Source organism: Muscardinus avellanarius (genome assembly GCF_963383645.1).
Source record: "Muscardinus avellanarius genome assembly, chromosome: X".
Classification (NCBI taxonomy): domain Eukaryota; kingdom Metazoa; phylum Chordata; class Mammalia; order Rodentia; family Gliridae; genus Muscardinus; species Muscardinus avellanarius.
In genome coordinates, this window is record NC_137792.1 from 71,120,502 (window position 1) to 71,192,590 (window position 72,089).

At 38.7% G+C, this 72,089-nt stretch overlaps 2 protein-coding genes across 4 annotated transcripts in view; one reads left to right on the forward strand and one right to left on the reverse strand.

The window, feature by feature from the left end:
• Positions 1-4,448: 4,448 nt before the first annotated feature.
• SLC9A6 (solute carrier family 9 member A6) lies at positions 4,449-60,706 on the reverse strand (the record flags this gene model as incomplete). 3 transcript variants are annotated; one of them, XM_080718680.1, is made up of 17 exons in its annotated part: positions 60,409-60,667; positions 53,083-53,282; positions 51,144-51,221; positions 50,575-50,651; positions 49,720-49,832; positions 46,182-46,287; positions 36,973-37,114; positions 35,026-35,131; positions 34,129-34,217; positions 30,187-30,300; positions 24,340-24,451; positions 23,236-23,389; positions 18,731-18,820; positions 17,633-17,663; positions 14,575-14,654; positions 9,413-9,518; positions 4,449-4,721 (listed from the first exon to the last, which is right to left on the reverse strand). In XM_080718680.1, exons 1-17 carry the CDS (start codon positions 60,659-60,661, stop codon positions 4,449-4,451), a joined length of 2,124 nt encoding a protein of 707 aa, XP_080574806.1. In that variant the 5' UTR covers positions 60,662-60,667. The 3 variants fall into 3 exon arrangements, with proteins under 3 accessions (XP_080574806.1, XP_080574807.1, XP_080574808.1); XM_080718681.1 differs by lacking the exon at positions 18,731-18,820 and having other exon boundaries at positions 60,409-60,706; XM_080718682.1 differs by lacking the exon at positions 18,731-18,820 and having other exon boundaries at positions 53,179-53,282; positions 60,409-60,703.
• A 10,765-nt stretch (positions 60,707-71,471) lies between these two features.
• MMGT1 (membrane magnesium transporter 1) overlaps positions 71,472-72,089 on the forward strand; it is a gene marked incomplete at both ends in the record, with an annotated part of 8,349 nt that continues 7,731 nt past the window's right edge. The window contains one exon of the mRNA XM_080719073.1: positions 71,472-71,550. Within this exon, the coding sequence (XP_080575199.1) occupies positions 71,472-71,550 (79 nt within the window). The remainder of the gene's footprint in view (positions 71,551-72,089) is intronic.

Genomic DNA, 72,089 nt, shown 5'->3' on the forward strand with positions numbered 1-72,089 from the left:
GAGGATGAGAAAAGGGGATCACAGGTTTGAGGCCATGGGGAGGTGATTTAGTGAGGCCCTGTTTCAAAATAAAGTGTAAAATAGGGCTAAAGATATGGTTCAGAGGTTGAATTGTCCTGGATTCTAACTGTAGCACCACAATTTTTTTAAAGTTCAATATTCCCCTACTAGAAACAATCAGTCCTACTTACAGAAATAATTCCCAAGAACTACATGCACGATACAGGTATATATCCTGTAGAATACTTTCCATAAGAGCTGGGACTATCACTCAGGTTTTGCAGTTCTCTCCGATGTGTGGCACAAAGTCAGCACTCAGATATCTCTTGAATGGACTTGCAGGAACAGAAAGGCTCAGCAGAGTCACGTAATTAGCTGTACAACAGACAAATAGCAGAGCCTGGGTTTGAACTTAGGTCGGTGTAATTCCAATGCCAGGACAGTTTTCACTAAACCAAACTATGGACACAAAGCCATTGTTCAGGACCACAGACTCTGCCCTAAAAGATGGGCAGATGGGCCCCTTGATGACAAGGTCAGGAGGTAAAGTGTGAAGGAATGCTGCCAGCCAGGCTGCCTTGCCTGGCAGTGAGCTAGACAAGACACAGGGTAGCCCTTGGCAAAGAATGTGAGAGTCCTTCCAACCAGAGAACTCATGTCCTGCAGACAATGGAGCAGCAAATGGAGATAGTGCTGATATTCATGGCCTTCTCTGGCCTGGCAAGTCAGGTTGGCACCAGGCATGAAGTCTGCACTTTCCTCCATTGTCTTTTGGGTTATACTCAAGATGGATTAGAACAGAGCTTGCCTTTGGAGCCAGTAGTATTAAGGGTTAAGCATTTGGACTTTGAAGTCAAGACTGGATTTTTGTCTGTGTGGGTATGTGGTACTAGAGATTGAGCCCAGGGGCATGCTACCTCTGTGCCACACCCCCCAGCCCTATTCTATTTTTTATTTTGAAATAGGGTCTCTTTAAGTTGCCAAGGGCCTTGCTATGTGCTGAGGCTGGCTATGATCGTGCAATACTTCTTCAGCCTCCCTCAGATTACAGGTATGTGCTAACACACCCATCTGTCAGACTGGATTTGAGTTTCAGCTCTTTGACTTACTAGTCATGTGACAAGTTTTCTACACCTGTCTCCTTGTCTGTGAAATGAGAGTAGAAAGATGTACCTTTACAGCATGATTAATATTGAATTAAAATGAGATTAAACATACCTCATATACATATTGCCTATACCTAAGAGGGGCTCAGAAATGGGTAGTATCGTTATCTTTCCTAACTTATTATCAAGTCTCATCCTGATTCATCTTGGTGTCAAGAATTTTTGGATTGAGTCAAAACATTTATACTTCCACTTATTCCTATTCCAGCAATGGGTCAGATGAACTGATGTACTCACTCAAATCCAATGTATGGTTGTATGTGGTAAATTAGAAAATAAGTCCATTCAAGGAAAGAGCTGACCCTCGGTCTGTGACTCTCCTGGGGCTGTGAGCAAGGAAGCTGGAGTGGGTAGAAACCACAGTAATGTGGCAGCGGCATTCACCAGAGTAGGCAAAGCTGCAGTCAGCAAAATCTACTTACAAAGCATCTCATGTACAAAAAGAAAGTTGAATCTTTAACTTGGAAGTATTTGTGTGACTTTGAAGCAAACCTGGAAGCCTCTTTCTACATAACTGGTTACAGAATTGGCTCTTACCATCTAATGGAACTAACGTTTTCATGACATTGTCGATGACTAAGCTAACAGGCTACAAATCAATGTAATGGAATTCGGCTGCTTTGACTCATATTTCTTATACAGTCCAACTGCGATCATAAACAAATACATTGACCCTATACACAAACGCTGAAATGGGTGCTACTCCATAAGTAAAGTTTTCTTAGGTTTCTGTTTGTCTTGAAAACATTGATCTTCCCCCTTTTCCAGTGTGTGTGTGTGTGTGTGTATGTACATATGTATGTATGTGTGTGTGTGTGAATGTGTGTGTGTGTAGAAAAATACTTGAAATAAGCTGTGACTAGAAATAAACTATGACTCAAATATGGTGAGTGCTTTTTTGCAAGGCTATATTTTTTAATGACAGATTTTCCTAAAAGAAACCACGATAACATTTTCCCAAGTATTCCAAGGGAAAACAAAAAATACATGAAGATTAAGTCTATTACTTTAACAGCACACTGCCAAACACAGAAAACCAGAATAAATGCCAAGAAACCCTTAAAAAGAACTTTAAAAGATGCAAGGTTAGAGTCAATCAAACATGTAGGTTCCACGAACAACAGAAAAACACATCCAAAAATAGTTCTTTTTGTGCATGATGTTAACTCAGACTATATTTCATCAAAGTTCATTCAGCTGTTTTGAGTCCAATGAGTTTCTGAGCAGAGGTGGGTTTCTCTTCTTTGCATGGAGATTTGAACATAGATTTGAGAAGAAAATCTTCCAGATGCTGATATAAGTACAACAGGCTTGGTTCCCCTTTGAATAAAGTACTGAAGGCAGATTTAGTGGACTCAAGAGTTATCAGTTTCCCTAATGAGAAAGAAGTCTCATGCATGCTTAAACAGACGAGTAACAGAATTATCATGCTAAGTATTTACAACTGTTTTCATAAAGTGAGCTTAGTAATCTGACAGAATAAAAAAGGTAGTTGTTAAATTATTATATCACTTTTTACAACTTGAATAAATTTGTGGTTAAATGGTGCTGACATTCAAAGCCCCTCAAACACACATGAACAAAAAATTATTTACTGCATGAACAGGCATACATCATATAAAACATACAGTTCACAGGAGGGATTCCTGCATAGCAGGAAAGTCGCTACCACTACATAACAAATGGCTATGCCAACAGTCACAGCTGCCACTACTGGAAACATTAGAATTCCCTTAAAATTTCAAGGAGTGTTTATAATAGCACAGAACCCTTTTGAACAATGAGTTTTGCTTGGGAAGACATTTTTGGGGTGAAAATTTAAGCATCATGTATACAAATCAATTCTCAAATTGGGTCAGATTTAAGGCAATGCTACTTAGACCTAAGGAAAAATAAATCCACAAAAGTTTTTCTTCAGAATCATGTCAAAATCAACATCGAAAACTATTTCCCTTCCAAGTGGTCAATGCACTCTTAGATATTTTCAGCATCACAAAATAGAATCCACTTTCATATTTTGAATATGAAATTGTTCTGTGCTCTTCCTTGAAAATTATAAAAGAATGGCAGCTTAGGTATTTAATATTAAAAAGCAACATGACAATGAAGACAACTACACCCACTGTACACAAAGGAGCCACCTTCTAACAAATGTTTTAGGGTATTCTATTCTTCTCACAACTGCCTTTGGTGTAGTATGAGATGATCATAAACTTATAAATTAATTCTAACATCAACTATAGACTAATAAATCACAATTAGACACAGTAAGTTTTAAAATTTTACATTTTTGCTCCTGTTTGGCTGCTAAAGAGCAGCAATTTAAATTCATATAAAAACTTGTGATGACAAAGACTGCTATAGAGATAAGTATAAAATCAAAAGGTAAGCAGCAATTAAGTTTCTTATTTAAACTTATCTGGTAAAGAATATTTACATATTTGGGAAAAGAGACCTCTGACACCACTATCCTCTTTACTCCATCATTACCTTCTGTGCCCCCTCCCTCTCCCCCTGCCCTAGCCCATCCAATCAAAATCAAGTGCCCTGAACACCTGTATTTTGGCTAAGTCGGGTGGATGCAACTTCTATGGTCGTGGTCTAGAAGAAAAGAAATAAGGACTTGAAGGTTTTTCCTTCTTTTGGAACAGGAGTCCAGGAGTCTCTTCTGTCACAGCAAAGGCAGTGGGCACATTTCACTTCCCAACTTGAATGAGGCAAGATCAAAATGTCATCAGCTCCTATACCACAGGGGCCACCAGAGAAAAGGGAAAGGAAAAGGCAGCAGCAATCAACAAAAGTTTTCCAACAAAGAAACCTCTCTTCTCTGGGTTCCCTAGGAAATAACGCTTCCCTCGTCCTTCTCCCTCCCCCACTACACACACACACACACACACACACACACACACACACACACACACAAATTAATTCACATCACAAGAAGTCAGTACTCTGGTTAAGTGTCATTGAAATATAAGAAAGAGTAAATCCATCATTTTTTATACATTAACTGAGACATAAAGATAAGAGAACACACAATCCCACTGTGAAAGTAACTTTCTAAAATAGATCCAGCCTATGTAGTACACCCAGCAAAATTTAAAAGAATAGTTTGTTCACAATCTGCCTTACACAGGATATTTATATTCTTTCTATGCCATATAAATAGCATTTATATAGCTTACACATTCAGAGACATGCACTAGGACTTTTTTGGGAGTACAAATTTCTTCACAATCACATGTGCAAATTTTACAAATCACTAAGTGAGTATTAATAAGCTTAGGCTGGGCTGTGTCTTGTATCCTCTAATGAATTTAATGCAGGTTCAGAATCATCCATAGGGAGAACCAGGCGTGTCCCTCGAATGACCAGTTCATGATCCCCAAATGTAAGCTCCTGATCCAGGGCATCTTCAGAATTGGTGCCCAAAAATCTCCTAGGAGCGATAGATGCTGCCGATTCAGTGTTCACAGTAGAATCCCCATAGGTCAAACTGATATCGCCATCATTGAGAATAAGATCAGAGTCATCATCTTTCAGTTGCTCCTGGTTCTATATGCAAAATAAAATAAGGTTTAAGACTTGTTAAGAAATTAAAGAATTATTTCTAATAGAAGAATTTTGGAGGATTCCCTATTTAAAATGCTTTTAGTGGTAGGCCCTTGCACTCAAGAAAAAAATCTAAAGTCTTCACTTTGGGCTTAAAAGACAGTGTGACCTGCCCCCTTCAGTTTCATCCTCTGCCATGAACTGCTTCTCCTACCCCCAATACGGTGTGTGTCAGCCAGACTGGAAGTGTTGACAGTTTCTCAGATCCCTTGAACTTTCGCCTACTTCCAGGCTGTGCTATACTCTCCTCTCCACCATTTTCATGTGACTAGCACCTACTTTCTCCCAGAAGTCTTCCTTGATTTACCAGGTCTAGGTTAGAAGTCCCTCCTGTGTGCTCTCAGGGCATCCTGTTCCTTGGCTCTCTCTGCAGTAGCACTTGTCCTTTCCCACATCAGTCTTCCCTCAAGGGGCTTAAAGTCTAGGGGAGAGGGGGAGCAGACCCGTACACATGCAGTTATGATACAAGACCAAGTGCTACCTGCTCCAACCAGCTAACAAGTTTTGGGACACAGAAACATATCAAATCCTCACTGAGTACTTGGCTCTCAGCTCTATGCATTCTGGTTCTAATGAAAACTGTGCCCCAAACAAGTATATTTAATAAAGTCCTATAAAAGGGAAAAAAGTACAACTACATAATCCCATTTTGGTAAAAAAAAATATGTGTACGCACAGAAATGTCGGAAATGGCATTTAACATGTGCTTTACACGATAGATTTGCTAGTGAGTTTTATTTTCTTCATATGTTTCTGTATTATTGAACATTTGCTATTGTTTGAAAATTCCCTAAACACTGAGACAAACAAATGTGAACTGAAAAACAAATCCACAGCCACCAACTGGATGAAATTCCTTCCTAAGGTAGTTATGGCAATAAGTCTAACTAGTGTCTGACACTTAATTCAGCAATACTCACAACGAAGCTCTGTGGCTCCTTCACAGGTCAGCAGAGGCTCTTCAGCACTTTCTAGTTTTCTCATTAAGTTTGGGCAATATCTATCAAATTTTAAAATGGGGCAATATCTATCACATTATAAAATGCAATGCCTTTTGACCCAGCAATTTTACCTATAAAATCTACATATTTCTATATACTTGAGTAATTTTACATGTAAAACATATTTTTAAAGATATTTGCTAGCAGTATTGTTTGTAACAACAAAAAGGAAGCATATGTCTGTTCATAGGAGACTGAACAAATTTCACTATAACTACAAATGAAATACTATGCAGATATGAAAATGGAAAAGGTAACACTTAATATAATTACATGAAAATATATCTGATACATCAGTAATTGGAAAAAAGTATATAGTGGGATAGCACACATATTATGATCCCACTTGTATAAAATAAAACTACATATAGACATAAGTTTGTATAGAAAATGTTATTAGTATATATACTGACAAGCGTTTTTTGAAGGGCATGATAGTTTATTAAAAAAAACTGTACCACACTGATCATGATGATCAGTATACAAATACTAATGACCCTTTAATAAAAACTACCTCTAGGGAATTAGGTGGGAGGAAGGTGACACATTTTTTACTTTGTAAATATTTGACCACATTGGTTAAATATTTAGCCATGAGTATGCTGGTATGTATGTATGTATATATTTCTGTGGTACTGGTGATTGAACCCAAGACCATTCTACTTCAGAGCTACACCCTATCCCTATTTTATTTTTATTTTCACAGGGTCTTGCGAGGTTTCTGAGAGTCTCACTACTTGCTGAGGTTGTCCTCAAACCTGCGATCCTCCTGTTTCAGCCTCTCAAGTACTGGGATTATTGGTATGCAACACCACGCCAGTTGAGCACGTTAGTTTTATAACGAACAGAGTAGTTAACAAAACTATTTTAAAATTAAGCTCCACCGGCATGGTGGTGCACACTTGTAATCCCAGCATTTGGGCGGTGGAGACTGGAGTATTGCAGTTCATGGACAGCCTCAGCTACTTAGCAAGGCCCTTCGCAACTCAGTGAGACCCTGTTTCAAAATAAAGAATAAAACATAGGGCTGGGGGTGTAGCTTGGAGGTAGAATGCCCCTGGGTTCAATCCCCAGTACCACACACACAAAAAAACATAAGTTTTATGGCTAGTATGGGTTGTTATATCCCCCATAAAGTTGTTGAGGGCCTAACCTCTACCATCTGTGAATGTGACTTAGTTTGAAAATAGGATTATATTTTTTGCATGCGGTACTGGAGATTGAAGCTAGGGGCATTCTACTTCTGAGCTACACTCCAGCCCTTTAAAAAATTTTTATTTATTTGAAACAGGGTCTCACAAAGTTTCTGAGGGTTTAATTTACTTAGGCTGAATTTGAACCTGTGATACTCCTGTCTCAGCCTTCCAAGTATATATCACCATACCTGGCACAGGATTATACTTAGAAATAAGGTGGACTCTGTTCCAATGACAAGTGCCTTTATGAAAGGGAGAAATTTGGATGCAGAGATTGGATAGGGAGGACACCACCTAGAGGTAAAGGCAGAAATTGGGGTGATGCATCTGTGAATGCCAAAGGCTGCCAGCAAGACACAAGGCAGAGGTCTGGAAAAAACTGATTTTGCCCAAGACCTGTGAGACATTCCTGTCATTTAAACCACTTAGATATTCTGGGGCTTTTGGATTTTGCTGATGGTAAGTGAACCTCTGGAGTAGAGCCTCACTGCCTCAAGCAACAGAGCTGGGTGGCCCCTATGCATAGTGACCTGGGCTACCATGGAATGGTGGAAATGGACACTGCTTGAAAGGGAGCCTGGGCAATGTAGGAGAGAGGAGGCAGCACAGGGTATTCTCCCCACCCACATCACAGTCTGGTCATATGGGCACTGACTAGAAACAAAGCTATAGGTTACTCACCTGGCCAAATGCTGCCCTCTCAATGTTGCCTACTGTTTGCCACCCACTTCCAGTAGGGTCTGTTTTACCATGCCAAAGAGGAAGTCACAGGATACTGGAGGGTGCATATCTACACTGCTCCACTACAGCTTCCTCTAACTTTTTAATTGTATCCTCTAGTATCGTAGCTGTAGGACAATACTGTATCATATGTCTGTAAACATAAGCTACTAGCTCTGTGAGCGTAAGCTATCTTGTACCACTTTATGACACACAGTAGCGCCTGTGCTTCCTGGAGCTGTTTGTAATGATGTTACTCTAGAGTGTTTTCTTTCCAGATGATGATTGAGAGCTAATAAAACATGGTGCAGGGTATCACAACAGTAACCCAACTTTGCTGTTTTCTGGGGTTTTGTTTTTACCTTTTTTTCCTTTTTTTAATGAAGTGTGCTGGATGTCTCTACAATTTTGTTCAGATGACTGCAGAACCTGGAAAAGCTGTTGCTGCTATTGATGCATAACATACTGATATTATTGGTCTTTTCATATAAATATAAATATATATACATATATATATATATATAATTTGAATTTTTGGAAATTTTAGCTGTGCTATCAATTTGAAAAAAGTATCCCAGTTTACCGTGTTGAGTTGGCATTATACAGACATTAACAGCCATATTGGTCTAGAAACAGTAAACTTACTTTTTTTTCCATTTGTACAGGGGTAACACACTGTATTAAATATGTAAGGTCTTATCTACGTGGGTTTGATTACAGAAACTAATAAAGTATTCTCTAAACAATAAATCTTGGATCTTCTAATAAAAAAAGAATTTGAATCATCAAAACTGGTGGTAACAGAGTAGCATATTTGATGCCACAGATTACTTTTAAAGGGTTGATTTAGAATCCAAAGATTGAAAAATAAATTAAAATGTTTATAGTTCAACATAGTGGCTAGTTAGAGTATCATTCACTTTTTTCTTAGTTGTAATATTTATGAAATTGCTAATCATGTTGGTAGCTAAGGAAAAAATAAGGAATCTAGATTTTGTCTAGATACGTCCTTGCCTTTCAGCAATGTGGAATAGAGGCAGATACACTTTCCTAATATCCCAAATTTGGTTGGTTTAAAACAATAGACCATCTTCTACACATTAGGAATGTAGTAATTGATTTTAGAATCTTCTCTATGTTAAATGAGACAGTCTAATGTGTAAAGAGACAGTCTAATGTGTAAAGAAATGCATACACATTTACTCAGGCCACATGTTATAAATAAATGAAAGCCAGTGTAGAAATAGAATGACTTACAAAAATCACTTACAGTAAAATGGGCTGCTAGTCTATATCTGTTATCAAATGATGTTTTAAAAGCTGTGAGTTATAGTTAAAAATTGTGTGTGTGTGTGTGTGTGTGTGTGTGTGTGTGTTACTGGGGACTGAATCTCAGGGCATTCTACCTCTGAGCTACATCCGAGCCCTATTTTATTTTTTTTGAAACAGGGTCTCACTAAGTTGCTGAGGCTGCCCTCAAACCTGTTTTCCTATCTCAGCCTCTCAAGTACTGCTTTTACAAGTGTATACCACCGTACACACCCAATTTCATTGTGTTTTTTGTTGAACAAAATATGCTTAAATTTCTTCTTCAGAATTTCATACTTCAAAGGCTTCAAACCAAACTTAAATAAACCAAATAAGAAACCTACCCAGGGAGTTGCTAAACTGAACTTGCTGAGGAAATGAATTCAGTTAGAACATACAAGGAACTTACTTCATAAGCCTGGGGGCTGGTGAGGCACCGAGCGATGGGCCCACAGCAGGCCGGGAGCGTGGTGGTGAGGGGGGGCCCGCTGTGAGTCAGCAGTGGCTTCAAATAGCTGAGACCACGGTTAAGGAAGGGTTAGAAGAACCCAAGTTGTTGATAGCAATCATTGTCAAAGTGGACCTGCCACCCCAGGGGCTAGCTAAAGTGAATACATGCAATCCCGCCTTATCATGTGATGGCAGTGAGAAAGCAATGGGAGCCCTTATTATGGTCTCTGTTGCACAGAGAATAATGAGGCTCAGAAAGGTTAATGACCTGCCTAAGTCGCACAATTAAGGAAATGGGGACTGACACAGTAACCCAGATTGGTTGGATTTCAAGTATCATGTACTCATTCCACCCTGTCATGTTGTTTTTATGATTTTACCAAAAATATAAGTAATATATGATTACTCTAAATTTGGCACCGAAGGATATAAGGGAGAAAGTAAAGAATAATAATGGTCAGAGAGGAAATTAAATATTCCAGTAGTAGAATATAGTAATAAAAATGGCATTAATCATTTATTGTGATTCAGCTGGCTTCCTGAATACTCTAAGTTGAAATTTCAACATCACGTTGATTTTTTCCCTATAAAGCTACATGGAGGAAAGGAAAGTCAATATGTATAACATTTAATATATCATGAACGCCTCTATCATAGATCCTCATTTCAGTATTTGTTTATTTCCTGAAAAAAACAAAAATAGATGTGGTAATGCATGATACTCAGGAGAAAAAGGAGGGAATCACAAGAAAAATGAAGGAGAAAGGACAAGAACATATATCCATATTCCCTACATTCTAAAGTGAGAATCTGGGCTGGAATGTAGCTGGGTGGTTAGAGCATGTGTCTGTGTTGGAGAGAGAGGGAGGAGGGAATGAGGAAAGAGAAGGAAAATGAGAGAGAGAGAGAGAGAGAGAGAGAGAGAGAGAGAGAGAGAGAGAGAGAGAGAGAGAGAGAGAACCTAAGGTTGTCTTCATTTAAAAATAAGAAAGTTAAGTCCTGTGTGATGGCACACACCTGTAATCTCAGTACTTGAGAGGGCGAGACAGGAGGATCACAGTAAACTTAGCAGCTTAGCAAGACTCCATTTCAAAATAAAAAATAAAAAGGGCTAAGGGTACAGCTCTGAAATAGAGCACCTCAAAGTTCAATCCCCAGTACAAAAAAAATGAAATTTCATAAATTCTCATCACTTATACCTCAAATTATAGATAAAAATTAATTTGTGCTGGGCATGGTGGTGCATACTTGTAATATCAGCTACTGGGGAGGTTGAGGCAAAAGTATAACAACCTCAAGGCCAGTCTGGGCAACTTAACAAGACCATCGTAAAACAAAATAACAAGGGCTGGGGAATGTCACTGTGTTTATAGCACTTGCCCAGTATGTGTGAGGCACTAGGTTCAATTCCAGCACCACCAAAATTAATGTGTGATGGATCAAAGACTTAAATGTGATTGCTAATGCTGGGTATAGTGGTGCACGCCTGTAATCCCAGTGCTTGGGAGGCTGAGACATGAGGATCGCAGGTTCAAAGATAACCTTATCATGAAGGGATACTCTCACCAACATAGTGAGACCCTGTTTCAAAATAAAAATTAAAAAACAGGTCTGGAGGTTTAACTCAGAGGTAGAATGCCTCTGGGTTCAATCCCCAGTAAACTCACTGCAACTGCTAAAACAATCAAATTTATAAGTAGGAAAGTATCTTCATGACTCTAGGACATGAAAAGATTTCTTAAGACAGGGAAAACAATAACCACAAAGAAAATATTAACAAAATGGACTTCATTAAAATGAAGAACTTCTGTTCCTCAAAACAGGATTTTAAAAATGAAAAGATGAGCTATGGATTGAAAGAAGATACAATAAATACCAGTCAAAAGAAAAATTCAATAACATAAAATGAACCATAAGACAATAAGAAAAAACAACTCAGGATATCCAAATGGCTAAAAAACATCTGAGAAGATGCTCCATCTTCCTGGTCATAGGAGAGAAATGTAAACTTAAAGCACTTGAGATATCACTATGTATCTGGAAAAATGGCTAAAATTCAAAAAGCTAATGAAAATCAAGTTTTGGCAGAGAACTTCCTTAACCTGCTGATTAGGGTGATGATGAATTTACCAAATTACTTTCAACAAATCAAACTGGCTCCACACACTCTAGCACACAGGTTGACAGTATCTATTAAAGCTAAACACACATACAAGAAATTCCATTTCTTGGTATATTCCCCAAGAGTAATTATATATTAGAATATTTAGTTTTATTTATAATGGCCCGAAGCTCCAAATGTTTATTGACTGCAGATGGTTAAAAACTAAAAGCAAAACCCTGTAGTATATTCATACTTTGGAACACTACCCAGCAATAAAGTAGAATGAATTACTGTTACATGCAACATGGGTGAATTACACAGAAGATATTGAGTGAAAAAATCAAGATAAATATGTAAGAATATATAATCTTTTTATAAGGAGATCAACAATAGGTAAACTAATTTATATTGATCAAAGTTATAGTCTTTGTTAACCCTTTGAGGGAGTGGGGTGGGGAAACTCACTAATTGCAAGAGAACACAGGGAACCTTTTGTTGTGTGAGAAATGTTTCTAGATAGCTTTATGTGGATGATAGAAACACAGGTGTAGACATAGGTCAAAATTCATTAAGTTGTATACTTAAGATTTGTGTACTTTATTATATAGAAGTGATATTTCAATTATAATAGATGTTGTGGCTACATAGAAACTGAATGATGAATAATTCTACCAGGCATGTGTTATTAAAATGATCACATCTGCCAGGCATGGTGGTACAAACCTATAATCCCAGTATTTGGGAGGCTGACACAAGAGGATCATGGGTTTATGGACAGCCTCAGCAAGTAGTGAGATTCTCATCAACCTAGTAAGAATCTGTTTAAAAAAAAATAGGGCTGAAAGTATAGCTTGGAGGCAAATCCTCAGTAACACACACACACACACGCACGCACGCACGCACGCACGCGCGCGCGCGCGCTCGCGCACATAAAATGACCAGATCTTATTTGAATAGTACTTAATGGGGTAGTAATGATATTAAACAAATCTTAATATTTAGTTTTACAAGACTATACAGAAAAATAAATTATTTTTCTATTCTTTGTTATTTAATATATTATGTTGAAAATGTACAAAACAATTTATGCAGAAAATATTAAAACTGTTTTGTTAAATCTGAGGGATGAAAAAGCTCCAAGAGGTATGGGAGTGGTTTGAATCCAGAATGCTGATAATGGAGCCAAAAGTATTAACAATCTTTAAATAATTTTAAAAGGCGCTCATGATCTCAGTCTGTGTCTCAGTCTCTCTCTCTCTCTCCCTCTCCCTTTCTCTCTCTGTCTCTCTCTCTCTCTCCCTCTTTCCCTCCCTTTCTCCCTAATGGGAGTCTTAATATCACACAAATGCTTTCATTCCTGTTTCCATATAGTAATTTAATTTTGACATACTTGCAAAAAGTAAATGCAAAAATCTAGTAAACAAAAGCTACTATAGAAAGTAGTAGCTTCCAATTATAAGCATTACTGTATTTTTCTTTTTTTTTTCTTTTTGGTGGTACTGGGGTTCCTGGAAGCCCTTCTACCTCCGGGCTACACTCCCAGACCTATTTTTACATTTTTTAAATTTGGAAACAGGGTCTCCTAAGCCAGCGCGTGCGGCTGGCTTCGAACCTGCACGATCCTCCTGCCTCTGCCTCCCAAGTGCGGGGATTACAAGTGTGCGCCACCACGCCTGGCTTGTATTTTTCTTAAATATGTAAGGCTTTGATGAAAAAATTGAAAGCAAGAAAACAATTTTTACATGCTTTTCCCAAAATTTGCTTAAATGAAACCTAAACCAGGTTATCATTCACTTACTGATAAATCTTAGTCTAAAACAACTACATGGCCTCTCTAGTTCAATTTTCAAATAAATTTTAATAGTGGCAAATATTTTTAAAGGCATGATTTAAATAGGTTATGAAATATTAACACTTCTTGAAGTATAGCTGTGAAGATTTACAAGAGGAAAAGAAAACATGATTATCAATTAAAATATTAGCTGTTTGTGGCATTCCTTTTTTTCTTTTGTGGTGCTGAGGATTGAACCCAGGGCCATGCCCATGCTAGGAGAATGTTCTGCCACTGAATGTTCCAGCCCTTTTTAATTTTATTTTGAGACAGTTTCTTGCTAAGTGGTCTAGGTTGGCCTTGCATTTGTGATCTTTCTTCCTCGGCCTCCCAAGTACCTGGGATTACATGTATATACTACCATATGTGTCATTTTAATAGAAAAGTAGAGGAGAGTCCCCTGGTCTTTAGAAAGGTTGGAAAGAAAAGGCAAATCCCTGATTATTATAGTATCTATCAGTGGTTCACTTATTCATTATCATACTTTTCTTAAGTCAGCCTTTCCTCTTTCACTCTGTTAAGAACACCAAGAGCCCCCCAAACACTTTTTATATGGTTCATTAAAGTAGGTACTGGGTAACAAATATTAAAGTTTGCTCAATAAACAAACCAATATATCAAAGAATGCATGACACTTGGAATCCTGATTCCTTCCACACAGACAGCGTCTGCAATAACCAATCCCTACTGGTTTCCTGAATTTGTAGGAGGATTTATTTGTGTAAATTTCCTCCTCCACACCACTGAGGAAGAAAGAAAAAAATGAAAGGGTTTTTTTTTTTTTTTTTTGCACTGGGGATTGAACTCAGGGGCATCCTACCTCCGAGCTCTACTGTCAGCCCTTTTTATTTTGAAATTTGAAACAAGGTCTTCCTAATTTGCTGAGGCTGGACTTGAACTTGCAATTCTCCTGTCTCAGCCAGTATATCTCAATACCCTAGAGTATTGGGATTACAGGCATATACTACTCTCTACACAGAGTTAAAGATAAGTTTCATGTGAAGTTCCATCTCTGGAAGGCAACAATCAATAACTTGTTCTGGTACTAATGGAGTTATGCAGTGGCAGAACTTGTACTTAGCATGCACAAACCCCTAGTTTCAATCCCTGGAACCACAAAAACAAGTCATCCCATTAAAGTGTGACTATTTTTTCCCACACTATAATTTATCTCAATTAAGGATACTTATGATCGAAGTTGTACCATATTCGGAAGAGCCAAGCACTCTCTGCTTTGGTAGTTCTCCTTTCATTTTCAGGAACACCCTGCAGACAGATAACACATAAATCAATATGTACACAAACGCATTTATGTAGAGCCATTCCTTAGGAGAGTCAGAAATAGAGCCTGCAGAAAATATACTGTTCAATACAGGTAACATTAGAATTTTAATATATTGTATACTGAATTCTTGAAATAAAAAACTGAAATGTTTATCAGAATATCTCTATTACTAAGGTAGCTTATTAACTTATGGCTCTATTGTCATTTAAAAAGCCAAATGTGAGGCTGAGACTGGAGGATCGCAGGTTTGAGGACAGCTTCAGAAAGAAATTAGACTTTCAACAACCTAGTGAGAACCTGTTTCAAAATAAAAATAAAATAGGACTGGGTATATAGCTTGGAGATAGAATGCCCCTAGGTTTAATCCCCAGCATTACAAAAAAGTCAACATGGGAGGCTAAGACAGAAGGATCAGAAGCTTAAGGCCAGCCACAGAAACTTAACAAGGCCCTCTGCAACTTGGTAAGACCCTATTTCAAAATAAAAAAATAAAATAGGGCTGGCATGTAGTTCAGAGGTACAATGCCATCCCCAGTACCTGGGAGGAAAAAAAAAGATAATATGGGATAATTTACTTCAGAAATTTGATAAACTTATACCCTTAATACAATAGCTGTATAAATAGAAAACAGTGCGCCAACATTCATATCTTTAGGGTTTCAAGAGTAACTGGCATTCAAAATTGCTACTATGATCTTAGCACACTAGTAAAATAAAAACAAGTAGGGAAATTCTATGGTAAGCCTGACTGGTCAGAAGAAAAAAAAACACAGCAAACAGGCATCCTCTAAAATAGCTTCCAAAGCCAGGCATGGTGGCGCACGCTTGTAATCCCAGCATTTGGGAGGCTGAGACCAGAGGATCACGGTTCACGGACAGCCTCAGCTACTTAGTGAGGCCCTCTGCAACTCAGTGAGACCTGGTTTCAAAAATAAAGAATGAAAAGTAGGGCAGGGGGTGTAGCTTGGAGGTTGAATGCCCCCGGGTTCCATCCCTAGACCCACCAAAAATAAATAAATAAATACATAAATAAATAGCTTCCAAAAATATAAACTGTGTCCTTAATTGTACTATGGTGTGGTCACGAGTTGGGCAGTTATACTATCTGTTTCCAGTCCTAGCAAACCCCTTTTCTTTTTTGAACTTGAGTTTTTTTAATATATAAAATGTGAGTGTTAGAGACTCCCTAAGTCCCTCTCCAGTGTTTAATGTCCTACAGTTCTAGGATTTTCTAAAAGCACAAAGTTTAGTTTCTGGGTTTTGGCTCCTTCTTGTCCTCCTGTATCCTCAGGAGAAGTTCTTCATTACCTCAAAATGTATCAGCACATACATAAAAGTATAAAAACATCTGAGAACACTGTTTGCGTTTCTAAAAGTCAAAGAACACCTTCTGTATTTCCTCTCACATCATTAGGTAGATTCCTGTGATTCTACTTTTTACTTTTTATTTACTTACTTAATTTTTTGTGTTATAAATTGAACTGTGGTCTTGTGAATGCTAAGCGTATACTCTACTACTGAGCTATACCTCCAGCCATAGTATTTTTTTTGCTTTCACTTCTTAGAGAGAAATTCATCTATAGATCTCACCATATTAATGCCTGTACTACCAACTCCACACTCTCCATAATTACTATGATTTTCCTCTGTACTTCCTCATGTATATCCAAAATTCTGAAGTAAACAATATAACTAAGACAGCCACAGAGTTTTGAAGGCAAGGAAAAAAATAGCATTTTTTTTTCTGTTCGATATGACTGGTAGTCACCTACCTGGCTTTCTCCCTGTCACTGCATTCCCATTTCTCCTCTGTGGTGACAGAGGTGACAGAGCTGTTGGAGACTTATGCAGACAGAGATCAAGCATTTATCTTGAAAGCTGCACGATAACTTTATTCTCGTTCTGCCACAAGGGTGGAGGCAGTGAGGAGTTATAACTCCTTGGATGTTTTTTATCCCAGCAGCTTGGCATGATGGGAATTTATCCAGTCTGGTTTGTCAAAGTATTTTTAAGCCCAGGGAATTCTACTTTAAGGTTCTGACCACAAAAGAGGCAAGCACTTACTATAACACACACACACACACACACACACACACACACACACACACACACACACCACTGAACAGCTAACAAAATTATCATTTAGAAAGGGAATCTGATAAATGGCTTTGTAACCATATCCTAGAGAAAAACATATCACGACTTGCTATGGACATGAACAAAATTGTGTTTTAAAAGAGATGACTTCTGCCTTCAAAAACTTAATTTCTGTGATTTCTTGTGTAATGTTGAATAGAGTCACATATTCTCAGTAGTGCCCAGAGGCCATTAAAAGGTAGTTGGAAAATACCAGAAAAGGGTGGTTAGTCCAAAGAGGCCAGCCAGTTGCACTGCACTCAGCCCGACAGGCTGGATGGAACTCGTAGGAACTGAAAAACTGACACAAAGAAGGAAGGAAACAAAGAAATGTGGCCAAGACTGAGGCACAGGGTAAGAAAGTGCATTCCCCTGAATGGGCAGAGAGGGCTGGTTCAAGATTCAAAAGCTTCTAGGCAGTTCTGAAGGGCAGCTGCTGGTCATCCAATTTGAAAGTTACACAGGAAGAGCAGCTGGAGTGGGGTTGACATCAGAGACAAGCCTTCATGCGCAAACCGGAGTGGAAAAAGGCTCCCTGTGCCAGAGCAGCCACAGGCATGCTCAAGAGACTGCTCTCTGCTGTGGCAACCGCCCAGGATGGCCCACAGATAGGAAAGCTTCAACTCTTGATAACCACTCACTGTCTAAAATGTGGTTTTGTCTCTCCCGAGCAGAGAGAACAGCCAGGGACGATTGTAGTTAAAAAGCCAACGCAGATAGGACAAGCTCTAAACAGTGGCACGGAGCCTACATGAGGTTATTTTCTTTTCAAATGGCTTCATACTCAACAAAAAGGCCAGGGAATACACAAATGCATATTTACCAAATGTTCTTGATCTGAATCAACACCAACCCTAAAGGAAAAACACAAAGAAAAAAATGAGATTTCCAAGCCAAAAGTAAAAAAAAAAGATCTCATCGCATATGTACATTGTCAGGCAGCTGTGTTTGTCAACAATGAAGGTATGCAATACTTAATGTTTTCTTGCCTTTCTACAGTTGTGGATGTACATTTTCGGCCCCTGCCACTTTCCTTAGCAATGGCCTGGATTCTAAGGAAAGCAGAGTGAAGGATTCTATTCCAGCAATTCTACTTATTGGTTTTAGTAAAATGACCTATCTCTCTGAATATACATCCACTCTAAAGCAGAGTCAGGGAGAACAACAGTGCCCCAGTTGCTGGATAAAAACTACTGAAAAGTTCTAAAAACCAGGCTGGCACAGTGCAATTCCAGGAGGGAGCTGCCTGTTTTTAGACCTCACAGATCACATGGCAACATTCTGTTACAATGACAGAAGACAGGGTCCAATTACCACTTTCATCAGCTAATGGGTAGACATTAGCCTCAGTTCTTCAGAATGCTTTTTTCTTGCATTAGATTCCTGCTTTTGGTTTCCTGGGGAACAGCTTTATTAAGAAGCTTTCTGTGACTCTTCTCTAGCCCCTATACACGAGTACCTTCCACTCTTTTCTTCTATCTATGCTTCCTCTCAGGTCCCTGCTCCCTGGCAGCCGAGCTCCTCCCACAGGGGGCCTTGTTCTGACTCAGGGGATCTACTGTAGAAGGTTCTCCAGTCACCAGGCTCTCCCCAGAACTCACTGGGCCATTCCCTTCACAAAAACTCTAAATTCCTTTCAGTGGTGTTCAATACTTTACAAAGCAGTGGTAGCCCCTCACTCCAACCTACATTTGAACCCTCTACAAACCATACCACATCCTTTCCCTAAATCCCTGTCCTCTCCCAGCCTCCCTATCTCTGTGCTCTTCCTCCAGGCTGCAAAGTACACACTTGTTGGAGAAGCTCCAGAGTAACCATTCTATGAGCCCTTCAAGCAAAATCATTTTTCCCTCTGTGGTTCAGCAGCACTTCCTAGAGCCCTTTATTATAACATGTAGCACAGTAGAGTATAGTTATTTACCTGTCAGTCTCCCCCAAAAGACTGTGAGCTCCTTGAGGGTAAAGGCCATGTCTCAATTCATCTGTGTATCCCCAGAGTCTAGCACAGTACCTGACACACAATAGGTGCTCAAATGTTTATCAATTAAGTTAATCACTACAGAAAACACAGATAAAACAGCAGTATGGGAAGCTGCAGCAGCAGCATCCCCAAGGATAAACTGTACGCAAGGGAGGAATAACGATGCAAGGCCACATCTCGAAGGTGAGACAGTCAATGGTCAAGTGTTTGAAAACAGATGACCATGTCCAGAATTATAGTACAAAGAAAGCTGATTTTTTACTTTGTTCAAAATGGTCAGAGGATATTTAATATCCTCTCTATCCCACTAGACTCTAACCATATTTATGCATCTCAAGTGACATCTAGTGGTCTTGATGATAGTGCATTTGTAGCACTCATGGTACATTACTCAAAGTCAATCCCACAAAATTAACATTTAGAGAGCACTTGTTATCTTCCAGGCACTGTGCTAGGCACAGGGCATAGACATGAATTGAACATGGTCCCTGCCTTCAATGAGCCCACAGACTAGTCGGGGAAACAGACATGACTAGAACAAGATCCCTAGGGTTTACAGTCAGAGAATGCTGTCTTCAAATCTGCATCCAGCTGCTATTTAAACCTAGTCAAGTTATGTAGCAATAAAGACCAGAACTCTCTCACTCGGAAAACAGGGCCAGAACCCCAGCTGATTTGCTGTAAGGATTCAATGAGAAAATGTACTGAAAGCTTTTAAGTGTCTGATGTATCATTAAGGCTAAGTAGTAGCTCATTTAAGGCTACTGTATTATTATCAGGCCAAATGAAATAAGTTCTGGAATAGAGAGACCCAGTGTTATGCAGGATGGTTCTGAGAGAAAAGAACAGGGGGAAAGGAGAAGACATTTAGCTGTATCACTTCCTAGGAATCAAAGAGACTTCCGGCCAGGATGAGCAAAGGCTCAGAGACAGAGAAATGCAAAGTGTGTGTGGCAAATGATAGGGAGGCAAATGTGACTGTCACAGGTTATGTGAAAGGAGGCAGGAATAGCTAGCTGAATCTAATTCACTGAAGAACCACTGTTCACAGGATAGCGAATATGCAGCACTGCAAATCAGATCATGTCGCTGCCTTCTTGCCAATTGTATTTTAAAATCCAAACTCCTTGCCACATCCTTTAAGACCCTGTAGCAGAGATTTACAAACTACGGAGTGTGAGCCATAACTAGCACACTTCCTGTTTTTGTCAAAAGGGTTTTTTTTGAGCAAAGTCACACAGATTGATTTGCATATTCCCTGTGGTTGTTTTTACATATAGCTGAGTGGCTGAAATAGTGACCATGTGATCTGGAAAGCCTAAAATCTATATGCACTGACCCTGTACATGAAGTTTGTGGAAGCCTGCCCCCATAGAATCTGCCTGCCACATTTCCTGCCTACCACCTGATCACTATCCTCCCATTATATGAACATTCTGTTTATCTAGCTGGTCAATCTGGTTCCTGACTAGGGACCTTTTGTGCTTGCCTTTCCCTCTGCCTGGACTGCTCATCTTGATCATTAACTGATGGTATCTTGTCACTCAGGTGGCAGAGTTCAAATATAACCTTTCAGAGAGAACTTCCCTGAAATCTGCATATAACACATACGCATATCCCCATTCGCTGTCAAAGTACTTTGATTTCCACTATCATCTATAATTGTCTTATTCATTTATTTTATAAGTTTATTGCCCGTCTTTTCCCACTGAAGCATAAGACATTATGAGTGAAGGAACCTTTTCTATCTTTCTACTACTCTGTCCTTTAGGGCAGGGTTTCTTAACCTAGCATCACTGACATTTTGGCCTAGTTAATTTTTTGTTTTCTGATTGGAGGACAAACTTGTCCTGTGCACTGGCCTCTACCCAGTAGAAAGTAGTAGCAGTCCCCAATCCCAGTTGTGACAATCATAAATGTCTCCAAATATTTCCAAATTTCCCCTGGCTGGCAAAATGATTCCTGGCTGAGTATACTGAATTGGAGTTCCCAGCACAGGGCTGGTGCTCAGCAAGTATTCATCGAATGTATTGATAAATGGCACATGTGAAACTCTGTACCCAGTGGCTAATAAGATATACATGCCACAAACAGGAAAAATGTTCCTTGAAGGTTAAAGAACTTGCCGGGGACCACAGAATTAAGAAGGAAGGATCAAGAACTCAAAACTAAGTTTAAGTAGGCATGAATCTTCAACTTTCTGGACTACATGGCATTCTCAATATCATAATAGACAAATTTTTTTTGGGGGGGGAGAAGCTTAAAATACAGCCTCCGTGCATGTAGAGGTCCAAAACTCAACCAAAACAAGAAAACAGTAAGAAGTAATCTGAGACTGTAAGGTGTATATAATTAAGTTCAAATGGGCCAGCCAAAAAGGTTGGGAAGCTAGCAAAGCTTAAACTCTGTGCAAGTAGGTAGGCTTTTGTAGTTTTTCCCCATTTGTAGAGTAGAGGCAAAGCATGGGTATTTTGTTTGTGTAGAGGACAATGAGGGAAGAGAATTGATTTTCTCTAAACATAGAAGCTTCACTGAAGACTATTACTTTTCCTAAATTATCCTACATTTAATTTTATTCTCCTTTGGAAAGTCTGCATAAACAAGCTGTTGACAAAAGCAAAAAGCTGATTCCTTTCAAATTCTTCATTTCTTTTCCTTTTTTTTTTTTTTGGCTGTACTGAGGATTGAACTCAGGAGCATTCTGCCTCTGAGATAAACTCCTATCTATTTTTTTTTATCATTTTTGAAACAGTGTCTCACTAGGTTGCTGAGAATCTTGCTAAGTTGCTGAGGTTGTCTTCAAATCTGTAATCTTCCTGTCTCAACCGCCCAAGTACTGGGATTATAGGCATGCACCACCATGCCCAGCTTCTACTCTCATTTCTTGATATACCATGGTGTAGAAGAAACCAAGTAAGACCAAGGGCTCCGCTGTTCACCATTTAATTATTTTTGTGACCCTGAACAACTAAAAACCTTTCTAAGCCTCTATTTATTCACTTGTAAAACTGAGTTCCTGTGACCAGATAAATATGTTAAGCACACTTAGCACAATGCCTAGCACATAGTAGGTGCTCAATAAATGTCAGGCCCTCCTTGAAATAATAATTAGGGTTATAAGAACATCATTATGGTAATTAGAACATATACCACAGTCTACTATATACAATAATAGCACAGAAATCATATAAAAGAGATTTGAAGCCAGGCATAATGGTGCACATTTGTAATCCCAGCACTTGGAAGGCTGAAATAGGAGGATCGTTGTTCACAGACAGCCTCAGCTACTACTTAATGAGGCTTTTTGCAACTCAGTGAGACCCTGATTCAAAATAAAGAATAAAAAACAGGGGTGGGGATATAGCTCCAAAGTAGAATGTCCCTGAGTTCCCATCCCCAGTACAGCAAAAATAAAAAAAGAAAGAAAGAAAAGAAAAGAAAAAAACCAGATTTGAACAGCAAAGATTAAGACAATAACAACAACATACAAAGTATGATTTGGGGCTGCATAGTCCTTATCATGTTAACATAAATACATAATAGAATGAAAAACATGGAGGATAGATTCTTTAAAATGTGAAATATTGTTTTCTCTAAAGAACTCTATATATCCTAGAAGCGTGGTAGCTCTTACTGTCTAAGATGTTTTAGAGGAACACAGAATTAAGATCTACAAAGGCATCAGCAACAGAGGCTGCTGTATCCATGGAAACAAGTGTAGGGCTCTTGTAATACAAGAGAGCTTTCAGATTGAATGCATTAACTAGTACACACTGAAGAATAAGATTTTACAATCTTGTCCTTGGATTGTTAGGTTAGAAACAGTGATCAGTAAAATTAGAAAGAATGTTATATCTAGTATAGAAGATGACTGGGGTAAACTGGATCGTTTCACATGCTGCAGATAGACCCAACCTAGTGATATAACCAAAAGCCTTAAATGCATGCATAAATAATCAAACTTGTGCATGGTGGTATACACATTACAAATGTTCACACTATAAATAGTAACAGCAAAATTCTCAAATGGCAATGGTTATAGCAAAATCCTAGCAACAATACAGGAGGTCCAACAATAGGGACTTGGTAAAATAAATCAGGATAGATATACGCACCCATTTAAAAATGATGTAAATATCTATTAGTATAAATGTCCATGCTCTATTACATTTTAAACAAGTCTACAAGAATACCTTGATTGTTGTCACTTTTTTGTGAAAATTATATAGTGCATAGAAAAAGGTCTGGTGAGATATCTTTCAAAGCATTAGCAATGGTTTTTAGCTTTATTTTGCATAATTTCATTTTTTCTGTATGTCATATGCTTTTTAAAGGGAAAAATAAACCATTACAAATTCACCAAAGCTTAAAATCTCATGATGAGAAGAAAAAAAGAAAATGAATTGAAATTTAATATTAGAAAGAGGCCTCCAGTTACTACTTACCTTATGTGCAAGCATGACAGCATAGCAGTGGTGCCACCACCAAACACCCACACGGTAAAAAACACAATCAGAAGTGTGGTGCTGAACATCATTTGCCGGGCATAAGTGGCAGTATCACGAATGGCCAAAGCAAATGCCATCGCACCACGGAGGCCTACAAGAGAATCGAAGAAGTATTTCATCAATATTTCATTGCCAATGCAAGCTTCATAAAATCAGAGAACTGAAGCAGGCCCCAAACATTTAGGAGCTGAACAAATATGAAATAAATGTTAATACACTTAAGTGTGTGTGTATATACAGTCATAGAATTAGTATATGAGACTGACATGCATTGGTTTTAAAAGTTATGTTTTAATTCACATACTGCAGAATTATTTGCTTTTTGGAATATAGTTCCATGAGTTTTGACAATGCTCTAGAGGGGCATGACCATTGCCACAATCTATAGACACAACAGTTTCATTGCTCTCCCAATTTATTTGTGCTACCCCCTTTTAGTCCAATCTGTCATCCCACCAACTTCTTGATCTATTCTCTTTCACAATGATTTTGTCTTTTTAAGAATGCCATGTAAATGGAATCACACAGTATGTATCCTTTGGCTTGTTTCATTCAGCATAATGCTCTGGAGATTCTTCCACATCTTTATGTGGATTGACTGTTTTTAGTACTAAGTAGCACATGGATGTAGTTTGTTTCTCCATTTGCTTATCAAAAGACAGATAAGAGGGTTATTTCCAGGTATTTGGAAACTATAAATAGAATTATTATAAACATTCACTTTAGGTTTTTGTGTGAAAGTTGTGTTCATCTTCATTTTCTTTCTATGTGTGACATTTTTTTTTAATTTTGAAACAGGGTCTAAGTTATCATGCACTGGCCTTACACCTGTGATCTTCTTGTCTCAGCCTCTCAAGTACTGGGATTACAGGTATGTGTCACCACGTCACACTATGTGACCTATTTCTGAATGAATAATTTGGAACCAGACTATGAAACAATTCTCAGAAAAAGGAGTGAGAAACTATTAAGAATTTTCTACTTGAAGATACAACTTCAGTGTTTCAAGGAGTTCTATATGGGAGGAAATTTATAACTTACCAGCAAACATCATCATGTGTTGAAAATTTGATCCAATCTTACTTCTTCTACCCAGATTAAGTAAGAGAGACAAGGGGTAAATATTGGCAGCTCTTCCCAAAAAAATAGCAACCTAAATTTTTAGTAGGTTAAGGATCATTTTTTTCTTGCTATTCATATTACTTAGACTATACATTCAAGAAGAAAGACTATTTTGGGGAACTCAGGGTTTTTTTTTTTTTTTTGTGTGTGTGTGTGTGGTACTGGAGCCTGAACTGGAGTGCTCCACCTCTGAGCTAAATCCATAGCCCTATTTTATTTTATTTTAATTTTCAAACAAGATCTTACTATGTTGCTAAGGTTAGCCTCAAACCTGCAATCCTCCTGTTTCAGCCTCCCAAGTATTGAGAGTGCAGGTATAGGCCACCATGGCTAGCAGGAGCTCAGTTTTTAACAAGTCTCTTGATTTTATCATCTAGTATAGAACTGTTCAGTAGAATTCTATACAGTGATGAAAATTTTCTATATTTACACTGTCCATAGTAAGCATCTGAAATATGGCTAGTGTGACTGAGGAAATCAAGTTTTAATTTTACATTGTTAATTAATTTTAATGTAAATAATCACACATGGCTACCAAATCAGATAGGCTTAAACTATCATTTAGGGAATTTGTTAGATGAAGAGAAAGATGCTTCGAAGTGTAGCTTCCTTATTATATTGTTAAAATTATTACTAAAATAAGCCATTTCGTTTTCTTTTTATTTATTGTGTGTGTGTGTGTGTGTGTGTGTGTGTGTGTGTGTGGCACTGGGGGTGGAACCCAGAGGCTTTCTACCTTCGGGCTATACTCCCAGAACTATTTTATACTTTATTTGGAAACAGGGTCTCACTAAGTTGCTGAGAGCCTCACTCAGTAGCTGAGGCTGGTTTCAAACCTGCGCGATCCTCCTGTCTCAGCCTCCCAAGCGTGGGGATTACGAGCGTGCGCCACCACGCCCGGCTAAGCCATTTCATTTTCCTTGTCAGGGTTGGTAGGAAGAAGAGTAAGGCTGCCTAACTGTCCCCTTCCATACGTGAAATAAAGAAAAGGGCAGCTCAGTCACCTCTTATCACTGAAATTCCTGCAAGACCCTGTGCATCATGCTGAGTCTATCCTTACAGGCTGCTGTAAAAGACAGGCTTAATGTGAATTCAGATTGTTTTTTTTAACTAGAAACCAATTTTAGTGTTCTTTTTCTTTACTTGCTATCTGTAGAAGCTTGTACTTTGGAATTTTTATTTCAGGGATCACTATGCAGTTCTCACACCACTTCCTAAAAGGAATATAAAGAGAAATCTAATAATAAAAACAATGTGGTAGAAACAATGCTGGCCTAAGTAACTTTGGAGGAGAGCACAGGTCTGTAAGACTACAAGCAAAAGGAACCTCAAATAAGAGTTTTGTGCCTAGTGATACTGGACTCTCATGGAAGTACTGGTTAACAATTTTGTTACTGTTCTGTAGTCACGTGTCATATAATAATTTTAGTCAATGACAGACTGTATATACTATGGTGGTCAAATAGCTTATAATGAAGCTGAAAAATCTTCATTGCCAAGTGATGCTGTAGCGGGTATAATGTCAAAGCGTAGTATATAATTTGTCCTTGTGGTGATATGGTATAAACCAGCCTTCTACGGTGTAAGTTTACTGTGAAACAGCATGCTGTGTTACATTACCAGCAGCCGTATTTGTCTCATGTTTCCAATATCTCTTAACTGCATCAAGATGACAGAATGATTGACCTATACCACCTAGGTTCATGTCAAGATACTCTATGATCACTGAGAGACAAAACTGCCTAACAACATATTTTTTAAAACACAGCCTCATCCTTAAGTGGTGTATGACTGTATGTGTATACTGGAACTGAACAATTCAATAAATGGAGGGCAGATGTTAGGAGCCAGGTTTCTCATTGTTGGAAGGAGAGCTTACAGATCAGCAAGGGAAGAAGGTCAGAAATGATTCACATAGTAGTGAGTTACAGTCAGAGATGTAAGTGTAAACTCATGTTTCACTTAATGGAGATACAGATGTTTACATATAGAAGTATTTATAGATATATGTACATACATGACGTATGTGCATACATGACAATATATACATATATATTTTTTTCTTGCTTTGTTAGATGAGAGGGCCTAAAAGCAAGGCCACTCAGTAGCACTGAACACACCTAGCACCCAGATCTTGCTTTGTTGTTTTCTTTTGCGGTACTGAGGATGGTGAGGATGTAAACCAGGGACATTCTACCTCCATGCTATTCCTCTAGCCCTATTTTTTATTCTTTATTTTGAAACAAGGTCTCACTAAGTTGCAGAGGGCCTCACTAAGTAGCTGAGGCTGGCTGTGAACCTGTAATCCTTCTGTCTCAGCCTCCCAAGTGCTGGGATTACAAGTGTGCACCAACATGCCTGGCTCAGATCTTGGTTTCTAATACCATTCTCCAATGAAAAGGAACAAGGGCTCCTTAAAAAATGGCCAATTGTTGGGCAGAGGCAGAAAATATACAAAATAAATTGGGGGGGAGTACTATATAAATCTCCTATGTAAAGAATTTCAAGTAGTCTTATAGTTACTCTGTCCTCAAGAAAGTAACCTAACTCATTACTCCCTAGATGTGTGCTATGTCAAGTAATTTCTTTCTAAGCAATATAATGTACAAGGAAGAAAAAAATGAGTAACATTATAGTGGATAAATTGGACAAACACTAACTTGGCCAAGTGATTAAGGCTCACATCAAAACTATTAACATGTTAATAAATACGTGTCCTTGATATGATATGGTGGGAAAGACATTTTACTTCTGAGATGTTCCTCTCTAAAAACACTGCCCCAATCTAGTCATATGAAAACATTAGAAAAATTCCAATTGAGGAACTTTCTACAAAATACCTGGTCAGTACTCCTGGAAACCATTAAGGCTCATCAAAAACAAGAAATAGCTGAGAAAATGTCAAAAACAGAACCTAAAGACACATGATGGCCAAATATGTGGTATCCTAAATGGCACCATGTAATCGAACATGGTCACAAAAAATCATGGGAATCTAAATAAAGTATGAACTTTAGTTAATGATAATGAATCAAATTTGGCTTATGTGTTATGAGAAAGGTGCTATGCAATGTAAGGGATACTGTGAAGGGTAAATAACTTTTATATTATCTTTACAATTTTTTGTAAAAGACCTTCACTAACTTCGTCAGATCCTGCTTCAAAACTATATATATATTGCCGGGCGTGGTGGCGCACGCTTGTAATCCCCGCGCTTGGGAGGCAGAGACAGGAGGATCGCGCAGGTTCAAAGCCAGCCGCGCTGGCTTAAGAGACCCTGTTTCCAAATAAAAAAAATATATAAAATAGGTCTGGGAGTGTAGCCCGGATGTAGAAGGGCTTCCAGGAACCCCAGTACCACCAAAAAAACCATATATATATATATACATATATATATATATATATATATTTATATATGGTCTGAGGGTGTTGTTCAGAGTTCAAGCCTACCACACACACACACACACACACACACACACACACACACACACACGTGGTTTTCTAATAAAAAAAGAGAGAGAGGTGGAGGAGTGCACACAAGCACATAATAGCAACGTCAAAGCATGTGAGCCACTGTAGTGATGACTGCTAGTCCTTGCCTCTGTATTAGTAGGCACTTTGCCCTCCCACCTGATTTTTACCTGGATATAAAGCTACCCAGATAATGAATGTGATTCCCAGTCTCCCTTAAATGCAGGTGTAACTAGTGACATTAGGGGAAATGATATGTACAATGTTATAGATGGTGCCTTTAAATGCAATTGGAAGACACAGGGGTGAGATGCTCTGGACCTCAAGAACAGAGGAAACTCCGTAAGAAGAACAGCAGTGAGGTGGCATGGGTCCCTGATGCCTCTGTGGAGCAGATCTGCCACACCACCTCAGTCTATGATGTAAAAACATACTTCTCTCTTGTTTAAGTGTGAGTTAATTGCAGTCTCTGCCACATGAAACTGAACTACCTCCTACCTGAATAGAGAAAGAGAAAAGCCCTCTCCTGGCAAGAGTTGATTTTGATAAAAAATTTTAAGTTGAGGAATTTCAATTCCTAACAGAGCCAAAAACCTATAGAGAATATTTTAAACTTCCCAGATTAAGTATAAAAAATCAAACCACTTGACTGCTCAAAAATTTCTCAAATCAGGCCGGGCATGGTGGTGCATGCTTGTAATCTTGTAATCCCCGCACTTGGGAGGCAGAGACAGGAGGATCACGCAGGTTCGAGGCCAGCCTCTCTGGCTTAAGAGACCCTGTTCCAAATTTAAAAAAGTAAAGAAAAATAGGTCTGGGAGTGTACTCCAGAAGTAGAAGGGTTTCCAGGAACACCAGTACCACCAAAAATAAAATCTGAAATCTTCACAGGACATGAAATTACTAATTTTATGGTTGTCTTTCAGCTAAGGATATTCTCTTACTTTCTAAAAGAGATCTTATACAGAAGTTTCACTTTTAAAGATTCTACTAACCAAGGGAATGGGGTGGGAATTGGGTAAGGGATAAATGTGTGCATAAATGCCTCTACTATCTTGTACTCCATTAAGATATATGATGATGCCAGGCGTGGTGGCACAAGCTTGTAATCCTCATGCTTGGGAGGCGGAGACAGGAGGATCACGCAGGTTCGAAGCCAGCCATGCTGGCTTAAGAGACCCTGTTTCCAAATTTTAAAAAAAGTATAAAAATAGGTCTGGGAGTGTAACTTGGAAGTAGAAGGTTTTCAGGAACCCCAGTACCACAAAAAAAAAAAGATATATGATGACTACAATGCACCAATAAAAATATTTTTAAAAATCTCCTAAACTCTATTTTTTATTCTTTATTTTTGAAACAGGGTCGCACTATGTTTTGGAGGGCCTCACTAAGTAGCTGAGGCAGGCCGTAAACCAGCAATCCTCCTGTCTTAGCCTCCCAAGTGGTTTTCTTTTTGCTTTTTCTTTGAAAACCGTGTCTCACTGAGTTGTGGAGGGCCTCATTAAGTTGCTGAGGTTGGCCACAAACCTGTGATCCTCCTGTTCCACTCTCCCAAGTACTGAGATTACAAGCATGCATCACCATGCTGGGCTCCATAGCCCTATTTTAACTTTTATTTTGAAACAGGGTCTTGCTAATTTGCTGAGGCTGGCCTCAAATCTGTGATCCTCCTGTCTAAGTACTGAGATTACAGGTGTGTGCCACCATGCCTGGATCAACTGATTTTTCTTTCCCTTTCCTCTTTATTTTATATTTTTGAAACAGGGTCTCTTATGCCAGCGAAGCTGGCTTCGAACCTGCGAGATCCTCCCGTCGTCTCCGCCTCCGCCTCCTGCCTCCTCCTGCCTCCCAAGCACGGATTGCAAGCACCACGCCCAACATCAACTGACTTTTAAAGACTCAACTGATTCATATGGAAAAAAAGAAAGAAAAAAAAGAGGAAGGGACCCAATTCAACCTTTCCTTATCCATCATCTACTATCCTGTGGCATTGGTTGCTAACTGCTCCTTAGTATTCATTCTCTCCTTTTTCTAGTTAGTAGCAGAAGACAAACAGTTTTATCTTTGGGGGTTGGCAGCATGGGAGTTTTGTCTGTTTTTTCCATCTCTCAACATTATTTGAATAATAAAAGGAAATAAAAAATAGCATAGAATAAAATCAATGTAATGGAGTAGTACAAATCCTTACTTGTTAACTTACAGGAAAATTTTATATACTTAAATGTATTCTTATCAATCATACCCCCCAAAATCATGCAACAATCTCAATTTAACAAAACATATGATAAAGGATACAAAGGCTCCTACTACAAATGTTGGGTTAAAGACATGGTTCTGAAAGGTGAATAGTGTCAGCCCCATGTAGGAAAAGATGAAATTCTCTGCCAAGAAATTGAGAAGCTCAAACAACTGAAACAAAATTTTAAAAGGTTAGTCCAGTAAAAAAGTTTCACAATTCTAAAACATGAGCATTCCTAAGATAACAAAACAGATACTTCAATTACATAAAGTACACATATACACTGAAAGTATGTGATTCCAAAGGGAGCTGATGTAGAGAAGATGTTTCCAGCCCCAAGACTGAGTGAGAAATGTTGTTCTCTCACTTCCACAGTTAGCTTCCCTTTTCCAAATCCCCATCTTCAGTCATTCTCCTCCACCTTTAAACACTGTTCATTTCTCTTCTGGGATATTCCTAACATTGTCTTAGTTTAGTTATCATCACTTCCCACCCATCCTGCTGCAAGACAATTCTCACTGGTATCTCCAACACTCCCTATTTCATAGTTTCAAGATACTTTCCTCTCTACAAGTTATAGATCCAGTTCTACTCTATTGATCCTGGTATAGGGAGCTATATCACCACTTCTGTATTGCTAGCTTCCTGCCTCTTTACTTTCTCATGGGTTTTCCTCCTTGTTTAGGGCATAAGCCTCTGAAAAAATATGCACTACAAATTCTGCACTTGGCGTCCTTCCCTGCCTCCCCACCCCAACCCCATACCCAGCACTGCTGATCAAGGTTTCACTACCAGCAGGTACAGGAGAATTGATGAATGAAGGGAATGTCTTCCACCATCTGAGAGCCCTCTGGCTATGATAGGTGTCTAGCCCTGCTCATTCCCATAAGCCCTCTGCCCCCACAAAGGCAGGAAGGAGGCTAAGAACATGGGCTCTGGAGTTGCAATGCCTGGAAACCTGCCTTCCCTACGTGCTAGCTGCATGGCCTTGGGCAAGTTACTTCATGCACTTTAAGCAGAGTTGGCTTACTATGAAAAATGATAACATTAAGTAAGTATATGATTAATTTAGCTGATTTAGTATACAATTATCCCTAACTACTTATTTAAGAATAATTTAATGAGATACACGATAATTTAGATAAAAAATTGTTATCTATTTGTATATCTATGTTTTCATCTACGCACCTATGTTTTTACTATGTACTTGGTGTTATACTAAGGACTTTATATGCATTATCTTGTTGTAATCTCACTCATGAGGCAGTTTTATTATTATCTGTATTTTATTTTATTTCATTTATATTTGTTTGTCTGTGGTACTGGGGATCCAGTCCAGGGCCTACTCACACTAGGCAAACACTCTTGCTCTCAGCCATATGCTAAGTCCTTTTCTTTTCTTTTTTTTTGTTGTACTGGGAGTAGAACCCAGAGGCTTTCTACCTCCGGGCTATACTCCCAGATCTATTTTATATTTTATTTGGAAACAGGGTCTCAGTAAGTTGCTGAGAGCCTCACTAAGTAGCTGAGGCTGGCTCTGAACCTGTGCGACCCTCCTGTCTCAGCCTCCCAAGCACGGGGATTACAAGTGTGCGCCACCACACCCGGCCAAGTCCTTTTTTTATAGAAAAGTCTTGATAGGTTGCCCAGGCTGGTCTTGAACCATATAATACTCCTGCCTCCCAAGCAGCTGGAACTACAAGAATGAACCATCATACCCATAATTATCTTCATTGTAAACAAATCAAATAATCCTTTGTTTGTACATGAAATTATCTGTATCAATGTAAATATTATCTATCAGGGAGGGTGAGCAGAGAGGGATACAGAAGAAAACACATACCAAATGTTGTGTGGATGCATGTATGTTTCTGTTACTCTGATGTATAATTACAATGTACCAATAAAAAGTATTCAAGGCAAAAAATAAAAATAAAGGTGGCAGAACTAAAGCACAGATAAGTTTTGTAATTTGCTCTTTGTGACACAGCCAGCAAGCAGAACAAAGATATGAAATAATACAGTGACACCAGATTCCCAGCTTTAATCCACAACACAGGGGGGCTGACAAATGTTTCCTACGAAGGGGGCCATAAAGTAAATATTTGAGGCTTTGCAGGATAAACAAGGTCTCTGTTGCAACTGCTCAACCTCACCAGTGTAACACAAAAGCAGCCATGGCCTGTACATTTAAAAAAGTGGTTGTGAGCCAGGTGTGGTGGTGCACTCTTGTAATTCCAGCATTCGGGAGGCTGAGACCAGAGGATGGTGGTTCGTGGATAGCCTCAGCTACTTAGTGAGGCCCTCTGCAACTCAGTGAGACCTGGTTTCAAAATAAAGAATAAAAAGTAGGGCAGGGGGTATAGCTTGGAGGTCGAATGTTCCTGGGTTCCATCCCCAGACCCCCCCTCCCCAAAAATAAATTAAAATTAAAATTAAAAATAAAAAGTGGTTGTGGCTGTGTGTCAATAAAATCAAATTAATTGCAATTGAAGTGTGAATTCCATATAACTTTCATAGGTCAAAAGGCATTCTTCTCATTTTTTCATAATGATTAAAAAAATATAAAACCCATTCTTAGACTCATAGACCAAACTGATAAGGGCCAGATTTGGCCAAAAGGCCACAGTCTGTGACCCCCTGCTCCACACTTCACTGCCTTCTTTTTATTTCTCCTTTGATCTGTCCATTTCCCCAAGGCCTTCCCAAATTCTCCACATCCCTGTAGGTGTACCATTTCCCCTCTGACAGTTATCCAGATCGTAGGGCCTCAAATTATTTGCCCTCATTCTTTGATGTCCCATATCATTTTCTGATACCCCATATGTCATAGAATCTGAAGCACACGATCTAGGATTCCTATTAGTTGTACTTGTTTTACACCAAAGCTTCTAATCAGCAATGAGAATGGAAGCTCTTATTCTGTGATTTTTTTGCCCCACCTAGAAAATTGCTGAAACCCCAACAACAAGTTTATTTTCTTCTTTATATTTGATGCACTGAATTACTTTGTCAAAGCATTTTAACCTCAATGTATATGCTTGGGGGAAGCAGTATAATTTCTTTTGAAGAGTTAGGGAAAGTAGAGGTCATAAACTAAATTTGGAGCTCCGGGACAAAGAAAGGCAAAGGGACCATTGCCCCTGCTCTAGCCCTGGCCCTTGCCACACTCATCTCACTCCAACCATCTGGCAAAACTGAAAGTCCCTCATTCCTTCTGTAATCATCATCTAATATGAACCAGTGTCTATTCCACACAGTACGTTTGTTCACATATTTATCCTACATGCCTCGTAAGATAGGAAAATTACACAACTAGTTCCTGCATGGTTTCTTTTAGGTACCCTGCACAAGTGATCATTCAGTTCCTAACCACTGATAGTCTCCTGAGGTTCCTACCAAAAAAAGTTTTTCAGAGCCTGAGTGAAGACTAAAGGAAGTTAGTCTGCTCTCTATATGGCTCAGCAAGTTAGAAGTTAATTTACCTATATCACACAGCAGCAAATCTAGTCAAGTCAGAGTAAGCTAAAACATTCCTCTTTTTTATGATACTGGGGATTGAATCCAGGGGCCTTCTACCACTAAGCTATACCCGAGCCCTCTTTTGTTTTTATTTTGAAACAGGGCTCCCTAAGTTACCATGTGCTGGCCTTGAACCTGAGATCCTCCTGTCTTGACCTCCCAAGTTCTATATTACAGGCATGTATCACCACACCTGACTTAAAGCACACCTCTCAAAATCTTCTAGACTAGGAAAACACTCAGAGAGAAGAAGCTAACTAACTGGTTACTGAAAGCTCAATAATAACAGCACCTGGCTATTCTGCTGACTTACCTCCACCCTAAAAGCAAACTCTCCAACCTGCCAGTCTCATCTATTTATAGAGTTGAAGGAAGAGCAAACATTACCTTGACAAGATAAAATTAGTTTTATATTGAAAACATCTGTTTTGGTGAAAGGATGAATATTTATTAACAAAGTATAAAGTTTCTTTTACCTGTTTTGTTCTATGCTGGGATTCTGTAGACAAATTATTGTATGTATAATGTGCTTGTGTGATGCCACAAAACAATACTGCAACCACACCTATAAAAGACAATGAATTTCAAGTTCATTATTACAATTTAGATATAAAATGTCCCCCCAGAAACACTCATGTGTTAGGCTACATAGACAGGTTGGGTGGATTGCCTTGAAGACTGTATCTGTCCCTAGACCCCTCTTCTCCCTTTTCTTTCCCCACCATCCAACTTTTCTGGCCACCAGAAGGTGAGAGTGGCTTTTCCTCCTCCTTCCTGTCTTAAATCCCTGTTGCCAAGCCATTTCTGCTTTGGAGCCAATCATGGGCCTTTGAAACCTCGGACCCTCTGAGCCCCAAATAAATCCTTCTTCCTCTAAGTTGTGCTTGTCAGGGATTTTGGTCACAGGATGAAAAAGCTATTGAAAACATTCATATCAAATGATGGTTCCAAATCTTTTTTGTGGTACTAGGGATTGAACCCAGGGGTGTTTTAACTCTGAGAAACACCTCCTACCCTATTTCAATTTTTATATTGAAATAAGGTCTTGCTAAGTTAACTGTCCCTGGCTGAACCTGTGATTCTCCTGTCTGTCTCAGTCTCCTAAGTATTGGGACTACAGGCATGTGTCACTGCTGCAGGCTGGTTCCCAATTGTTATACAGAGGCTCCTGATTTACAAAACTAGATGACATACTTAGTATTGACATTTTTCATTTACTTTGGCTTACTCTGTTGAGAGGAACAACTTTCACTGAAAATCTTTACATTCTCAAGTGACATCTTAAATCCCAACCATAACAAGTATTCTTGTAGAGGTGACTCATTAAGTCACTCTTTGTGAAGACTTAAAATAAAATGGAGAAGGTAACCTACCTGTAAAACCCCATGCTTCAGCCAAGAGGAAGGTGCTCCAAGACATCAAGAAGAATAAGCCTGTCTCCAGCAACTGGAATTCCCTCAATTTGGTGAACTTTGTTACGTAAGATAGTTAAGTCTGGTAACAGGATCTTGGAATACAGAAGTGTGGCTAAAAAATAATTGAAGCATGACAACCAAGAAAGCAAGAGAAGGGCTCTCTAGCCTCTCTGCCACAAAGGCCACAGAATAAGGAGGCACCAAGGTGAAAAAACTCTTAGAATAAATATCTTGAGGAATCCACTGTCCTCCCTTCGGTGAGGAAGTATCACAGCTTAGTTGCTCCTACTGATTTATGGGTGTCATACACCTTGCCAGAAACCACAGGGTCAAAAACAGGTAGAAATGAGAACAATGGATTCAATATACAACATACCAACTTTACCTTTTAGCCCAAAACAAGACAAGGTTTCCATAATTTATCAATTTATATTTGCAAAAACATGTTCTTCCATGAGAGTTCACATTTATTTGACCCTCTAACCCATCTGTGATGTAGAGAAGTCAACCCACAATGAAGAAACAAAGACACTTCACTCACTTATACCAGTCTAGAATGCATTGGTTGGTTGACATTGAGAGGGCTTCTGGCAATTTGTGACATATTCTATACTAAAATATAGTCACTTCACCAACTAACTACTAGAAAATGAAAAACAAAATATACTTCCTACCCTCAAAGAGTTTGTAATGGGGAAGAGTTTCTGCCTGTACTGCCTCTTTTATGAATTTTATGGCCCTCCATCCTCAGCTTGCCAATAAAAAGCATGAGATAAGACTCTTCTAACACAGAGCTAAAGTATACCAAACTCAGTGACTCTTGAAAAAGTACCATGCATTCACTTTATATGAAAATATCTTAGAAGACTAATACCTGGAAACTCTAAAGACCATCTAGTCCCACTTTATTTCCCCACTGTTCCTGCCTCCACTTTTCTACAGAGATTCAAATAGGTGAAATGTCAAAGCTTCTGACATGTTTGTATCTGCCACAATGCCAAGACCCTGTTTCCAAATAAAAAATAAAATAGGTCAGGGGGCATAGCCTGGAGGTAAAAGGCACCTGGGTTCCAGTTTCATCCCCAGTAAAACACACACACACACACACACACACACACACACACACACACACAAGAATTAGCTAATGAAAATAAAAACAGACTGTCTTCTGCTTCTTCACTTGGAGCTCACGTTCCTCCCTCTGGACCTCCTTTCTTTGCTTTGGGAAAGTCACACATACAGGACAGGACAAAAAAGGGCACTCACACATTCCAGGAAAGGGCTCCAGGGAGTCAGGGGCCACATTTGCCTTGTTTACTTTTGATCCCCAGAGCATAGCATCTGGCATGTAGCAGTCCATCAGGAAATGTCTTTTGAAAGAATACAAGAATGATTTGCCTACTAGTGGCAATATCAGGATACAACCCAGGGCCTCTGGGCTCCCAGCCCAGGGCTCTTGAGCACAAAGTTTAAAATTAGGAGAGCTGAGATTAACTCTATATATCCTTAACCGGAAACTCTATTTTGTTTATATGACATCATGGTTGTATATTTTGTGTTTGTCCTATTAAAAAAAGAGCAGAAGACGGCCAGGCTGACTCACAGACTCTTTTGAATATATTTATCTTTACAAGAGTTAGTCCATAACCTTAAAATCACCTCGACAGGGATCTAATTAGATTCTTGTGGTGAAAGTTTTAGAGCACAAGGCCTATACAAAACAAAGAAATTTTTTCATTTACTTATTGGCAAAGATCATTGCTTCAGGTTGTCAGACCAAGTATGTGTTTATAAGGTTAACGATTATAACACAATTCCAACCATGGAACTAGAAGAAATCATATATAACAGTATTCAACTCCTTTATTAGGTGAACAAGAAAAGACAAACACAATAAAAGGATATTAAAGCTGTTACCACTCCAGTAGCAGCACCCATTGCAAAAGATCCACTAAAGATTCCAAGAAAGATCCCAATAGACTTGAACATGGCTGTGACATCAAAGGTGTGACTGTTGTCTCCAGCTGGTTGGTAGGCCACTATTGAGCTGCAAGAAAGAGAATGTTTTTACTTCTGGAAACAATTTGTGCTTTAAACACATTACCTAGTATAGAACTTGAAAGATGAAATCAGAGGGAGAAAAAAAGACAAACCTTTGAATTTGAATTGCCAAAATAAAGGAAAAAGAATACCAAAAACTCCCACAGTGTATCCAAATAACAAGAAAACTCAAGCTTTTCCTTAAATGACAATTTCAGGAGGTAGAACATTGTAAAGTTTCACTGAGCCTTTTCCTCTATCCTTCACAAGATTCTTTTGTGATTCTATAATAGAATGACTAGTCCTGAGTGCTCCAAAGCCTTCACATACTAATGGGAACAAACTGATGAAAAATTCCACTTGTTTCTAAAAGAGGCCCAAGAATATAAAGAAGACTGAATTAGAGAACATTATGGTAAGATTAGTCAGTTACAAAAGTTAAAAAATCAGATGCTCTCTCTGATATGCGGAAAATAGGGAGAAAATGGGTCATAGGAGGAACTCTAGACAAAGGAGAAACCATAGGTGATCAAATGAGGTGACCTAACTGAGGGGTATAGGAGAGCAAAGAGGGAAATTCCCTAATGTACATGATGTACAATTGCAAACATGCGTCACTAAGCCAAACATGAAAAGTAGGAAAGGGGGAGGGAGTGGGGTGGGAATTGGGGAAGGACTAAATGAGTGATATGTGCATGTATGCCTCTACCATGTTGCACCCATTAAGATGTATAACTACGCCGGGCATGGTGGCTCACACTTGTAATCCCTGTGCTTGGGAGGTGGAGAAAGGAGGATCACACAGGTTCCAAGCCAGCCTCGCCGGCTTAAGAGACCCTGTTTCCAAATATAGTTTAAAAAATAGGTCTGGGAATGTAGCCTGGAGGTAGAAGGGTTCCATCCCCAGTACCACCAAAAAAAAAAAAAGTATGACTACAATGTACCAATTTAAAAAAAGCAAAAAAAAAAAAAAAGACTATTCAATACTTTATCTGCTCATTTTATTTTCCAATGGAGGGGGAGGAAGTGATTGATGGATGCTCCCAACTTTAGAATACCAGAATGGGCCAAATGTCTAATATCTTTTAACTCACTACAATGAACTCTTCTAGGAAAAACGAGCCTGAAAGGTCTTCTAATGAATTAGAATCCACTTAGTAGTACTTTGAAGATGCCCAGCTGGATCCTCTACCCTCAAACTTCTGAAAGAAAGTCACTCTGTACCAAGCTAAGACAGGCAATTAAACAGGACACTTTTCATCTTGAACTCACAGTCTAAACCTGGTCTGAAAAGCTTCTTTCATAACAGTCACCTCAGGAAATAAAACTGGCTGAGAAAATAAATCTTGTTAGCATTTCTCTGGCAACAGTGCTTACTGTTACTAAATCAGTCCTCATCTCAGTTAATTGAGGTATTAGAGTTATAAAAAGTCCAGACTCAAAGGTATCATACAAGTCATGTCAGAGAAAAGAAGGAAGAAAAACACATTCCTAGAAATATAATGGCTTTTCCCTCTTGTTACTGCAATGTTTTTCCTGGTTCAGGGCTGAAAAATATGCTTTCTATACCATGTACAATAAGTTCATTTCATACCTTCCAAGTTAAATTTAAAAATATCTCAGACAACCAGGCATGGTGGTGCAACATTTGTAATCCCAGCATTTGGGAGGCCGAGACAGGAGGATCACGGTTTGCGGACAGCCTCAGCTACTTAGTGCGGCCCTCTGCAACTATGTGAGACCCTGTTTCAAAATAAAAATACAAAATAGGGCAGGGGGTGTAGCTCAGAGGTCAAATGCCCCTGGGTTCCATCCCCAGACACACACACACACACACCCTCAAAACAAACTAAAACTTTCTACCCTGTATCTATTTTATTGCAGTACAGCACCACCATTAATTTCTGGCAATGGTATTATGAAAACTTCTAGACTCAATTTGAATTCAAAATTATAAGCATTTTTGTTTAAAATTTTCAAGTAACCAGATCATTTCAGGACTAATAGATTTAATATTGGTTTGACAAATATAAGATGGCCTTTAATGTCATACTCCCTTACCTACTCATAAAGGGTCCCGCCACAATAAATGAGATTTAAACATAACACAACACTAAAATATAATAGCTGGTTGAAGAAAAAAAAGATTATTACATCAACCAACTTCTTTCTCCTAGGCAATATTTTCCAAGATGCTGGCTGTAACAGAATACTATGCCTTTTGAGGTTGCTTTCCCCAGGTGTATTCAAGCAAAATCAAGATTGGCACTAAATTATTTTATTCCCTAATCACGAATATGCTTAAGAATACTTGGAAAACATGAAGATCTAGCAAGCAATGAGGGGTTTGTCTTCTTCTGTATTAAGTATACGCAGGCCTCTAGATTAAAATCTTAACTTGTCTTTTCCACATTAGTCACTGTTTTATCTTTTTGTGAGTGTGTGGTCCTGGGGATAGAAACAGGGGTATTTTACCTTTGAGTTACACTCCCAGCCCTGTTTTACTTTTTACTTTTTTTATTTTTTATTTTTTGGTGGTACTGGGGATGGAACCCTTCTACCTCTGGGCTACACTCCAAGACCTATTTTCTATTGTATTTGGAAACAGGGTCTCTTAAGCCAGCGCGGCTGGCTTCAAACCTGCACAATCCTCCTATCTCTGCCTCCCAAGCGCAGGGATTACAAGCGTGCGCCACCACGCCCGGCTTACTTTTTTATTTTGAAACAGAGTCTTGCTAAGTTGCTCAGGGCTTTGCTAAGTTGCTGAGGCTGGCCTCAAATCTGTGAAACTCATGTCTCAACCTCCCAAGTACTAGGATTACAGGTGTACACTACCGCACCTGGCTCACCATTTTATCTTGAAGCATCAATATCTTTATGCATATTTTTAAAATCTAGAAATAATAAAAATTATAGTTTAGGGGGAAAATTACCCCATCATTCTACTTCCCTGACAAATATTATTTTCCTTCTTTATTTCATCCCCTTTTTATATTCATACTACTTCATATTTAGTTATAATATTAGTGAACATAGTTTTGAATTGTTTCCTCAACCAACAATGACCGTCGTTTTTTAAAATTTCAAAATGGTCAAAGTGGAAATAGCATACTTTATTTAACCATTTGATCATTGTTAGATATTTAAAAGTTGCTCTTAATACTTTGCTTCTATGACAACAGCATAAAATGAAAGCTTTGTGATTTTTATATATTTTGGACTATTTCCTTGTGATACATTTCTAGAAATAGAGTATTATCATACCTGTGGCTTTTTTATGTGTTGTTCAACTGTTTTCAGTAAGATCCTCATTACATTTTGGGAGGCAATATGTCAATATCTCTAAAATTTTTTTAAATGATCAGATCCAGTGGCACAGAAATTTTACCTTTAAAAAGTATTTTACATAGTAGAGTACTCACCCAGTATTTTTAAGACCCTGGGTTTGATCCCCAGCACCACAACCTCCCCCACCAAAATATTCTAAAAAAACAAGAAAAAAGTACTTTACAGGAATACTCTCAAAGATTCAGAGATTTAAAAATGAAAATTCTCACTGCAGTGGTACTGAAAATAATGTAACATTATAAAACAGTAAATATTGAGTTGGGGGTTACAGCTCAGAGGTGGGCTGTTGCACTCATGAGGCCTTAGGTTCCATTCCCAGCACCACAAATATAAATAAATCTGCAAAACATTAGTCAATAGGAGACTAGTAAATTTGCAGTATATCCAGATGGAATAATAAAAACAATATAGCACAATATCCAAGTGAAAATGGAAAGTTATAGAAAAGTTCATATAGTAGTATGCATAATCTGTTAAAAAATTAATATGTTTATGTATATATCAATATCCTAATGAAAATGAATGAAAATCCTTACAGTGATTATGTCTAAGCTGAAATTTCAGGACTTTTCTACTTTCTAAATTGAATACTTTGAATTCTTCTCACAAACATCTGTTAATTTTATTATCCTAAATGATAATAAAGATACCAATTTCAATGTTAACAACAATGTATGAGTGGTCTAGGTTCACTACACCAGGTATCTCAACACAGCACTAATGATATTTGGGGCTAGGTAACTATTTGTTGGCTTCAGGGATGCTGTTTCAGGCAACAAAGTTCTCTATCCACTGAATGCCAGTAGCAATATCCTCCCATTCATGGTAACCAAAATGTCTCTAGATACTTTCAAACCTCACTGGAGGAGTTAAAGTATTACCCTGGTTAAGAAAGTCTGTGTTATGTCACTACCTCTAGTAACTATTATCTTTAATAATTTTATCTTACAAATTGAATAGGTAAAAATGGTCATATATTTTAACATGTATACCTCTGGTAATTACTGAGGTTAAAATGTTATTCATGTTTATATATTCACTGAAATTCCTCTTTTATAAACTGCAAATGACTGCAAAAAGTATAAAGTAGTATGAATTTAGATCTCTAGCCTAATTATGGTGTGTGTGTGTGTGTGTGTGTGTGTGTGTGTGTGTGTGTAATCAGTGGAATACTATGCATCTTATACTTGATTATATCATTATATTATAGGTATACTTCATACAGCAATGTATGAATGAGCCAGATTAATAATGTTATTTTTTATATAAAGGACTGCTAATCTAATAAGTTCAAAGACCAAGAACAAGAACATCCAACATAAACTTCAAGAAGAGTTGCCTTAATGTAAGTGCCAAACAGAACCATTTTAAAAAGGGCCCTGTCTCCTTTAATGCAAAACTGCTTATACAGAATATACATAGTAGATAATCATCAAACTAAAAGAGTGCAACACAGAGTAGACTATATGTGTATAATCTTTTATAAAATGCTTTTAAAAACATCAAAGAGCAGAGCATGGTGGTGCATGCTTATAATCCCAGCATTCGGGAAGCTGAGACTGTCGGATCACAGTTCGCAGACAGCCTCAGCTACTTAGTGAGGCCCTCTGCAACTCAGTGAGACCTGGTTTCAAAATAAAGAATAAAAAATAGGGCAGGGGGTGTAGCTTGGAGGTCAAATGCCCCTGGGTTTCATCCCCAGACCCACACAAAAAAAATCAAAGGCATTGAAAAATAATAGCGAATATATCTCTGAGCATTTCAGCTAGTAACCTCTCCTAGCCAGAAACACAAGTGATTTCTCTTTAGTTTTTGGAGAATTAAAGAAATCACTCAAAGCTGGACATGATGGTGCATGCCTCTAATCTCAATACATGGGAGGCTGAGACAGAATGATCACAGGTTCGAAGACAGTCTCAGCAACTTAGTAAGGCCCTCAGCAACTTAATAAGAATGTTTCAAAATAAAAAAATAAAATAGAGCTGGGAGTGTAGCTCAGATGTAAAATGTCCCTTGGTTCCATCCCTAGTACTACATAAATAAATAATAAAAAATAAAAAATAAATGGAATTACTGAAGCTGGGCCCAATGGTGTATAGTTATAAGCCTAGCTACTCAAGAGACTGAGGCAAAAACACAGAAAGTTCAAAGCTACTCCGAGCAACTTAGTACTTGTCTAAAAATAAAATTCAGGATTTTTGAAGAGGGTTGGGGATCTAACTTATTGGTAGAGCATTTACCTAGCATTCTCTAGATCCTGAGTTCAATGTCCAGTGCCCAAAACAAAGGAATCACTCAAATCCTTTCTTGTAAGTTCATTCTCTCATAGAACCCTGTATATGAAAGACTACAACAAGAGAAGTGCAGCTCCTTGTGAAAAGTGTTACAGAAATAGCTTGTTCATCTTAACACATTTATTATTCAACAACATTGATAGACTAATATGTATACTGCAAAGCTCAAAATCTTTTTTCTTTTTGTGGTACTGGGGATTGAACCCAGGGACATTCTACATCCGAGGTACATCCCCGGCCTGATTTTTTGTTCTTTATTTTGAAACAGGGTTCACTAAGTTACAGAGGGCTTCAGGAAGTAGCTGAGGCTGGTTGTGAACCTGAGATCCTCCTGTCTCAGCCTCCCAAGTACTTAGATTATAAGGATGTGCCACCATGCCCAAATGCTCAAAATCTTTTAATGAGAAGATTTTTTCCCCCTTGAACATAGCCAACCACTCCTAACTTGAAGAAAATAGGTTACTTTATAAATGGGAGCACTAAGGCATAGTGCACATCAGTTTAAGACAGGACTAGACCAGAATAGAGATTTTCTGAATGCCTCTTAATCTATTAGGACAAGGAAGAATGAGTACTTATTAATAAGTTAAACAGTAGAAAACTGTCTAGGATAGAGAACTGATGGTAAAAGTAATTGCAGGTACTGCTAATGATCTGATATGTACTTATGTACTGGAAGCTTCAGCAATCTTCATAGCTTCACTTTTTTATAACATGCAAACAGCAGCCACACTACCCATTTCTTCCTCCCTTCATATAATACACAACTTTTCTTTTTTACTGTCATATTTAAAGGTACTTATTATGTTTACTGTCAGTAATAGCTACAGCTTTTGCATTTTTATCTTAAATTCAATTGATATTAGTTGTAGATAGCTGCAAAAATTCTGGCAATAAACATGGGAGAGAGGGGGCAACATTTATACAAACTACATTCATGAAAAAGATTTGACCTTTTGTACATCATCATATATGAGTTAACGGATTAGTGTAACATTGCAGAAAGGATAATTTCCCACTTTGCAGTTAGGCAATGGGGACAATCAGACTATTCAAACCAAAAGGAGTGGCTTACTGCTCTTTTTTGTGGGGTGTGTGTGTGTGTGTGTGTGTGTGTCTGTGTGTGTATGTGTGTGTGTGTGTGTGTGTTACCTCTAACTATACCCTTAGTCCAATTTTATTTTTTTGAAGTAGTCTAACAAAGTTGCAAAGAGCCTCATTAAGTTGAGGCTGACTGGGGACCTTATATCCTATCAACCTTATATTCTATCCTGTCTCAGCCTCCTATGTACTGAGATTGCAGGCCTGTGCCACCACGCCTCAACTTATTGCTCTTTTCTAGTTCTAAGTATACATTAAGGAGAGAATTAAAAGTAAAGGGAAAATGTGAAGAGCTTGTACTTCTCTCTCACAGAAACTCTGGCATGAAGTAAAGGCAATTGCCTATACGATGGGATATTTGCTTAGTAAGAACAGGAAGGTAGGAGTGAGTTCCTCAGTGGTTCTTCCACCTACAAACACTTTAAAGTAACATGTATAGTAATTTCTATATTAGATAAGTTACTACTCACTTGATAATTGTCTTCAATAGAAGTTTATTACTTAATACTTTTAAAGATGAAAATGTTTCTAGAATTATATTAAATAAGAGAAACACAAACTAAACTATAATGAGATATTTCTCAATTATCAAGCTGGCAAAATGCAAAAGTTTTACAAATATAGTGTTGATGAAACTCTAAAGAAACAGAGAACCCTGTAATTTAGTAGTTAAAGAATAATGCGGTTCCATTCCTTTTACAGACAATTTAGTAATGTTTTACAAAATTACAAATGTATTTACCCTTAAAACCAACTACCAATATCACTTCTAAGAATGGATCCTACCATATATCTATGCATGTACAAAATAAAGGAAGTCCAAGGTTAATCACTGCAGCATTATTCAGAATATCAAAAGCTTAGAAACACTTCAAGTATCTAGCAATAAGACTGAACAAACAAATTTTAGTAGAGTTCTCACATAGAATATTCTATAACTACAAAGAGTGAGAAAAGTCTCTGTGGGTGTGGTAAACCAACAATGTACTTATATACTCACACATATATGCTGTAGGCTACTTTCAAAAAAAGAAATGAAAGGATGGAGATGTAGCTCTGTGGTAGAACAATGGATTTGCATGGATGAGCCCTGGGTTTGATCCCCAACATCATAAAAAGTAAAAATAAAAAATATGAGGTGAATAAAAATATTCATTCATATTTGTACTTGCATTTGAATAAAGAAATACTAGGATGCACAAGAAATTATAAAAGTGTTTGTTCTAAGGAGCTGGGAAAACAAGGAAAAACATGATTCTGTACAAATCTTTTTATATTTTGATTTCTGAGCCCTGTGAATATATATAAATATATATCTGTTAAAATGATTTAATTTAAAAATAAAACATTCAGCCAGGCAGGGTGGTGAATACTTGCAATCTCAGTATTGGAGAGACTGAGACAGGAAGATCGCGGTTCATGGACAGCTTCAGCAACTTAGTGAGGCCCTTTGCAATTCAGTGAGACCCTGTTTCAAAATAATCAAAAATAGGGCTAGGGGTGTAGTTGGAGGTAGAATGCCCCTGGGTTCCATCCTTATTTCCACAAAAAAAGTCATTCTATAATGTTAAAACAGATTATAAAAAATATGGACACTAAAATTAAAATTACATTAAAGTACCAAATATATCCTGTCATTCCAGTACTTGGGAGGTTGTGATAAGAGAATCATGGGCCCAAGGCCAGCCTCAGCCACTTAGTGAGGCTCTCAACAACTTAAGACTCTGGTTCAAAATTAAAAAAAAAAAGGACTGAGGATGTGGCTCAAGTGGTAGAATGCCTCTGGGTTCAATTACCAATACCTCAAAAAACAAAAAATAAGCCTGGTATGGTGGCCCATGTCTGTAATACTAATACTTGGGAGGCTGAGACAGGAGTGTCACAGGTTTGAAAACAACCTTAGTAAGTAGTTAGACTCTTATCAACCTAGCAATATCCTGTTTTAAAATAAAAATTTTGAAAAACAGGGCTGGGGTATAGCTTGGAGGCAGTATGCCCAGTATCAAAACAATAAAAAATAAGTATAAAAAGTGAAAAGTGCTGGGGTATAGGTTCAACGCCCAGCAGCCAAATATATGTATATACATATGTAGGAGGAGTAAAAGAACTGTCCTATGATGATTACATAATTGGTTTGAGGTGGTAGGAGTACATACCACTTTTTCTTCCCTGCATTTTCCAAGTTATCTATAAACTATGTATTTTTTATGCAAGAGGGAAAAATCCTAGTTCTTCTCAATTTTTCTACTCATAATGCAAATTAGACTAAGGACTTCCAGTTCCTAGTAACCTCATACGTAATATTCAGAAAATAATAAAACACAAACTTACGAGGATAGCACTATGGCAACAGCATCATTAAGGACACTTTCACCAAAAAGAAGTGCGTAGAGTTCCACATCAACTTGAAGCTCATGGAATATGGCAAGAACGGTCACTAGCAAGTAAAAAGAGTCAAGGATATTTAGGCATAACAAATATAACATATTCCCCTTGATAGTTGATTATAAGAGTTACTTAGAATTTTATTTCTTCCATTTTTTGTGGTACTATGGATTGAATCCAGGGGCATTCTATCTCTGAGCTAAATCTTCAGCCTTATTTTTTTTAATACTTTAGTTTGAAACAGTAGTGTCTCACTAAGTTGGAGAGTGAACAGTGGTGTCTCACTAAGTAGCTGTCAGTGAACCTGTGACCCTCCTGTCTCAGACTCCCAAGAATTGGGATTACAAGCATATACCACCATACCTCACTTTTTTCACTTTTTAACCTTCTCTATTACCATATTAAAGATTCAGTGATGTTATGTCTTTATTTTCCCCCTAGTTGGGTATGTGCAATATCTCCTCCCCCACCCCTTACTCTTAAAAACAGCTGAAAATATCCTTGGGGGACTGAGTTGACCTACATCCTTCAAGCAAATATTAATCTGATTTTGTGTATTTTTCATAAAGAATATATTCAAGAATTTCTTATAGGCCAGGTAATCATTAATGTTTAATGAAGAAGAAGAGTATGAAAAGCATCTCCTGCTGCAAACACCCTTTTTTTTTTCAGAGTCTTAAAACTCACTTCTATTTGACTTGCAAATTTCAACTGTTCAGGGTCAGCAAATATTCTAAGAAATGAAAATCCAAGTTTAGTTTTTGGTTGGGGGAAAAATTATGACGAGAATTACAGCTGACATATTTAACTGAAGAAGAAACCAACTGTCAGGGTATTAGAGCTTAAGAAGGAAAAAAACTCACAACAAACCCACATTCTACAGAAGCAACATATTAAGATTCTTAGAAAATCAGATAAGATTGGAAGTTGTATTATAACTTTAATTGCTGAGCCATGTATAAATAAACCCATTAAATAAAACCAAGCCGACATTAAAGATTAATATAACCGGAGGGCCATTTCAAATGCCAACAAGAAAAACAGGAAACTTACATTTTAAATGATATAATTTTTATTGCAAGGCCCTGCACCTGGAATATATTGATACCGCAACTTACCAAAAGAAACAAAAAGAGGATGTAAGAATGCTGCAAAATTTGGAACAAATAATCTGAGAATCTATGGCCTTACCCTTTCAGAAAGTTAACAATTTCAAAATAATAGAATTGGGGCAAGTGTCTACATAATTCAGAAAAAAATATGAAACTGCTCAACTTTATATAAACAAAAGGTTCTTGCTTGAGTTGTTCAGACAAAAGTCCCACCAAACCAAAACCAAAAGGTTGAAGCAATACAGTTAGTCCAATGAGATATGTAAGATTTCTCATAGGCTTTGACGAGCACACAGAAATCATAGATCATTGGCTCCTTGCAAAAGCCATCCTACCTTCCTACTGATGATAGGAGCAGCTTTAAGAAATAATGGGACAGCTGGTCGTGGTGGCACATCCTTGTAATCCCAGCATTTGGGAGGCTGAGACCAGAGGATTGCAGTTTGCAGACAGCCTCTACTACTTAGTGAAGCTCTCCGCAACTCAGTGAGACCGTTTCAAAATAAACAATAAAAAACATAGCAGGGGGTATAGCTCAGTGGTCGAATGCCCCTCGGTTCCATCCCCAGTACCGAAAAAAAGAAAAAAAAAAAGAAATAAGGGGACAGTCCTAGTGGTCTTTAAGCATTAATATATTTGATCTCCAGTTCTAAAAATGCTAAGCTATACTCTAACTTGTCTCTCTAAAATGGTCCTTTAAGTAATATTTAAAACCATCTCTGGTAGCCGGGTGTGGTGGCGCATGCTTGTAATCCCAGTGCTTGGGAGGCTGAGATAGGAGGATCCCACAGGTTCGAAGCCAGCCTCAGCTACTTAGTGAGGCTCTCAGCAACTTAGTGAGACCCTGTTTCCAAATAAAATATAAAATATGTCTGGGAGTATAGCCCGGAGGTGGAAAGCCCCTGGGTTCCACCCCCAGTACCACCAATAAATAGATAAATAAAAAAATAAATAAATAAACCATCTCTGGTAGAGTACAGAACATAAATATGGTTAACTAATAAGGTCAAAAGGTAAAGAGAACAAACCTCTGCCAAAGTCCTAACTTGCAGTAAAATGAAACTTCTACTTTTAGTCCCAAAACTTCACTCTAGTGTATTGGGGTGTAACTCAGTTGTAGAGCAATTGCCTAGCATGTACAAGGCCCTGGGCTCAATCCCAAGCACCAAAAACCAACCTAACAAAAGCCAAAAACCCCTTCAGTCTATGTACCTGCTCTGCCCTTTACATCCTACATTTCCCCAAATTCCTAATATGAATATAGCCTTTAAGCTATTAGGAGAACTAAAACCTCACTTCGTAAATTAAACTCATTCTATAACACACAGTTCTAGAGACCTGAAACTAAAAGCACAGGGAAGCAAATTGTGTTAATATCAACCAATTTTACTTTATTTTGTTTTACTTTTTTTTTGCGGTCTGGGATGGAACCCAGGGCATTTGACCTCCAAGCTACACCCCCTGCCCTATTTTTTTCTTTATTTTGAAACCAGGTCTCACTGAGTTGCAGAGGGCCTCACTAAGTAGCTGAGGCTGTTCACAAAACGTGATCCTCTGGTCTCAGCCAATAGAATACTGGGATTACAAGCGTGCGTCCAGCCCAACCAATTTTATAATCAATCATAAGGATAATTTTATTAAAAAATTATTTAAGGTATACTAAAGAGCATCACCAACCCCAAATCATATCCAATATTAGCACAGCTGCCTTCTAACAAGTTACTTAAAAACTTTTTTATTATTAAATGCAAATAGCTGCTGGGTATGGTGGCACATACTTGTAATTCCAGCATTTGAGAAGCTGAGACAGGAGGTTTGAGGTTCGCAGAAAGCCAGAGCTATTTGTGAAGCCCTTTGCAACTCAGTGAGACCCTGTTTCAAAATAAAGAATAAAAATAGGGCTGAGGGTGTAGCTCGGAGGTAGAATGCCCCTGGGTTCCATCCATAGTACCACAAAAATAAATAAAAGTTTAATATAAACAGACAATTTTTGGTGAAATCATTATCTAGAAATTTAAAAGGGTATAATTATCATACCTTTTAAGGAGTCTATAAGGTAGCTCATCTTATCCTATACACAATCACTAGGGATAGAGATCAACCTAAATTTCTAAAGAAAATACCTTATAACCTTCATTTATATAGTATCAATCTGTGGATACCATATAGCTGTAATAAAAAAGTGAAAGAAAAATAAATATGTGCTTAAACCAAAAGGAATCATAAATTGCTTTTTCTATAATTGGAAAATAGAGTGCAAGGGAAGTAAGTACCTAATCATGAATTCTACACTTCAAAGAAACATCCATATGTGGTTTGACTGCAAAACACTGCACCTGAAGTAGTTCAGCTCCATTCAATGTAAAACGTACCTGGGTCTGTTGCTGATACGATGGCACCAAAGAGCAGGCAATCTGTAAAGTAAAAATCTCCTGCAAGTTGTCCGGTTACTTTCATCAGCGTGACACAGCCATACATTATTGATCTGTTCAATAAACAGATTATTGCTTTAGAAAAAATCAACTGTTTCTTTAAAAGAATAAAATAAGAGCAAGAGCCAGGTGTGGTGGCACATGGAGGGAAGTACTTGGGAAGCTGAGACAGAAGGATCACAGATTTGCAGTTGCCTCAGCTACTTAGGGAAGCTCTCTGCAGCTCAGTGGGACTGTGTTTCAAGAATAAAAAACAGCCAGGAGTGGTGGTGCACACTTGTAATCCCAGGATTTGGGAGGCTGAGACAGGAGGATTGTGGTTCACAGACAGCCTCAGCTACTTAGTAAGGCCCTTTGCAGCTCAGTGAGACCCTGTTTCAAAATAAAGAATAAAAAATAGGGCTGGTGGTGTAGCTTGGAGGTAGAATGTCCCTGGGTACCATCCCCAGTAACGCAAAAAAAAAAAAATAGAATAAAAAAATAAGGCGGGAGGTTTAGCCTGGAGATAGAATGTCCCTGGGTTTAATCCCAAATATCACACAAAAAAGAAGAAAAATCAGAAGAAGATGAATACATTAGAATATTCAGTGATTAAACAAAAATATAAATCATGGCATTAAACATGGTTAAACATGGCCTTAAGGAAAATTAAAACAACTTATTCCTTATGTGAACACATTTTACCGCAAAAATCCTTAGACACATTCAAGAATATAAAACCACATAAATCCAAACTGTATTACTTTAGAATTATAATTTGAAGGTCAAAAAGTATTTTAAGCTTCAGATGCTTACCCAATAACAAAACAAGAAATCGCTGTTCCAAGAAAAGCATATGCTAGGATGGATCCAAGGTTCCTAAAGAAATGTCTCTGACAAAATAAAAGTTACAGTGGGTTAGAATACTTACTGTTTGAAAAAGAAAAAAAGGTTTTCTATTCTAGTGTGCTATGTTAATTTTTTTTGTGGTACTGGAGATACAACTCAGGGGCATTCTACCTCCGAGCTACACACCATCCCTATTTTTTATTCTTTATTTTGAAACAGGATCTTACTAAGTTGCAGAGGGCCTCACTAAGTCGTTGAGGCTGACTACAGATCTGCCATCCTCCTGTCTCAGCTTCCTAAGTACTGGGATTACAAGTATACACCACCATTCCCAGCTTGCAATGTTAATATTAAATGCATTATTCAACAGAAGAAATCAGTAAGCAAAAGCATACTTGTACAGACATAAATTTCAGCATCTAAAAATGATAAAGAAAGGAACCAGGAAAAATGGCCTGTGTCTAAAATCTCAAATATTATAAAGCGCATGGAAAGTTTAAGATTGTTCAAAGCATATGAAATGCAAAAGCACTTACCCTTTTTAGACTATAACCTGCGTAGAATATGATAGGAGGCAGTAATATGTTGAAAAATACTTCTGGATCAAAAGTAACCTGTTAAAATAAAGAATTATTTTAGATTAATGTTCTTAGAAGACCTTATACTACATTACCAAATTATCAAAAGAAAAAAGATTAAATGAGCTGGGCATGGTGGTGCACACCTGTAGTCCCAGTACTTGAGAGGCTGAGACGAGGATTGTAGTTTGAGGACAGCCTCAGCAACTTAGTGAGACTTTCATCAACTTAGCAAGATCCTGTTTCAAAATAAAAAGGGCTACGGGTGTAGCTTGGAGGAAGAATGACCCTGGGTTTAATCCCCAGTACCTAAAACAAACAAACAAAACAAAAATATTAAATGTTAAACAACAAGAACATTATTATGTTAACTCCAAAATATTTCATATGGGGAGTCCAACACTTCAATGCCTTGGGCACATAAAAAATTTTATGTTCTTTTTCCTATAAAAAGAATTTCATGTAAGATAGCTGTTATTTTAATTCTCAACCAAATGACAAGACAATGGTGTTGGCATTTTCAATTAAGCCATATCTATGAGAAATGAGTAAAATGTATAAAGATGAAAAGTATTAAATATGTTAAGATTAAAAATCTTAAAAATATGAGAAAGCAAGAATACAGTTTTGTTTTAAACAAAAAACCTAAAACTGATAACATAAAATTTGGGGGTATATCATTATTGTTGGCAAGAGTAAACAGACATGATATACAAGTAACATCTCTAAAGCAACATAACATTATACTGTGGTAAAATATGTCTATATAACTCACAGTTTTAACTCTGACAGCCCACTCATTAAAAGCATATTTGCTATAATAATGGAGACATTCCCGTCTGTTCATAAGGTTACAAAATATTATAAGAACACAAAGAAATAACACTTACACCCAAGCTCAAACTTAATTTACTAGAATTTGGCTTTTTCCAGTGCTGGAGATTAAACCCAGCGGCACTCTACCACTAAGCTACATCCCAATCCCTAACCCTCTAAGTTGTCTAAGCTGGCCTCAAACTCGTAATCCATTTTCTTTAGGCTCCGGAGTAGCTGGGGTTGAGGCATGCACCACTATGCCTGCCAGTTTACTATAACTTTTGAGGAATTGGGATTTTTCTACAAGTGGTAAGAATTCTTGCTGCAAAGCAAATTTTAAGTTCATGGAAGATTTAGAAAGCATTAAATATGGTGAGGAACACAATCAAGTAGCCATTATCATCAAGTCCTGCCAATGCAGAAGAAAAGAGAAGTGGAACCAAATGGCCAAGGGTAGGCAGAAACAGATAGACATGTATAAACGGGCACTGAGAAGCTTCATGAGAAAAACTGAGTGGCACAGGAGCAAGCAGCTCCAGCAATGTCTGGGAGCCGGTATGACTGCTATCAAACTTCCTACGTAATGCTTTCCAGAATGGTATACTAACCAAGGCTGGCACTACAGCCCCTGAAGTTATAGATTATAGATAAAAAAAGGCTCAATCATGCTCAGTATAGAACACAACCAAGACAGGGAAAATTAATAAAAGAAATATTGATGGAATACTTTAGGTAGTATCCATCATAAGCTTAATATGTTGAAGTATTCTAAAACTGTATGGACCATCTATAAATTGAAAGAAATGCTTATACATTCTGCTTAACTCAATTCCAGTCACTATTACAATTGTGAACAATAGAGTGAAACAAAAAAGGGTCATAGCACTTAGCCACAACCAGAAAATAAATACGATGTATAAAATATTCATTGCCTTACATTACTATGTTTATTAACTGAGGCTTTACTGGATTTTCAAAGACAAATTATATTAAATATAAAAATATTATTTTTCAGAAACACTTTACTGCTAGTTATATCTTTTTAAGAAAATTCAAAGATCCCTTTAACTGAAAAACTTACCTTTCTAAGCATTTCATTATCTTGAACATTATTGAGTTCATGTGAGCTAATCTCTCCTTTCAGCGTATACTCATAAAATTTTCCACTAACATTTACCAACAAGGTAGTTGGACTTGACTGTATTTCACAGCTCAGGGTCACGTTATTTACATCGCTTGGAACATGGATGCCATATCGAAGAACAAGGCCCACCAAGAGACCTGGGGGGAAAAAAAAACAATGTAAGCTCTTCTTGAAAGCAGAGACCACTTATTTGTAATGACACACACTTCTGGGCTGATAGCAGAAAATATCTGAGTATGGTCCCCTATGGTTCAGAACCAATTTTTAGACCAAATGCAAATACAGCTTAAGTATTATTAAATTCATACATCCACGAGCACAATATTCATGTAATCCACTGGGACAGGAGAGAAAAGCATTCCCTAGGGTAACAGCGCAGATCATTGCATTTCCAGATCAATATACAAATAAATGATAAGGACAATAATAAAATGAGAAAACACCTCCAAATCATCTGTACATACAATATGCTTAAGGTATATGAATGTGAAAACACAGTCTTGGTAGAAATGTGTTTTTTTCATCTCTATCAATTCATAAGACTTAAACACATATTTCCCTATGTTTATTCCCAAAGCATATGAACGGCATAACATACATTTAACAAATTATAAAATAAATATATTATTTGTAGATTGAATTCTTCTACTAAAAAAAGGTTGCATTTAAATTTCAAAATACCTGCTTCAAAATCAAAATATGGATTATAATAGGTGTCCCAAATCTGGTGCTATGAAATTAGCATATTTCTAGGGCTTCACCTGAATTATTCTATTGATATTCAAAGAAGCATTATGTTCTATGTTCTATAAAACTATACTGACCAACTGTAACTGCTTAATAACAAATTCAGTGAAGTTTACGCTTTTAAATTATATAATCCAGTGATCTTTAGTATATTTGCAAAGTCATGTAAATCACACAAACACACACACACACACACACACACACACACACACACACAAAGCCTAAATGGAGTAGGACATTAAGGAAAGTCTTTCCAGTGGTGTCACCTAGCAGGTAGCAAAATATAAGAAAGAATATATTCCAGAAAGGGGAATAGTAGTATATATCCAGTCAAGGAAAAAGAAAAGAACATAGCCCACTCAGAGAATCACAAGTAATTTGGTCTGGCTACCTTATATGAGGTGATAAGGAGTTTGAAAGATCTTCAGGAACTGAATCATAAAAGACTTGCATGTTGGGGAAGGAAGTTCAAAAGCAAAAGGAAGTCATAGAAGGGGTTCTACACATGAGCTTGATGTTAGATTTCTATTTGAGAAAGCTTGGTCTAGACAACAGAGGGTCTGAAAGTCCAGATAGGTGGCCAGTACAATCATTCAGGCAATAAAAGCTTTGGACCTAATCTCAGAGAAAGGAAAAGAGATGGATTTTTAAAACATACCGTATTTCAGAGAGATTTGATGACCCAGTAGAATAGGATAAGGGGAAGGGAAATAAAATACTAAGACTGAGAAGAGCCTTAATGGACTTGGTAACCAGGTAGATAAGAAATCATATCATGGTGGCATGAAGTGTGACCAAAACTGGTAACATATCTATAGATTAAGACATGGTTGTAAAAACATTCATTACTTGCTTTAAAGAATGCTAATGGACTCTATATAAAACTAATTCAATTTCAAGATAGCCAAGAAAGCCAAAGCTTTTATTGACTTTAGTCAGTTTACATGCATTAATTCACCTGTCTCCTGGCATCAATCCCAGTGACTCTTCAAAATTTTATTCTCCTCAAATCCTCAATCCCACTGCCTATCTTTCCACAGAGATGGGAGCCATCTGACACAGGTTCTTTACTCCAAACCTCTCCATTTCAATATAAACTCACTAATCTTCAACACCCCTCTCAAGAAAGATCAAGAAAACCTCTTTTTCAATTAAACCCTTTCACTTAGGACCCTAAACCAATTACAATTCTGTTTCTGCAAAAAAATACATCATTTGAGCCTTATTATCTCATGACAAAGATACTATCTCTCATTCATTGCTTCAACTATAAAATGGGGATAGGTGGCTAATCCAACATTATTTTTGACAATAAAAGTTATAAAGCCAGAATTGAAACCTAGATTTTTTAACTCCAGAGCTACTAAAATTTTCTAATCCTCTCCTTACTCTCACATAAACACAAACTTCTCCCAGCAGTTCTTTGGAGAACCAAAATGGTTTGAGTCTCTATCCCCTCAAAGTCTTCCCTCTCAAATTTCCTTCAAAACATTACAGTTTTAAATATTATTTCCTTATATATCTTATATTATTAAAATGGGTATAGGACAGTGAAGGACAAAAAGACCAAGTTGGAAGTTAGAGAAATGTACAATTTGTGGCCCCATCTACTTCTATCCTGTGACCTTAAGGTAGATAACCCCTCATTAAACCACAGTTCCTTTATAGGCAGTGGCAACAATACTGACTTTTCTGTAGATTTAAGTTTTATCTCTTCAACATGACCAGTATGGTTTAGGAGCTAGAGAATGAAACTTGTGAATCAAATCCTGGCTAAATATTTGTAAGTTATATAACTTCAGGTAGTTCATTTAATTTTTCTGAGCCCAACTTCCTCATCTATAAAAAAAGAAAGATAATAGTATCAATCTCACAGGGCTGTTAAAGAGGTTTTTATTGTGGCACTGGGGATTGAACCCAGGGGCATTCTACCTCTGAGCTATACCTCCAGCCCTTCTTATTTTTGTTTTGAAACACAGTCATGCTAAGTTGGTGAGGGTCTCACTTTGTTGCTGAGGCTATCTTGAACACTGTGATCCTCCTGTCTCAGCCTCCCAAGTACTGGGATTATAGGTATGCACCACCATGTGCTTTAAATGCAATGATACTTATAGACAGGCATGGTGGTGCACTCCTATAATCCCAGCTACTTGGGAGACTAAGACAGGAGGATTGCAAGTTCAAGGCCAGGCTGGACAACTTAGCAAGACCCTATCTCAAAATAAAAAATAAAAAGGGCTGGAAGTACAGCTCAGTCACAGAACACTTGCCTACCATGTGTGAGGCTCTGAGCTCAATCCCCAGTATAACATGCAAAAACATGATACTTGTAAAATGCCCACAACTTAGATGAAGTTAAGATATCAGCTACCAAGAAACAAATATTTTCAGAGCAAAATGTCTAACATATTAATGCTCAACAAATACCATCTACTAAAATTACTAAATTGTGTTTTGTGGGCAAAGACTATGGCTCATACGTTTATTTCTCATCATATCCCATACATCATAGACATTCTTTGGTGTGTGATGCTAGGGAATGAACCCAGAGGCATTCTCCCTCCAAGCTATACCCTCAGGTCTATTTTATTTTTTATTTGGAAACAAGGTTTTGCTAAGTTGCTGTAAGCCTTGCTAAGTTCCTGAGACTGGCCTTGAACCTGGGATCCTCCTGTCTCAGCCTTCCACATACTAGGATTACAGGCACATGGCCCCACACCCAGCCATCATAAATATTTTAATAAATATTTATTGTTGAATCATATTAATTAATCCTAGTACCCTGGATTCACTAACCTTAAGCCAAACCCAATATTTCTTCCATTTATTTGCTTTTTATATTATCTGGTAAGCATACTTCAGTGAGTGTCACTTACCAGACTTAATTTATCTCAATTTTTACTAACATTGACTTACTTTTAAGCTTCTTAAGAAGACTAGCCCAATGAACAAAACACGTGGGTGCATTGCAATTGTGTTTCTAAGGAGAGCAATTAGTCTATATTACAATCTAGAAACTGACCCCATTAGCAATTACATTTTTTACCCTTGCTTCTCAGAAAGATAAAGAAAAGGCTCGATTTAAGTAGCATTTTCCTAGTAGTTAAGTAGCTAAACTGACATCACAGAGACAAGGTCATAGTAGGCTGAACCTTGGATGTATAGGTATTTTTTTTTCACTTGGAACATCAAGGTCTTGAAATAATATAAGAACACAATAGCTCTGATGGTACAAGAGTCCTAAGAAAAGATGAGTGACAGTAATTAGACTAAGAAAACTTAAATTTCCATGGTATTGAAACCACTTGACATAATACCATCTAGTCTCAAACTGCACTTGTGAGTTAGGAGGCAGTTTTAGCTCACAGTGCCCCCCCCCACTATTGCCCACACTGGTAAAAATGGAACAGGCTACAGAATACCAAATTAATCCCAGATTTGACTCTGTTAGTATTCTTGTACTTTATATTCCACAAAAGGTACCCTTGTTTTTTCCTTCACAGACTAATACTAACATACTCTATTACTTTTATTAAATGAGAAACTTCAAGAAATACAACCAGTAATCCTACTTTTCTAGCTCAGCCCACAACTTAGATGAAGATAAGGATATCAGCTACCAAGAAACAAATATTTCCAGAGCAATTTAAAGTCCCTATTTAACAATTCTCTGTTAGCCTCTTAACTGAGCCATTAAAATTGAGTCATTAAAAGAACTGTTCTTAGTGAATGGCTTGTAATCCCAGAACTCTAGAGGGTGAGCCATGAATATCACAAGCTTGAGACTCACCTAGGCAACTAAGCAAGACTGTTTCAAAAAATTAAGAAAAAAAATTACCTGAATGAAGAAGAACTGTTGAGACTATCCTGAGAAAATGCAATAATAACAATAATAATAATAATAACACAGCTATAATTCATTAAGCATTTACTTAGGAGTCAAGCACTAAGCTAAAACATTGCTTCCCTACAATAAACCTATAATTATTATCCCAATATATGAGAATAAAATAGGAGAAGGGACTTGTGAATATATATATATATATATAACTATTGTCACAATGGGACAGGAATCCAGGCCCATCTCTAAAGGCAATGGTTTACAACTATAGTCCTGTTTTCATATGGCCCAAGAGCTAAGAACATCTTTTTTTATAGAGACTGAACTCAGGGGCATTCTACCTTTAGTTACACTCTCAGTCCTTTTTTTTAATTTTGAAACAGGGTCTAAGTTATTGATGCTGGCCTTAAACCTGTAATCCACCTGTCTCATCCTCCTAAGTACTAAAATTACAGGCACAAGTCATCACAGCTGGCTCAGTTTCTACTTTTTAAAGGTTTGTAAAAAGGCATGGGATGGTGAATGCCTATAATCCTAGCTACTAATGAGGCTGAGGTAGGAGGATCATAAGTTTGAGGCCAATCTCAGCAATTTTGCAAGACCCTGTCTTAAAAATAAAATAAAAAATTAAAAGGGCTGGAGAGATATACTTCAGTGGTAGTGTACCCCTGGATTTAATCCCCAGTGCCACAAAATAAAGAAGAAAAAAATTTGTAAAAAAACACAACAACAAATAAAATGGAGCACAGACATGGAATTCTAGGTGACCCATAAAGTCAACAATTTTTTTATTTTCTTGGTACTGGGGACTGGACTCAAGGTTGTTCTACTTGTGTTTTACTCCCAGTCCTATTTTATTTTTTATTTGGAAATACAGTCTAAAGTCAACAATCTTTACTATCTGGCCCTTTACAGAAAAAAAAAAATTGCTAACCTCTGATCTAAAGCTTTGTAGCTTTAATTGTCACATCACACTATCTTTCTCAATAGGAAAGAGATATCTGAGATCAGTCTCTTAACACTGTAATACTCATTTTGCATTTAACCAAATCTCTGACGCCATTATTTTATTTTTGACTTGTCTTATAAATTCCTTGACAGCAAGGGTCCTAAATTTCTTTGTGTTTTCTGTGCATAACACACAGTAGGCTGATCAGTAGATGTTTTCTGAGGAAAGTAAATATATCACACAGTATCACCAAATAAATAATATAATAACCTATAGCTTATATGGCAAATTTGCTTTCAGGGGCACTGAAAAAGAATGATAAAAATGTGAAATAAAAACCCCACCTAATGTCTAAAACATCCTAGTGAGCAAAGGTATTTTACACATAGGCTTAGAATTTTATTATCTTCCACACGAAAAAATAAGCTTCAGTCCACACACTTTCCCAAGATACACAATTACCTTTCCTTGTTACCCTTGAGATGCATGCAAATTCTAGAAGTCTGGATATACTGGAGGAGTGGGGATGGTGGGGTTGCATGGAGAAAGAAATGTCTTTCTATGCAGAAGCTTCAACTACCTATCTGCAAGTCTTAAGAGACAAACCTTAACAAGGTCAACAGTTTTAAGACTGTTGCAGAGGAAGATAATCTTCACATCTGTACTGCACACAGGATTGTTTGCCCTCATCTCTTCAGCCTACACTCACAGGATTTATATAGTCAGCAATATGTATCTTCTTTTCCCTTTGTGAGGCACAAGTATGCCTACAAATGCCTCTGCACCTATGGTTTGATTTGCCCTTCTTCACTCATCACAAAAAAATAAAAATAAATCACTTCAAAAAGAAAGCACACGGAAACACAAGAAGGCACTCAACAACTAGTCAACAACCTCATGCCAATAGCAAGTTATTCAGACTGCTTATGCCTGGTGTTAGTTAATTGCTGTTTAGCTGAACTGTCCTGATCATCGTATAGTATACCACACTGCTGGAAGAACCATCAATATTCCTCCTCCTCACTTCCACAAGGCAAATTGGAAGGGTCAACCATATGTATCCATATCTGCTGTTACAGGCATAGTACAATAAATCAGGGCGTCATTTAAAATGCCCTAAGCCTTCTGTACCCTATACCTGACTTTCAGGGTTATATATTATTTTGCTTGGGCTTCACAGGAGTAAGGTTTTAAATTTCAACCTAAACAGGACAAGGCATAAAGAGCTGGGGATGAGTAAAGGCCATTTCTCAAAGCATGCCAGATGCTGCTCGGCAGCAGATACTACTGCAGCTTCAATGAGTCTTAAAAAAATATGACACCCAGGAGAAATAGATCGCAATGGTGTTTCCCCCATCCCCACACCAATCCCAGACACCACACCCACTCCCTTCCCACACTCAACCTGGGTCCTGATCCGCAGCTTCAAAGGCAAGCGAAGGAGGAAGGGGCAGAGAAAAGGGGGTGGGGTCGGAAAGGAAGAGAAAATTGGTGGGGGTAGCAAGGCCGAGGAGGAAAGGAGGCGGAGGCGAGGTAGAGAATCAGGAAGCTTAGCTGAAATAAAGGGGTTGAGGAAGACAAACGGCAGGGGGAGGGGAGGCAGAAAATGGATGGAATTGGGGGGGGGGTTGTTGTAGGCCAAGTAGGGCCGGGAGAAAAAGCGATACAGCTGGTGGACAGAAAAAGGGGCAATGCCAGGGGGGCGGACAGGGGTTGGGGCACTTGCCATAAATCATAGCCAGGCCGGTTTCGTGCAGGAAGCGGGCCCGGCGGTGTTTGAAGAGCCATATCGTGAGAATGGTGAGGGTGAGCAGCAGGATGAAGATGAGCAGGTTGGCGCTGTCCTGCCGGTGGCTCTCCTCCGCCTGCTTCTCGGACACGATCTCCTCATCCATGGCTCTAATCGCTCCGCCTGCGCCGTCCGATGCCCCAGCCCAGCCAAGGACGCTCACTGCGAGAAGCAACCAGAGGGGCCGCATGAGCGGGCGGGCCAGGGGCCGGAGGCCAACACCGCGATGGAGGGGCGCTAGTGCCTGCGGCTTCAAGCCTAGCCTCCCCTTGCCACCCCCCCTTCCCCTCTCCGCACCAGCAGCCGCCCGCGGTCGGACCACTCCCCGAGGGCTCACGGGAAAGGGGCGGCGCCAGAGGCCAGCCAACGGGGTGCGCCGCCACGCTACTCTTAAAGGGGCCGCGGCATGTTTAGCTCTTTCAGATTCCTCTGTCCTTTTGCTCGTGCGGACAGGCACGCTCCTGCGGACAGGCACGCTCCTGCGTGACCAGGGAACGAAAGGTCGTCGAATCTATATTCCACTGTTTTCTGCGAAAAGAACATTGACTCCGTGTAATCAAGCAGCGGCAGATTGTGCTCTCTCTCTACTTTGATCCTATTCGTAGCTCTCAGGAGAATCGATCTTTCATAACCCATCTTAATACTGTCCGCCAGTGTCGCTTAACAGGATAAAAAGTTGGCCCCTTGGGAGTGGTCTCGTACTCCACCTCAGTAATTTAAACCTGATTTCCCTTGTTCTAGCCTCACTGGGGGAGGGGGGACAACAACACTTTAATGGTTCATAAGAGAAATGACTCAAGCAGGGCGTGGTGGCACACTCTTGTAATCCCAGTACTTGGGAGGTGGAGACTGGAGAATCACAAGTTCTTGGACAGCTTCAGCTACTTAGTGAGGCCCTCTGCAACTTAGTGAGACATTTCAAAACAAAGAATAAAAAATAGTGCTGGGGTGAGCTCGGAGCTAGAATGCCCCTGGGTTCAATCCTCAGTACCGAAAAAAAAAAAGTCCTCAGAGGTGTGATCATGCCTGTGACTGTATACTCATATATTCGGTTTGCTTGACATATATACACTTAATACATGTCATCTGTCACGTCAGGAATCTTTGCAAACAAAATCATCACTCTCGAAAAAAAAAAAGACTCAATTGGTTTTTGATCACATGTATCGGTGCTCAAAAACACTCCCTTCTATTTTAGAAGAAGAAATCTTTGATGGTGATGTGGGTTTTCTCTCTTTTGTTTTTGCATACTGCGTTTTCCTCAACAGTCACCTTTGACCCTTATCTCCCATCTCTTTCTCTCTGTTTCCTCTTTTCTCTGCCTCTCAACCTTGCACAAACAGAATTTTCACAGCTCTTCTTTTCTTCATACTTGAGCTTTGGGTGTGAAACCATAAATTCTTACTGTTTCCACCCTTCTCAGATCGCTCCTTAGTTTGCATAGGTCCTTTGTTTTCTTTAATCTTCCATTTCTGTATGAATTAGCTACAAATCTCAGCCACCCTCTCTTCAGACTTGTACCTGGTGGTTCTGGAGCAAATTCTGGTGAAGTTCCTAATACCCTCCTAAACTAAAAAAAAATGTTTTGAAATGAGCACATTGTTTCCCCCTACCAATATGTACTATTTCTCAAATTCTTTATATCCTTGTTGATATTTCTATCAATACATTTCCTGCCATTCTGTCTAGAATTCATGATTCTCAAACATTTTCATCTCAGAGACATATAACCTCTCTACCCAAACAACAGTCAGGCAACTTCAAGCTTCCCAGGTATAAAATGACTCCCACCAAGTAGCTCTTTATGGTCTATGAAGATATTGAGCTTAAAAAGGCTGTAGAAGACAAATGTGGTGGTGCATGATTATATTCCCAGTACGTAGGAGGCTGAGACAGGTGGATCATAGGTTTGAGGATAGCCTCAGCAAGTAGTGAGACTTTCATCAACCTAGGGAGACTGTTTCAAAATAAAAAATTAAAAATAGTGTTGGGGGTGTTGTTCATAGTTAGAATGTCCCTGGGTTAAATTCCCAGTACACCCCTACACACACACTCTATAGAATGTTGTTCCTCTCCAAGTTCTGTCCCTATTAAGTCAGAAATAATCCCAAACCTGCAACAGTAGACAGTAACTGTCCCCATTCTCTCCTATTAGTACCTGATTCTATCTATGTCTTCCCAAGAAACTCCATGGCTGCCTGTCCCCTATCCCCCGACTCCAGCCTAAGATCATTTTCCTGTTCACAGGGCTGGGCTCTCTGGAGGCAAGAAACCCAGGCAAGGCACCTTCCTGGGCTTCCTGATATACTTTCCCCAGACCTATCTTTTAATTTCCCAGGCAATCTAGTGAAAAAGCTTACCTGCTCTTTCAGGCCTAAGCCCTCATTCCAAGACTGTTTTGCCTGAGCACAATACCATTTTCCACTATCTGAATGAAACTCGAAAAAACGGGAGTCACATATTTGCTTTCGTGACTACAGTCAGAAAATGTCTTCAAGTCCCAGTTTCTACCTCTATTTATGTGGCCCCAGTAACTAGTGTGTTCCAGCAACAATCTCTTTATATCAGAGTCCCAGGAGGAATCTCTTTCTTGTTGTTCTTGTGATACTTGGGATTGAACACAGGGCCTTACATACACTTAGCAAGTACTCTACCACAGACTAAACTCTCGACACTTTTTAGTTTATTTTGAGGCAGGTTCTTGCTAAGTTGACCACTCTGGCCTCAAACTTGTGATCTCAGGAGGTAACTTGAAAAGTAAAAAACTCAACTGGGTAGCCAATCCCCATGAGCCTTGGGCTCCCTTCAGAATGTCCTTCTCTCTCAATCTAACACTATTCCATACTTGGCACTCCCATCTCCAGTTTCTCCTCTCTGCTGTGTCCCCATCTTGTGCAAGTCCAGGCCAGTGCACTGTCTGGTATGCTCTCCCTTGTGACCAAACCCCAATATTGCTGCATTGATGGGCCCTCCATCACCTCCCTTTATCAGGATCTGCACCTCTCCCAGGACACTGCATGCCCAGAAACCATTTCAAGTAGAGGCAGTTCATTTTGTCACAACCCTACTGTCCTGCAGAAACATTCATAGGATTCACACACTATGACATGTGGGGTGAAGGAGGAGTGGACACTGTGCTCCCTCCACATTGCTGTTTCAAGCCCTTTCCTCCCCCACCCTTTGTAGAAGTTCTTGCACCACCTCCTTTCCTTGTTTTGACATCTAATAACTTCCTGGTCGCTCCTATGTGTCCTTGATCATCTAGTTCACAGGCTTTCTCTCTCCCTCTGTTCCCTGTTCCAGCAGTCACTTCAATGCTCAGCTCATAACTCCACCTGTACTCTGAATCTCATCACTTTTCTGCTTCTGCCAGGTTCTATTCCAATATCCACCTTCCTCTCCTACCTCCTAATATTCAGTATTTCCTCCTCCACTACCCCTTACTACTCTCCCTAAACACTTTTAGATCTCCTCTGATAAATAGGCCTTCCTTAACACCTCCCTGTAACTACTTATTACTTCACAATTTCTCCCCTACCCTTGAAAGATAAGCTTCTTGAAGGAGTCGTCCATCTTCTCTGCACTCTCAACCTGTAGCCCAAAGGCCATATGTAGCCTACCACCTGTATGACCTGAAGCTATGAATGATTTTGTTTTTTACGTTTTAAAGGGCTGAAAGAAACAAAGAAGACACATGAGAATTGGGACATGTGAAACTGAAATTACAGTGTCTGTCAGTAATGGGTTTTGGGCCATTTGTTTATTATTGTTTATATTTATTGCTTTTTCACTATCAAAACTGAGTTGAGTCTCATTTCCAAAGAGATCGCGGGGCCTACAAAGCCTATCTGGCCCTTTGTTGAAAAGGTATGCTGACCTCTGCCTTAGTCTCTGTCCCCCATTCCTGCACTCTCCAAAAGGAAGTGTTCTGAAACACCAATCTATTTATATAAGTCACACACCTGTTCCATACCCTCCAATGGCCCTCAATGGCTTGGGTTCTGGTTCCCAATCTGACACAAAATGTGGAATATGCCCTCACTCCAGGCATCCTCTTCACCCCTGAAACCTATCCCTTTTGCCCCACATATTTTGCTTTAGCCATTCTGAATTCCTTCCTTGTAGTTCCCTGACTGCTTTGTATGGTTTCATATGATCTACCTGCCTTCCCATGTGTTCCTGCTTTTGGTAGATCTCTGACCCTTTTCTTCCCAAGCTAGCTTTTACCTGCCGAGAAAACTTTCCAGGAAGCCCTAGTCACTAGGGCCTCCTCTTCCTAAGGGTTCCCAGAGCTCCCAGGAAGAATTCTATCTTAGGTCTCCTGGTGAATTATCATGGTTAATTTACAATTTTTTATTCCAAGGTCAAGTGCACCATGTGGGCAGGAACTAGGTATCTCATTCTTTTACTGATACCATCTAACATGAGGCTTAACCAACATAATTATGCACTGCCTCAAAAATTGTCACATTTTTATTTTTGGCATGGGATATTGAACTCAGGGGTACTTTACCTCTGAGCTATACCCCCAGCTTTTTTACTTTTTTTTTGAAACTCACTAAGTTTTAGAAGATGGCCTTGAACCTGTGATCTACCTCAGCCTCTGAAATACTGGGATTATAGGCATGTGCCATTGTGCTTGGCTCAAAAACTGCTTATTAAATTTCATTGAGTGTGAAAGAAATCTCTACATTCATACTTGGCATTAAATTTCCCTGAGTTCATAGATTCAATTTGAATACAAACTGAAAGAGGGATTTACTGCACTGGGTACATAATAAGTGCTCAGTAAACACTTGATAATTAACTGAAAAACATAGATAAATTTAGTCCAGTGCTTAGCACAGTCTGGTTCACTGGAGATGTTGGTAAATATGGGGTTAACTAATTCGTGTGTTGAGGAAAAAGTGGACAAGTTGGTCTAAGGTCACACTGTGGAAGGTCTCCATGCCTCACAAATTTTTAACTCCTTTATTTCCTTGATCAAAAACTTCCCCAATACTAATTTGGCTGCAGAAAGGAGAACAAAAGGAACACAGATATATGGGCAATAGGGAAGCCAATTGAGAATTTAGAAAACTATCATTGTAAAGCAATAGGGGTCTTACCTAGATGGAACAGTAGGAATGAAAATGGAGTTGGACACAAGAACTAATGAAACGGTAGGATGGCAACTATGCATGGTTTGGGAGTGCTTTAGGAGGAATTGAAAGATTTTGAACATAGAAAACTGGAAAACACAGGGCCATTAGAAGCTTGCATATGATGTCAGAAGTATAGTTCCATTGACAGATTGGATTTAAAGGACAGGTGAGAACTTTAAGGGAAGATATCACAATAGGCAGTTAGAGCAATTCAGGAGTGGAGTCAGGACCAGCGATAGATTTGGGAACCACAGGAACAATATTGAAGTTTTGGGAGATCTTGCATTCTTCTAAGAAAAGACAGAAGAAAGAGACTAAGTCCTTAGGCAGTAGTGTAGAGAAATGCCTATTTAAACAGAACCAAGAACACAGTTACCAGTTAGAACTGAGCATAAAAATGTTAGAGTTTTCAACAGTTTTCTTCCTAAATGGACCTACCCAATGTACTAAAAAAGCAAATAAGATTTTCCGTGTCATTAAGAGGGCTCTTTGAAATAAATAATCATAACCTCATACAAGTATCCTAGGATACTTTGTGCAGATTAGGTAATGAAACCCTAAGAGAGATATTGGTAGATCTATAAATGTTTCAAAGAAGAGCAATTAAGAAAATCAAAAGGGAATCCAAGCATGGTGGTGTACACCTGTAATCCTAGTATCTGAAAGGCTGAGACAGCAGGATCACAGGTTGAGGCCAGAACAAGGACAATTTAGAGAGACACTGTTTCAAAATTAAAGAAAAATAGGGCTGTGGGGGTAGTTCAGAAGTAGAATCCCCCTGAGTTCAATCCCCAGTAACATACACACACACACACACACACACACACACACACACATATTAAAAAGGGAAAATGATTGATGTTTGAGGAAAATTGAAAGGGCAAAAGAACCTCTTTACTTTAGAAAAAGAGATAGATGAGTCAAAAGCAACTGCAAGTGGTAACAAAGTGCTTAGTATGTGTGAGACAATTTTAAACACTTTGTACATATTGTCACTCAGTGCCAACCACCACTTTATCAAATAAGCACTACTACTATCCTCATTTTACAGATGAAGAAACTGCAGCATAGGGACGGTAAGCAACTTCTTCAGTATTGGAAAAGCAGAGCTGGGCAAGGTGGTACACACCTATAATCTCAGTTTGGGAGGCTAAGATAGGAGGATCATACATTCGAGGACAGCCTCAGCAACTTAGCGCCCGAGCAAGACTCTGTTTCAAAACAAAAACAAAAAAGGGTTGGAGGTGTACCTTGAAGGTAGAATGCCCCTGGGTTCCATCTCCAGAACCACAAAAAAAGGAAGAAAGAAGGAGAAGACAGAATTCAGACCAAGTCAGATTCCAGAGTAAATGTTTTTAATCACTGTCATATAAACCATCAACAAGCAAAAAAGCCTTAAAGATATGCATCATGTAATCACATGTAAACAGTCTTGTTTACTAAGATCAAAACTCAAAATATCATGGGGCCACTTTCATGCTTTCAAAGAAATACATTTCTTGTTGTTGTTTGAATTTCTTACAGTAAGCAGATATCATCTGTGTTAAGAAATAAGTAAAAGAGGACGCGATTTCAATCTTGAAGATACTAGTTTGCCAAGCAGGTAGTAGAATTCTACTATCCAGAGAAGCTGTACTAAATATAAATAGCTTGAATAAAGGCTTAGTACCTGCAATAGATAGTTAGGTTTTACAGATACCTAAGATAGCCGAGAATATATTCCTAGCGAAAGTGGATTTTTGAACTATGTGGAAAAGGGCTGAGTGTATCAAATAAAAGGAGTTTTCCTGGGAAATGAAGCTATGGATGTGTGATATATGAAGGTACTCATCTAGATGGCTGTCACAGAACAAAGTAAATGAACTTGAAGACAGTTTGTAGATAATGATTCTTCCTCCTTTCAACAGATTATCCTGGGAAATGTGAAGAATCTGCACAACATTTCAATGGGAAATGCTTTAGAAATCAGCAGCCTTCCCCTTCAATAATATTCACATCATTTATCCACAGTGCACAAAGAGAACAGTTGTCTTTTTGGGGAAATAAAAGCACTTCTAGGGTCACTTAGAAATTTAAATATTCTTTATTATAAGGCTTGACTTTTGTTTTAAGAGCTCATGAAAACGTAGCCAGTAGCTGCACCTTGCACCTTTGGGATTAATTCTAACCTTCAGAACCATGTATGAGTAGATGCAAGGTACTTATTTGAATGATTCAGACCTTGCTAAGTGTAATTATGAATATTTTGGCTTCCCTTTGGTTTAGAATTTATAGATAAGATGATCCAAATCCAACTCCATTGCCGGGCGTGGTGGCGCACGCTTGTAATCCCCGTGCTTGGGAGGCGGAGACAGGAAGATTGAGCAGGTTGGAAGCCAGCCGCGCTGGCGTAAGAGACCCTGATTCCAAATAAAAATATAAAATAGGTCTGGAGTGTAGCCCGGAGGTAGAAGGGCTTCCAGGAACCCTAGTACCACACACACCAAAAAAATCCAACTCCATGAATAGGACTTATCTATTTATTACTAGAAATGTGAAGTTAGGCTAGTAAGAGGTTAAAAAAAGATAGTGGAGAAGGCAATTTAAGTGGGCTATATTAAAAACAAAACTTAATCTCTGGATATGGGCCACTTCCCCCAAAGATTAGGATAATACATTATGCATTCATTACTTATACAAATACTAGACAGGTTACTGTTACTGACTTTATTGTGTTGGTACTGGGGATTGAACCTAGTGGCATTCTACCTCTGAGCTAAGCCCCCAGCTCATTTTTTATTTTTTTAGTTTGAAATAAATTGCTGCGGTTGGCCTTGAATTTGTAATCCTCTTGTCTCAGCCTCCCAAGTACTGGGATTACAACTGTGTGCCACAATGTCCGGCTCATAACACCATATTTTTAAACAAAAGGAACCAGATCTCAGAGCCTTCAAGAAAATACTTAATAATTTTCTGCTTCAGATAAATTGATAATATCTTTGGGAGGAGTACTGGGAATTGAACCCAGGGTCATTCTATCTCAGAGCTATGTCTCCAAACTTATTAATTTTTTTAATGGGATCTAACTAAGTTGCTGAGGGTCTGGATAAATTGATGAAACTGGCCCTGACCATGCAATCCTCCTGTCTCTGCTTTGCATGTACTAGGATTACAGGCATGTGACGCAATGCCTGACTTTCAGATAAACTGATATTAGAACAGATAATTTAACAAAGCACATGAAAAGGCCAATTTTAATTTGACCATTATCCAAGCTAAATCAAAATTCTAAGATTTTTAAACTATCTTTTCTATCTTGCCAACTCTCAAGGGGGAGAAAGAAGCATTTTCCTACCAACTATACAGAAATTGCCAGCTGGTTCTTCCTGATTGCGAGGCTTATAAATTATACCACATTTGTAAGGAATACATTATGTCATGTACTATATAAAATTTTGGCTTACAGGTGAAGAAATTGGAGAGTCCAGAGAAAAAAATCAGGTCCTGATTAAAGATTTGTTGGACAATGGGATCCAGGATAAAATTTACATAGGTAAAGTTGAGGAAGTTTGCTGAATTTGGATGTCTTTTTATTTTCTAGTTTGTTTTTCAGTTTGGAGAAAACTCAAGTATATCACAAGTCTACAGGGATTTTTTTACACCAATTCAAAATAATAGGACAGGCCGGGTGTGGTGGCACACGCTTGTAATCCCCGCACTTGGGAGGCAGAGACAGGAGGATCGCGCTGGTTTGGAGCCAGCCTCGCTGGCTTAAGAGACCCTTGTTTCCAAATAAAAAATAGGTCTGGGAGTGAAGCCCGGAAGTAGAAGGGCTTCCAGGAACACCAGTACCACCAAAAAAAAAATAAAAATAAAAATAGAAGGACATCTTACAGAAATTCTTTCAAACAACAATATATCCCTTTTTATTTTCCATAATTCATTCACATTCATTCAATATTCATTGAATGCCTACCATGTGGCAGTCAAGATTCTAGGCACAAAGAAATCTGTTCTCTTGGAGCTTACATTTCTGTGGGTGAAGACAGTAACCAATAATAACACAACAAATAATAACTTCATTAATTGGTCTGGGTGTGGTTGCACAGGCCTAAAAACACAATGCTTAGGAGGTTGAGACAGGAGAATCACAAGTTTTCTTGGTGGCTAGCCTAAGCAACTTAGTGAGATCTTGTTTCAAAATAAAAAATAAATAAAATAGGGGACAGGGCTGTATTTCAGAGGTAGAATGCCCCGAGTTCAATCCCCAGTGCCACACACAAAAAACATTAATTATATAGTAGGTCAGAAAGTGATATAAAAATAGCAGGCTAAGGGAATTATAAATAGGAATATGAAAAATTCAAAAGGGGTGGTAACTGGCCAGTATGGATGAATAATGATGCAGCTAAAATAAATAATTTTGAGAGGGCTGAAAGAAAACAATGGTAATCCTACTTTGTATCTATCTTTTAACATGCAGTTTACAAAGGTCTGCCACTTGGCCAGGGGACACTTGAATTGGTTCAGAGTTTGAGGAAATAAAAGATGAATTTCATTTCCACTACATAAACTGAAAGTTTCACAGGGCCACTCACATGGAAATAAGTGTCCAGCAGGTAGTCGGAAATGCAGATCCGGAGCTAAGGGACCGGGCATGTCGATTTGGAATTACTATATCTACACGGTTAGAAGTGGGAATGAATAGGTGAGCTCATAAAGGGAGAGCAGAACGAAAAGTGGTCAAGGGAGAACCTCACTATTGAATATGTACATTTTAGCAGATGAAGACAAAGAAAAATGAAGAAAGGAGGGTTCATTTTTATTCTGATCAGAGATAGAGAGCAGAGACACGCTGGAACTTCATTGTTACCACCTGTTTATTCTTTTACTTTGTGTGTGTGTGTGTGTGTGTGTGTGTGTGTGTGTGTGTGGTACTGGGGATGGAACCCGGGAGCTTTCTATACTCCTAGACCTATTTTATATTTTATGTGGAAACAGGGTCTCGCTAAGTTGCTAAGAGCCTCTCTAAGTAGCTGAAGCTGGCTTCGGAAGTGTGCGATCCTCCTGTCTCAGACTCCCAAGTATTAGGATTACAAGCGTGCGCCACCACGCCCGGTTTATTTACTCTTTAACGAACGCTGGTTATTCATGATAAAACAGTTCCCTAGCGCGATACACTACTTTTGGAATGAATCATTCTCCAAGACCCTTGGAAGGTCAAGAGAAAGAGACTAACGTTTAGTGAGCATCCCCTGTGTGCCAAGTGTCTGGGGATCCAAACCTTTGGTGGTGGTTATTCTCGACCCTTCATCTGCCTCCTCACCTCCTTCCGCACTGCCTGTACCCGAGGACGGAAGCACAGGAAAAACCTACAGAAACAAAGGACAGAGCTTAAAAGAAAACCTAAACCAAGCAACCAACAACAACAAAAGAAAAAAAAATCAGGGAGCTGAAACTAACACCTACAGCCTTTCACCGCCGCCTGCAGCACCCCCTTCGGCCCCGCCCTGGCCTCTTCAAAGGCCCTGCCCCTTCACCGGAGGCGGGCGCTCGTCGCCTAGCGCCCTTCCTCCCAGCTTCCCCATTGGTCTCGCTTTTGCCTCTTCTAGGCCCTTCGCTCAGCTCCTCCCACTTTAGAGAGGCCTCACCACGCAGGCTCGGGGCTCCTACTGACCTTTTACCGTGTCTCTTTCCCCTTCTTCCCAGCATTCCTGTTTCCGCTTTCTCATGGCTCAGTAGTTACTGCACCTCTAAAGCACTTCGCGCCCAGGGCTTCAGTGACGTCACTTTGCTGCGCCGCGCGGACACCCGCCGGTGGAAGAAGAAACGGCTCTTGCGCCCTTCGACTCTTTTGTTGGCTACTCTATCAGAATCATGGCGCCGTCTCTGTGGAAGGGGCTAGTAGGCATCGGCCTCTTTGCTCTAGCCCACGCCGCCTTTTCCGCCGCGCAGCGTAAGTGGCTGGAGAACGGGTACCATTCCAGCGTGGGACCCCGGGGGGCGGTGAGTGGGCGCACCCCTAAGGAACTGTCAGGCCGAATGTAGAAGGAACGGTCGTTTGAGACCTTAGAGTTTGGGGTGAATTAGAAAAACATTGTAGGTTCAGTGGTGGGAGGTTTTGCGTTTGAAGGGTGCGGGTCACCTGAGATTGAAGGAAGATTGGAAGGGAGTGTCTGGGGGAAGATTCAGAGCGGGAGTCTGCGGGAATCCAGGGCAGAACTGTCATCCAACAGAGGACAAAACGGGCATGGGTGGTATTGAGATATTTGGGTGTTTATGGCCTCATGACAACTAAGTGGACATCTTGGGCACTCCTGAGCTGTCTAGGCAGAGACTGAGAAGTGATCAATTGCCTCACAGAGACACCGAGATAAAGAGCACTGGGCAGGGAGTCTGAGGATATGGTTTTTATAAACGTGCTTAACCGTTAAGTCTGTATGACCTTGGGGAAAAGATAATGTGTTACGCTGCATTATAAAATTCAGTCAGTGG